A 72,089-nucleotide genomic window follows, 5' to 3' on the forward strand; every position below is an offset into this window, starting at 1 on the left:
GTTATTGAGTCATAATAGCATAAGTGTAAGTCCATAAGCATAATGGAAAGCCATTGAAAACTTGAGTTTTCAATGTTCCAAGTTAGCAGCCTTCTAACAGCACAATTGATCTAAAGCTTATCAAGCTAAAAGACCCTCAGATAAGGACATGTCATTGCAGCATGACAAGAAGAGAAAAGTGAATCTGTGATTTTAATATAGAACCCTGGTTTCATGAGCTAAGGCTCATTTAAAAGACACAAGTATGATGAAGTAGGATGGTGGATTATGTCTTTAAATGAAATTAAGAGATAAACAAGCCTGAGGAAAAATGTTCTGGATGAAAAAGAAAAAGAACAAGAAAAAGAAAAAGAACAAGAAAAAGAAAAAGAAAAAAGAAAAAGGAAAAAGAAAAAGAAAAAGAAAAAAGAAAAAGGAAAAAGGAAAAAGAAAAAGAAAAAGAAAAAGAAAAAGAAAAAGAAAAAGAAAAAGAAAAAGAAAAAGAAAAAGAAAAAGAAAAAGAAAAAGAAAAAGAAAAAGAAAAAGAAAAAAGAAAAAGTGAATGTGAAAATATTTAGTATCACAGTTTTATTTTCTTTTCATTTTGTATTTTACATCACATGTATATGAAAGCATTATACAAAGAGCTTCAGGCAATTGATCAAGTGCATCATCTTCCCCTTTAACCTGTTCACTAGTGATAATACCTAGTTTAGGCTTTAGGAGGGTTCCATCATAATAATTCTTATCTTACTGAAAAGAATTCATAGACACAGCTTAATATTTATTGCTTTTATTTCCAACATTAACTGCAATGGATGACTCCCAGTAGTGTCTCCCAGAAAGGTGTAACTAATCAGTTTTATAACAATTACAATATATTCTTAATAGCTTTAAGAGGTAGGATTCTACTTCTACAGCTATCATGGGATCACAGAATATGCTGAGTTTGAAGGAACCACAAGGATAATGAAGTCCAACTCCTGGTCCTGTGCAGAACCATCCCCAAAAGTCACACCATGTGCCTGAGAGCATTGTCCAAAGACTTTTTAAACTCTGTCAGACTTGGTGCTGTGACCACTTCCCTGGGGAGCCTGTTCCACTGCCCAACCATGCTCTGGATGTAAAACCTCTTCCTGATAGCCAAACTTTACCTCCCCTGACAGCTTCATGCCATTTCTTTGAAATCTGTCATGGGTTATGAGAGTGAACAGATCAGTGCTACCCCTCCGCTTTGCCTCACAAGGAAGCTGCACACTGTAATGAGATTTCCCCTCAGTCTCCTCCAGGCTAAACAGACCAAGTGACCTCAGACACTCCTCATACAGCTTCTCCTCAAGGCCCTTCACCATCTTTGTTGCCCTTCTGTGGACATTTTCCAATGGTTTAATGACTTCTTTATATTGTGGCACCCAAAACTGCTGCCAGTACTTGAGGTGAAGCTGCCCCAGTGCAGAGCAGAGCAGAGAAGGATAATCCCCTCCCCTGCCCAGCTGGCCACACTGTGCCTGATGCTCTCCAGGACACAACTGGCCCTCCTGACAGCCAGGGCTCTACTGCCACATAATTAACTTTCCACTGTCCAGGATGCCCAGGTGTCTTTCATAGGGCCATTCCCCAGCCTCTTGTTCCCCAGTCTGTCTGTACATCCACGGTTTCTTCATCCCAGGTGCAGAATGAAGAACTTTCTCTTATTAATCTTTATATGGTTGGTGATTACCCAGACCTTTAATTTGTTAAGGCAATTATTGTGGAGAGCTGAAGTCAAGCTGGTATGATATATAAAGAATTCATATTTTAGTTGGCCTATAATAATTGTTCAGTCTGGCAGAAATCTCAGGAGATAACCAATCCAAATTCTTCAAAAGCACCCATAATACTCATCTCACCCCCAGAGCTGATCGCAACAATGAATGGGCAACAATGAAAATTTTAGGACTATTTCAGACCTCTAGTTCTTTTTCTGGCCATAGATGAGATTAATTAATTTAAATTATTTAATTTTACTAAAACAAAGATAGGCCCAGACTACTTTCTTCTGACATTGTCATTTACCAAAAATAAGTGACACCTAAATATGACAGTGAATAGTATATGTCCTAGACTAAACTTCTGTGATTACTGTGGTTTTTGGATGTGGATTTTAGCACTTAAAAGAGCAGGCTGAAATTACTTATTTTGCATATCATGGTTACAGTCATTGAAAAAACTTTGAATGGACTCATATTTTTAGTAAGTGCCCAAAAGTTGTGATTATACTTGAGAAGCGATTCATGTCACCAAACTACACGTTTAAAAGTTAGACCTCTAGTCTATGTAGTTGTCTATATTCTCTGAAATAAATCAAGAAAGGGAGACATACTTTCGATTCTTTTTCAAAAATATCTTAACAGGACAGTTGCATTTCACTAATAAAGACTACAACTTAAATTTTGGAAATAAAAAGATAAATGAGATTGATTGCACTCTATGTAATCAAAACAGAGAGCACGGCTATAAAATATTCTTAGAATGAAACAAAGAAATTAAGGGTCAGGGAGAAATAAAAATTTCTCACTTGAGGAGAACCATCATATTGAGTAGAAATCTGTGCCTTATGAAAAAGAAAAGAAATTATAGAAAAAAAATTGTATGTTTAAAGGACTGTATTTAAGAGGTTTATTTACACTTTAAGATTACCTTTTTACTAAAGAAAATTTAAGTTGTAAAAATATTTCAGACAATAAATTGGGCAAGAATGGGTACTGAAGTCCTAGGAAGAGCTTAAAATTGTAATTGAAAGGAAATGTGACAACGGTACATGATGCATATTTAGCATAGATTATATGAAAAAAACCCTTTTAAAGGTATTTTTACATGACAGTTACAAAATTATATAAAATGAATGCAATAGTTTCAAATCATAAAGGAATAACTCTAAAATGGATGACACTGTTTCTGACTCCACAAATAATTCCTGGCCTTGAAAGAAAAAAAAATGCTGTCAGATTTGAGATGTTTATCACTTATTAGACTTAAAATTTTTTGTTGCCTTCTAATATTGAGAGACCACCAGACTATTCACTGAGTCTTCACAGAAGTATAGTGAACGACATTTATTTCTATATTTAGCACACTTTTATAGGGTTTGACAGGGTCCGCGGGCTTAGCAAGCTTCTATTGGTTAATACATATGGTTTACATTCTTTCTCCAGTACACAAGGCTATTGTTTTTCCTGCGTACTCTCTGCTTCAGGAGAGTCTCAAGGACACTACCTTTAATATCATCACTTATACCAAAGGCTGGCTTGTGCAGACAGGCTTTTATTAAAATGTCATGCTTTTACTCTGTTAAAATGTTTTACTACATTCTAAAAAATCAGTATGTAAGATCTTCTGATCACCTGAAAATATTAGAACTTATTTTTCAGAGGTAGATTTCCACCTTCCTGCCTGCAACCAAAATCTTGCAATGAAGAAACTTGAAGGTAAAAAAACAAAGACAAATAAATTAATCCCAGTAGTTTTGTTCAGTCCTTAAAATTTTGTGAAAAATGACATTTACTTTCCTGGTACATTTTAAAAGGTTTAATAAAAAACACAAAGGAGACAAAAACAATAAAACAAAGGGTTAAAATGGCCGGTTCTTGGCACTCTGCCAATAATACACCTGGTGTTTTGGAAACACCTTTTATATACCATTTCTATTGCATTAACTTGATGTATATTCAAGTTGATGCATATAACTTTATGCATATTCAAATTTTTCTATTAACTAGTTGTAATAGTCCAAAGTTTCCCTCATCTGCCTCACAACCATTGGAAGAACAGAGACTAAGACCCTGAAGACCCCAGGGGACTTTGTTCAGGGGTTCTGGCCTGGTTGAGGTGGATGCTTGCCAAGTGATTGTTTGCAGGTGTGCTTGCTGTGCTGCCACGGTACACTGCCTTTGTTCCTGCTGCTGAGCAGGGACTTGTGAAGACCGGCCTGTTCTGTACCTTACACCTGGTTCCTAAAGCAACAGGTCTCAGCACAATGGCCTATGAATTTCCCCACCTCTTGGCCAACTGCCCCTGCTTTGAAACAGACTATAAAAGTGACTTTCTAAACTATGTTCTTTGGGAGAGATCTCCCCATGGAAGAAGACCCCAGTGACCCCATCTCATCCATTGGTAGTTATAACCCCCCCCCTTTTTCTCTCTTTTCACTTTGCCTCTATCCCTCTCTCCCTCTCATCTATCGCATAACCCCTAAATAAATTGGCACTAAAATAAATGTGCACTACTGCTGTTGTGATTTAAACTGAAATCCCTTGGTGTCCTTTTTGGTGTCCTCTGAGATCAAACAGACCTCTCACAACTCCCCGTTGTATTAGCAGATCGTGACACTAGTTTACATTTTCCAGGAACTGTTTAGCATGGCCACTCCTTGGGTCCACCTTTTTAGAGCATTCATTTAGAGTGTTTCTTGGCCTGTGGTTTTAATCCTCTTCTTACCACCTTTTAATTTGGGCCTTGGCTCCTTCTTTCCACAGACAGTGAGTGTTGATAATCAGCAGGGTCCCCATCATCTGTTCATTGAATGTTATCCTAACTAAGCAGACAGCTCAAACATACTATATTGACTATTACAGCAAACCATTTTAACATTGTACATATAGCATTCATCATCATATGTGCAAAAAGCCAATATTATACTATGTATCTATAATAATTTGTAATCCAGTCTTCTGATATTCAGATGCTGTAGTTATGAATCAAATGTATGTGCAACTGCAGCACTGAGCATATTTTTTTCAAGTATCATCTTTTCCTACTTCTGTTATAGGAGAATCAGAAATTGTGAAGGAATCCAATGGAACAACAAAGAGGGGCCTGAGAGAAAGTGGAATTATTTATATATTCTAGTACTTGTTCCTTTAGTTGCTCAGATGTTTTTGTTCAGGATTGAGAGTTTTGGAAAGGTCAGTTGTGAATCTCTTCAGGAAGCAAAGGAAGATAAATTGCCATTTTCTACATCCTGAATGCTCTACTAGCTGAATAACTGAGTACAATTGAAAATATACCATCCCCGCAGGTTTCAATATGCATGTTTGTGTAGATCTCAGTCGAGTATATTTATGTCTTCACTGATATAGGTTTTATAGGACCCACTAAGCATTGAGAGACTGTTGCGGGTTAGGTGTCCTTCCTTTTGTTCCTTCTCACCTACAGGATTTTTCCCCATTAGTTACAGGGAAACCTGACTGCTGGTACTCATTGGGTGCTTGAGAAGAGAGAGTTTGGCTTGGCCCAGGGGGGAGGGGAAGCAGGAAAAAGGGAGGGGGGGGCTTTGGGGGGGGAGGGGCAGTTTCAGAGCAGGACACACTAAGAGCTGTTGTGGATTTAGGGAAAGGAATTTGCCCTAGATGGAGATGATAATTACTACTCTTCTTCTTCCTCTTCTTCATTCTCCTCCTCCTCCTCCTTCTGTGGGCTCGTACCCCCTGTCCTGCCGGGACGTGTGGCAGTGCCAGGCACCGCCGTGGAGCTGCTGATCCACCTCAGCCACCGGCCCAGGATCTCTGCTCATCCCTGCTGTTCCAGCTGAGTGTTCCTCAGAGCCCTGCAGGAGTACTGGGACTGACTGCCTGAGGGGTTTGTGAAACAAAGCCTCTCCTCCATCCCTTCCCGTCTCAGCTGAGAAAGCTGTCACGGGGTCCCTGGTTCTGTTTTCTTGCTAATGCTGTAGTTATTGTTGTTTGTGTGCCTTGTTATACATACTAGTAAAGAACTGTTATTCCTATCCCCAGATCTCTGACTGAGAGCCCCTTGATTTCAAAATTATAATAATTCGGAGGGAGGGGGTTTGGATTTTTCATTCCAAGGGAGGCTCCTGCCCTCCCTAGCAGACACCTTGGTCTTCCAAACCAAGACAGAGACAAATAAAAAACAAAACAAAACAAAAAAAAGAGGATGAAAACACAGAGCTGAAGACTCTTCTTAGATACTTACTTTAGTAACCATTTCATCCAAAACCTTGAAATGGAAAAAATCAGTATTTGTTAGAGTTTACAGTGATATCACTCTAATATATAACTGGAATATACAAAGCCTGGTCTTAGATGCAAATATAAAACAGTATCTAAATGCTTAACATTAATTCCTTTACGAATATCATCCGAAAGCAATAAAGAATGTACTTGCTTAAATAACAGAAAAAATAAAGGAATAACAAGGTGTTTTTCTTATCTTTAACCTTTTAAAAGAGAAAATGTATTCTTCCCTTTGTTGCGAACATTAGCAACAAGTAATGATGTAGTAGTCTCTGCTCATTTCATTGTTCTAGTCATTAAAATCTGGAGATCTGCAAAAGCAGCTCTAGCCATGTGTGTGCTGCTAATTGAACAGAGGATATTCTTATAATATCTATCTTCCAATTTGCATGTCTAGGTAATGATGTCAGTTTTACACTGACAGTTAACAAGCATAATGTGGTGTTAATCAAATGACCTTTCAGCAATAAGTGATTGAAGAATTAACTTCTCCAGCCTTAAATCACATTTTCACTGAATAAATTGAGTAGAGAAATATCTGTCCAAAGTATCTTCAAGCACTGGAGCAGTACTAAGAATTAAAATATCCAGCTATCTTGAGAAGAAATTATTACTGTATTTTCTGGAATGGCAAGGATATGAGAAGAAAGGGAGACTAATTACTCCACAATCATTTTTAAAAAGCCTAATATTCAAAAAGCAGAAGAACATTACCAAAATGAACACACACATACATATACATAAAATCTTAGAAAATTTTTTCAACTTGAATCCTTGGTTATTTTATTATAAAGCAACACCATTGATATTTATTCATCTGCCCATAAAACTTTGTTGTGAATACATTTTAGTTTTAATCAGTAAAGTTTTGGTCATATCTATTGCATTATTTCCAAAAGGTAGGCTCTTAAACATTTAAAAAAAACAAAAAAAAAAAGAAATAAAGAAGTGACATTCTGGAGTAGCATATCTCTGTCTCAGAAATGCTAATGCTAATACTATTGTATTGTGTTAACTAATGTTAATACTATTTCTAAACACACTTTCAACAGAAAGAAACACGGAGCATAAACTCTTCCCTCCTCTTTTTTATTCTCTTCTTTCCTGGTGGACATTAAAAGTGAAGTTCAGCTCACTTTGTTCTCAGTTGTTTTCACAACTTACCTGCCTGGTACTGACACCACTCAGTTCTGTTCTCCATGAAGCAGTGACATCAGTAATAGATGATAAAATAAGTTTTCTTAAGAAATATCAGTAATAATGATTACACAGAGGACCATATTTTCAGTAGGGTATTACTCAGATTAAGGAAGTCAGATTATACCTATGAGAATAAACTACTCTAATCATAAAGAAAATGCTGGATAAAGAAAAATACATTAATATTGTGCTTTTTTATCTGATAAAACTCCAGGCTTTAGCTGACGAGTGTAATTTTACTGTATACAGATCAAGATAAACAGTATACATATTCTACATTGATATAGGCAGATGATGTGTTTGAAAAACATCATTTGGCCTAACATACTTTGTCTGATATGTTCCATGATATGAGTGAGATGCATCTTGCCAGACCATGCTCTTCAGTGTTCTCCAATGATTGCTTGCAAGAGTTTGGAAAAATTTTATATGTTGATACTCTTTGACCTTTTTTATTCTTTCTGATATAAATTTCTAAAATGTAAATACATATATAATTGTGAAGAAATTCTGTTTGTTAACAAGTGAGAATCTGATTCAGTTCACTAAATATCAAGGAATACAATAAATGATGCTTTTGAGTAAAGTGCCTCTCTGCTTTTCTGGATAGCTGTAAAAATGATCATGCACAGATAATGACAACTATAGAATAGCTGGAAAGCACTTTTTATATTTACCCTGAAAAATATAAATGAAGGTCCCAGGCAGTATAATAGACATGGTGTCAACCATTAAAGCATGCATCAATAAATTCCCTCTACTGCAGAAAGCTGTCCCGGATTACAGAACAGAGTAATTACTTTTTGGATTTGTAATGACTAATAAACTGTATTTCAGCTAGTTTTTCTCTTAAGCATATTTCACAATGAATTATGTATGCAGGTATTATAACATTTCTTTGCTTCTTGTTTATCAAGGTTATCTTGTATCTTTGGAGATGTTATGAAGAAAATGAGGTACTATTAATTGAAAAAAATAATTTCTCAACAGTTTCGAAAATCTTTAAATGTCATATCAATAGCTATACGCAATGAACTTGTGAGACATTGTTACTCTCCTTCTCTGTTGTTAATAAACTGTAGAAGGACACTCTATACTCTCAGCAATTGTTTGCATCTCTAGACCACTCTCTTCATTCTTGCTCACCATTAGCAATGTAAGTTTATAATTAAGGATGATCTATTCAAGGTCCTTTCTGAATATCAGAAATCCGAAAGCATAATTAATTGAGCATCTGGTTGCTTGTGATCTTCTAGTTTCAATGTATATGATATTTAATTAAAATAAATTCCCTCCTGCCCTCTCTCATAGGGGAGTTAGCTCATTAAAATTTTCAAGAATGAGAATCAATCCTCCAGCAAATATTAACATTTGCAAAGGACCACAATCTGGTTGGATAAATTTGCAATCCAGTCTTCTGATATGTATAACCTGTCTTCTGTGTTATACATTTGTCCCCTGGTGCTGGGTGACACTACTACTACAGTTCATTCATCTTAGCCTCAAGGTATGAATCTTTGATGCTCTCTCAAAACTAAGTTGTTTTACAATACTCTTTTTAAAAACCTTGTTTCATGGGTCTTTTTTGAATTCTCCAGGTAAGCACACAGAGAACTACATATTTCTGTCAAAATTAATTAGTTATTATGCATCTAATTATCAAATATTCATAAACTAGACAATCTTCCTCTTATGGCCATCATTTACTCATTAGGTTCTTAAGTATTCTCTACTTATCTCCATCTAGGTAGGGACACCCTGTCTCTTTTGGGGAGCCTGCATACACATAGTCCCGCTACATGTGGATGCAGGTAAGGTTGTGAAGGGAATCTACTTGGACTTTAGTAAAGCCTTTGAGACTATTTCCCACAGAATTCTGCTGGAGAAAATGGCTGGTCATGTCTTGAATGGGTGTACTGCTAGGTGGGTAAATAATTGGCTGGATGGTCAGGCCCAGAGTGGTAATGTTAAAAGGATTGTCATGTGTTGGCACAGGCTGCCCAGGGAAGTTGGTGTATCACCATTTTGGAGTTATTTAAAAGACATGCTGATGTGGCATTTGGGGAGGTGATTTAGTGGATTTGGCAGTGCTGGGTAAACAGCTGAAGTTGATGATCTTAAAGGTCTTTTAGAACATAAATGATCCTATGATTCTATGTGGTATGAGTCGTCTGAATTCTTACTAATATGTATGGATTTTACACAGCTGGATGGGGGTGGATCAGACCATAATTCTATTGAATACCTTGCTGATATTGTACATGGGAACTGTACATGTTTTTATACTTTCACTTTGTCAGCTGACATCCAAAGTGTCCTTTTCCTTTGCTCAGGAATGCCAGGACTCCTGCATATTTGTCAGTACCTGAGATTTGAGAAAGTAAGGTGCTCTTGTCCCTGCAGACTTAAATATAGGATGATACTGCAGATTTGACCTTGAGGGGTAGATGCAGGAGCAGATTACTGAATCTACAAGTCTATTTCTCAGATTTCATCTGTTAGTCCAGGTAGTCAAGCACAATACTCTGCATCCAGCTTGCTGTCATTTGAAACACTGGAGTGTTAAATAACTGACCTGTTACACTTTCTGTTTCCATCTCACTGAGCCATGAATTAAACAGACACACATAACATCAGTTTGACTTTATTGATATCAAATAAACCTGAAACTGATGTTCAGATAGAAGTGATCTAATACAATATAAAGTGCAATTATGTCAAAAGCTTTGCTCACTTTTGATTGCACTGATATGAACATGTCAGGAACTCTGCCATTTTTCCCTCAGATTTGATACAGTAAGTAAAACACTTCATAGTTTAATATTTTTATTTTCCCCAAGGCTCCCATGAAATATTAAGTGTTAGGAGTGTTGCTGAATCTTGTAGTCTCACAGAGGCAGGACCACCACAACCCGACACTCCAGGGTCCAGCCAGTAGTAGAGCTGTGCAGTAATTTCCAATAGGCATTCATACAAAAGCAACATAAATAGCATGGGTGCACATGGCCAACAGGATCAACACAGACACTCTCAGCATTTGGGCTAATGCCAACACCGCTGACAGCATCACCCTAGCCCCCTCTCTGGCTGGTCATGATAAGACCCATTAAGGGGAAACATATACATCTATATAATAGAGATACCTTGGTTAACTGGCCTTAGGCACTCAGTCTACTGAGTAATCACTGGATCCTCTCACCTTCAGCTGCTCCACACAAGGTAACACACATACAAACAGTTTTCTCAAGCTTGGACCTCCTTGTCCCTCCAGTAGACTAACACAAATCACAATCCATAACACTTTTTTTCTGGGATTTGGGAACCCTATGTTCTATCAGAGCAAACTTGAAAAACCACCTCTACACAAAGCTGTTTGGTAACAACTCTATCCACACCTCAATTTTAAAATATTTCATATTGTAAAGAAATTTAAAGCATTTTTAAACAATTATTTGTTATCAGTATCTACATCTGTGTCATTTTTCACTTTTCCAATAGTTATGATGCCTTTTTTACATGCTCTCCACCTACCTTATCTATCTAGGTACTTAACTTGAGTTGTAATTTCCAGTAAGCAGTAGCACCTTAAAAATTCAGTGATCTTAGCTGTGCATTGCTACATACTTGCCCTTTATGAACTGGCTTTTAAATTATGAAGATAGAATGAGGTAATGAAGGAGTCCTGGTCAGAGCTAATACAAAAGTCATATCAGCTGGGGCTTTTGTTGAGTGGTGATAACCAGTTATAAAAAAACATCCCCTAAAACCTAACACACCCATTTTCTGAGATTTCAACAGTGCAGTGAATTTGTCTGGTACAGTTCTCTGATTTTCTGCTCTGTCACAGCACCAATCAGGAACAACATTAAGAAAAAAGAGTCAAAACTGATTTAAACAGTATTTTAAACCTGAAAAGAGTCTAAATGAGATGAATCATGATATTTTTGTAGTTCTGTTTTAGTGCACATGGTTGCATACAAACTTGCATATATGCACATGTACTTTCAGGGGCTGGAATATATACAAATATATTTAAAATGTACTTACTTTCTAAAAACCTAATTACATATAAATATCTACATCTAAACACAAAGATTTTGGTGACAAGTATGACTATTTTGACTTTTCCAAACAGCAAACTGAGTGTGCTCTCTTTTGGGAACTGCAGATCAATTTAAATAATGATCAAGAATCTATCAACCATGCACACAGCTGTTATAAGTTTGCCTTCTCCTTCTCTGTCATAAAGCTCTGAGAATTACTTCAGTAATTCTTTAAGGAAGTCTCACAAGGAAAACTTTACTTCTGCCTAGACATGCTGCTTTAAAGAAAGATAAGAAAGGACTGCAAGAAGTAGCTGTTTTTCCAAAATATTCCCAAAACAATATCAGAGAGCAATAAGCAGAGCTTTTTTTTTGTCTTTTCAATAATTTTACATTTACTGTGTATTGAGTTGTCCCATCAAAGTAAAACCACACTGAAGATTGAATTCTTATTAAAATTTAACTTCAGTATTTCAACATAGTTCATAGCGAAAAAAATACATTATTCAGTTGAACTTAATCCATTTCAGACCTTTTCAGGTAAATTCAACACCATTTTTTTTAAGGGAAACTCCCTCTGTTTTAGAGTGACTTACAAATGAATACTTTTATAATGGTTTACAGATTAATATTTTTTTTATATCCTTAACTGTTGCATCAAAGCTTGAAAACTCAGTCTTGCTAGTCATTATTATTGCAAAGTACATGCAACATGCTGAATGAAAATTACTCTGGATATATGTTTTTGGCTGGTTTTGTTTTTTTTCTTTTTCAGTAGGAGTTGAACAGAGAAAACTAAGTTTCTTCTTTATAACCATGTGAATACTGCTACTGGAAAAGCAGGGCTTTAACTAGATGAAGGGTCCCAGCATCCCTAGGCAAGCCCCAGAGTGCCAGCTCCCCATCTTTTCACACCAGGAGTGCTTGTGGGGCAACCCATCACTTCTTTACAGCCTGTTGACAAAAGTAGAAAGGCTGAAGGAGCACATCAACATGTCTCCAAATCTCCCTACAATGCTGGGTTGCAACATGGTCCCACAAACATTCTCATCTCCACAAATGTAAGTGTATCAAACTTCACTCAGTATCCTGTAATTGGTATATAGCATAAAAATGTTTAGGATTCTAGTTATGTACCCTTGCATGCTTTAATGCATTCATGTATATTGTTAGGATCCTAGACTTTTCTCTTCATTGCAAGCCAGATACTTTAAGTTAGTTATTAAAATATATCAAATTTTATGTTCCAATCTCAAACTTTTTAGCACTAGTTTCTCTTTAGAGCTAAAACTAGTTTGAGGAGGTAAACTACTGGCATTCCTATGGCATCTACTTTGTTTTAAAAATTCTCAGTTAAGAGTCAAGGTGATATATTCTGAGCATAATATTAGTTTCCTTCTCTCACTAATCATATTATCCCACTAAATATGTATGCTTCAATTAACTATGCAAACACTGTAGTCCTGGGTGTTTTGTTTGGTGTTTTTATTACATTTTGATTCTACTAATTATAGACTACAGGGTGAGAATATTTGTAACATATGAATAACTGTTGAAGACACAAGAATAATAAGTTCACCTGCAGAGCAGATTACTACTTCTTGCTTGCTAAGTAAGTAATATACTATGTAGATCCATATCTGCATTCAACAGATGTAGAAAAGCTCTTTTCCTTTCCAAAGACCAAACGATATCTTGGCAGGTCATTACTTAATCAAATTGAATTTTGCTAGCCATCTTTCTTCCCAAGCAAGTTCATAGCTGTAAAATGGCCATCATCTTCATTACAAAGTTTCCCAGAATGCAAAATATTTCCCCCACACCCCCAGAATACACTTTTCTGTTGTCAAAATCCTAGGTGATAACATCTCTACAGAATCAGCATTAAGTGCTTTGATACATTCATAGTGCTGAAAACCTGATTTAAAAACAGTCACGTAACATTATCAAGGACATTTTGAAGAGTCCAAAAACCTTCTCCCTTCTAAATTATATATTGCTCATAAAATTGATTGAACGGATACAGTTATACCTTTCCAGGTTTTGTTTTTGAAGACATAGAACTGCTGTGAGCAAGTTTGTGGGTGAATTTGGTACTCAGAAACACAAGGAAAAGTAGGAGAAAGAAACTGCCTCTCAGAAATACAAATCAAATGATTGAATACTGTACAGATAAAACCTGAAACCCTATGTACTCTATATGGTGCTATTACTCTAGAAATAAATATGGAATCCTGAGATTGAATTATGGTAAAAGTCTAGAAGTATGGAAATGTGTGACATAAGCATTGTTATTTGTCTTGATAATTAAGTTTACAAAGAAAAACGAAGGGTGCACTTCCACTTTCCATTGGAATTTAAATTCAAATGAAATGGTTAAAACTATCATTTTAAAATCATATGCATGGATTTTCTGGGAGTCCTAATAAAGGGAAGGGATTTTAGGCCACAGATTCTCTCTGACAAGAGTGAAGGTTAATACTTTATGTTATAGGACACTCTACCCTCAGCATCACCTACAGCAGGTACTTGTAAGTTAATATTATGACCAATTAAGGAAAATTAATACAAATGATAGGACATATGGCTCTGGCAGACGTCTGGCTAGAATGCATGATTGGTCACATAGCAACATGGAGTTAGCTAGAGAATTAATTTCAGTTAGGTAGATTCTTATAACTCTACTAATTTCTCCGTTCAAGGTCTCACAGCTTGTGCAGGATTTATCAGACATACAATGGCAATTAGCAAAGTATTAGAAAAGAATAAATTCAGATGTTCACACTATGCTAGATCTGCTGTTACAGTAGGAGTCCCTCTTGGTACCAACAGTTAGTACTGAAAGTGGTTTTTCTGTTGAAAAAATAGTAACTAATTCTGTGACACATTCAGTTTGCTACTGCCTCCTAGGTATTATCTCAAGGTATTATAATTCAAGGACTAGGCATCACCAGAAAATCAAGCACAACTGAGTATTTTCAAAGGAAATCTTTGAATCTCAGAGGAAAAAAAGAGGAAAAGGGTAATCACTTTTGGCCTATTGCTGAGGAAAAAGCTACAAGGTCTTCTCTGCTATCAAAATAATCTGTGAAACACTGTCAACATAATCTTTGTAGGATCTTCGCCCTGGAAAGTCCTTGTTGTTTTTCTTTATGAAGGACTTATACCAGCAAATTTTCTCTTCTCATTTATTGCTTTCCAAAGTTAATTGTGTGATACCATATTCCATACTTAGTATTAGTATCAATCATCATTTTGGTGTTGCTGAAATTATAGACAGTATTAAAACAGTTAATTTGTTGGGTGAACTGCTTAACTGTAGAAAGTTCTTAGTACTTCAGAGAATTGCTTCATATATCCAAGTCCTTACTGCAAATTGGAATGCCTTTTTTATCTACTACAGACTACATTAAGAGTCTTAAAATATGTTTTGGAAGGTATCACTTACGTTACAGAGAAATTTGAAACCAGTTTAATTAAATCAAATGAAAGGCCTATCAGATATAATATCCATTCTCTGATCATAGCAAATAGCAGAAACTTGCAGAAGTCATTATGAATTGAGAAGGTGGGTAGAAATACCAGTTCTCTGGTGAGAACAGCATCCTGGGTTACATCCATCAGCAGTTCAAACATTCCATAAAACACAGGTCATATTTTTGTATTTAGAGGTCTGCTGTGTATTTTCTTCAGCAAACTTTATCTGATTTTTGAATCTTGAAAATATTTAAGACTCACAATACCCTTCAGGAAGGATTTTCTTGCCTTACCGACATACCAAGAAAAAAACCTCTTTTATTTTGCTTGTTTTAAATTTTCCTCCTGGTAGTTTTGTTTTAGGTTTCTATCGTTATTGTTCTGAAATAAATGAGACACTGTCATGTTCACATAATGCATTAAAAATAATCTTTTTGACTGTACTAGAAGCAGGATCACAGCATCACACCTGTGGTGTGTTCAAAGAATATGTGCTTATTTGCAACATGGCTTGGACTCATAAATAGTCATTTAGATACAAAACACTGCAAGAAACATGTACCTCATTTGACAGTAAATCAATATTAAATCTTGATATCTTTGATACCATTAAAGAGCTATCTTATTTTTTCCCCATTTCATACTTCAACTATCAGGTTTCTGTTTTCATACCTACTATTTTTACTTCAGTGTAACCAGTTGATTAATTTGCTGTCCTTTCTTCTGATGATAATAACATCTACTGATGCTGGCATTGCTTTTGCCAAGAAGATTAATATACATGAGACTCTGTGGTTTGTCTTTGCACTATGAAATTACTGAAATAGCCATCCATCACTGATAGATGTCTAATATGTTCTATGAACATATTTGCTGTGACTTCCCTAGGGAGCCTGTTCTAGTGATTGGCCATCCTTTTAGTGAAGAATCCTAATCTCCAATAGGAGCTTCATTTGATGTAATTTCATTCAATTTCCTCATGCCCTTTGGTGGTCACCAGCGTGAGTAGATCAGCACATTACCTCTAGTGCCCCTCTTGAGGACATAGCATGTTTGTGAAGAGGTCACTCCTCAGCCTCCTCCTCTCCAAGCTTAGCAAGACAGGTGGTCCCAGTAAAGTAGAAATTCATCTCTAAATTCCCTAGTCCGAGTCAAATAAAGCATCTCACATGAAATTTGATAGAACTTAACCCATACATAAATGCATTCGCAGTTGTAATTTCTTAGGCTTCATAACATACATTTCTAAAGGTTAATTGCAAAATCTTCTGGGTTTTCACCCTGAAAATTCAGAACATATCTACCTTAAATATTTGCTATTCTTCATTTCCTTGTGAGTTATCATGAGCATCAGTGACACAAAATTAATAAAGATTAATCAAAAATTTTTCAAGGAACTGCTAGAATTAGCAACAAAAGATACCGTCTGAAACAAAAAGTCACAGCACTTGTATGTGGTAAAGGAAAGGAGGATGCTGGGAGAGTTGAAATAAACATTGGGACAAGCAGTTCAGGGAGACTCTATTTGGATTATTTGCACTAATTTTCCAACATACCATTACTTGAAATTGTGCACAATTCAAGCAATTTTCTTTTGTTCTTCATTCTGCCAAAAACTAAGTTGTAAAAAATAAGATTCTGTTTTGTCTTTTTAATCCATGCACCTATAATGAATTTCTAAAAGGAAACAGGGAATGGCTGAAAATTGCAAGCCTATAGGACAACAAATTTTTGATGCTATTTTTGGGGGTTTTTTACCCTACGACAGGTCATATTATATCTGTGTCTCTAAGTATCCAGTTTAAGGTTTTGCTCATCACTGCTGTAGAAAGGAATATCATCTAGTTGATCCAAGGGATAAAGTAACCTAATTCTTTTATCTTTCACAAGCTCTTAAAAACTGTAGAAGTAAACCTTCCACGTGTATATAGAAGGTTAGCAGCAACCTCATGCTCAGATAGTTTGTGGGTTCTGTCCTTTGATGGGAACCTCAAGTGAGACCCTTTCATTTCCCATGCAAAATTATTTTCTTGTCTTTCTTCTCAGACATGCATCAGTTCATGGTCAAAGTCGTTTCCTGCATTGATCCATCAACCTTTAATTTTAGTTTTGGAGGTACTTCCAGTAATCCCTGCAAACTGTGTGGTTACAAAAACAGGTGTGTCTGTGTTCCCTTTGTTCAGCTCTTTGCTTGCATCTTTCTGCAGAACAAAGGTAAGAGCTGTAGCAACATAAATATATTATATGTACACTATCTTCTTTACTTTCTGATTTTTTATACTACTTCATTTCCATATGGAGTATTTTGGGGTGACATCAACTACGAAACATTACAAGCATAGGGCCACCATTTAACAGATACATAGTGTAAGCTCCTGGAATCAGACCTGATCCAACCACCACCTTTTACTTTCCAACAGGATACCAAAATTAGAGAATTACACTTCTTTTTTTTTTTTTTTTTTTTTTTCTTTTTTTGTAGTCATAAATTTAAGCAAACCAGATATTATACATCTATTGTGCAATTACTTCACTGTAATTAGAGCCAGACATCATAAGAAAAGACCTCACCAAAGGCATTTTTGAAATCTGGAAAGAGATTACAAGTTTTATGGGGAAAGGGTGAAGAAAGATGATGACAGTATCTGCACAATGGGTTCGAACAAGACCAGAGAGAAGAAAACCCTGAAGTGTACGCTCCTGAAATATTCTTGGTATATACTAAATTTCCATTAGTATTTATGATAATTTTTCAAGTTACTAACATATATTATTTTTTTATTTTTGAGAAGAAATGTATAAAATTTTATTCCCCAAGTTCTCAATAAAGTGTGTAACTGCTCAAGAGGAAACACGAAGAAACTACATCATTAAAATCAACAAAACTAAGAAATATCATTTAAGATACAGACAATTTTCTGAAAGTTTGAAAGTTTAAATATTCCAGAAAATCCATGATTTCTAATTCTATCAATTATTAAGTATTTCAAGGAGGTTACCTGTTTGTGCAAACTCTATTTTCATCAATGGAAATTAATCATATTGTGTTGAAGCACATTTTAAATTAATTTTTATCCATTTCAGGGGTTTAATTATTTTATTTTGTTAGTCTGTATTTTTGTCAGGAGAAACCTGACAGGTTTCTCACAAAGCATTTTTTCAGATCATGACAGTGCAAAAGCACCACAGATGTCAGAATGGTGTCATTATGGAAACAAATTCTACATCTCCAGTGCAAACACCCTTCACATATTTTTTACTCAAAACCACTGCCTGCTGTCTGCTCCAGCTTGCCCTGAATAATCTCTTAAATTTCCACTGTGTCTGAGATAGCTTTATGTCTTCACAAATCAGTGTGCTGAGATTCAGTACATTTTACCCTGGGCACATTTATCTTATAACAACAACTTCCTGTTGTGAAGCAGAACTGAGGGAAACCATTTGTCTGTGTGCAGTTAAGACCTTGAACACAGACTGCACACTCTCAGAGCCCTTGTTTGTGAGCAAAACCCCTGCTTCGCAAACTGTGACTTCTCTTTTTATAGTGTAATTTGGGAAAAAAATGTTGGTGAGTCATTTCTTAATTTATTGTACTTATTATCTTCTACCACCAGCTGCCAAATAATTTGTAGAGATGCATTATCTTTTTGTGAATGTGCCCTAAGAGAGAGACAAACATAGAATGGCTGTTTGTTAAGTGTATGACATAGAAGAACAAACACTGTCTTCTGGAAAGCAATTAAAATAGATCATCTCTCTTGGGTAAGGATTAATTAGAGAAGAAGTGAAAGTAGCATTTTTATTTAACCTCAGGAAAAAAATTTATTAATGAATACAGTACTCTCAATACAATACAAATCAATTCAATGTTTAATTACATATATTAAGCATACTTCAATGCAAAGTCTGGCTTTTACTTTCAATATTCAGATCATTCTCCAGGACTGCCTTTCAGACACCTGCAAACATTTCTATGCCCACAGTTTGGATTTAGACTCCTCTTGATTTCAGCTTCTTAACTCAAAACTGGGGTGCTTCTGATTCAGGGACTTGTATTTATCACACTGATTCAGTCTTGGCACATGAAAGGTATTTCTCTGCCTAATTTCTCTGTGTTTTATTAGACATCCCATAATACAGCCAGGGTGACTAAAACTTCAGCTATTCAGGAAAAAGAAATGGTGGTATTGTACTTTGTACAATGCTACAAAAGTACTCACTGACAGGAGAGGAGCTCTGAGCTTCTTTTCTTGGTGATTTCTCATAAATTAGACCAAGCTGTTTGTAGTATCAGTTTTGCAAAGATTGAGAGGTCTTCTGTGGTGAACCTCAATTAGTATATGGGGGGAGGTTGGGATATTTGTTGACTTCTTTTGAGTGAAAATTCAAAAAACTGCTAGTGTAAATAAATAGCATAGATTAAAAAGCAGAATGGACATGAATGTGAAACAAATTAAATCACTACATCTGATAGCCAAAAAAGAAAAATTAAATTAAATTATATTATTAAAATTAATATTAAATTATTAATTAATATAATTAATATTAAATTATTAAATTACATTAAAAGAAAAAAGAAATTAAATGAGGCTTCCATGAGATGCATCTCCAGCAGAGCTTCTTGGAGAAATAGTTTTGCACCACAATTACCAAGAAGAGTCACTCTTCCTTAGGAGAATATAAGAATGATTTTTTGTTTCTGTCCATTTGAAGAAGTTGGTGCTCAATATTCTAAATTCAGATGCAACAAAGATAATCTCCTTCAGAGACAATACCAAACAACATCACAAAAGATGAAAATTGACAGCAAAACCCTGACTCACTGGAATCTGATATGCTTTTAGTTCAGGAGTCTGACTTGATGATCCTTGTGGATCCCTTCCAACTCAGGATATTCTATAATTCTATGAAAAATCACTTTGTATAAAGTGATTTTTTTTTTCTTTTGGATGTAGATTGCCTGAAGAAAGTGTATGCAGACTCTTAAATTAAAAGTTAGTGAAATCGACAAATTTATTTTAAAATTGTACTGTATTATTAATCATCAATACCCAAAAAACCCTTAAGTAACACTTAAATCTTATTATTTTGCTCTTGAAGGCAATGGTACTTTTGTTTTTCCACTGCTGTAATAATGTTTATATCACTAACAAAGATCTTTTCTTTACAGGAAAATATCACCTATATATGTGTATCATGACATTGATGACTTTTAAAACCTAATTATAAAGTTAAAGCTAGAGCAGAGCAACTCTATTACTTTGTATTTCTTTTAATGACATTTTTTTTCTCCTCATATTTCATTTCCATAGAGCCCAAATATAATGAGGGTGGTAAGAAGGCTTATTATTCTCAATATCTCGGTAATTAATTATCATAACTTTATTAGTGATGATTTGAAATCCATCTCATTATTTTGAATCAGTAATGCAATTAGTGTCAATATGATTTCTGGCAGGTGAACTCCAGGTTAGCAAAGTCTTAACAGTTTTATTTCTTTAATAGCTTCATATTCTTCTCCTTGTATTTCTTTACACATATGTTTTCTTTTTTATTTCCTTGACTGACCACTACAAAAATCAAAAAAGACCCATTTTGATAGATTATTTTTCTAACAAGGAAATATTCTTGTGACAACAATAACTTCATCAATGACCCATTGAAAATGAACTCATTAACAAGCTCTTGCAAGCAAACTTTTTAGCTTTACTACTTATAAGTACATTTTCAAAATAACACTTTTTTCCTCAGTTGTTTTTTTTAATCTCAAGTCAAAAATAGATGCTATTTCACAATTATGTGATAATAAATAAAAAAGGAGGCTGATTCTCCCACTTGATATCCAGTCTGGGTGATTTCACAGAACTTCACAGAATGGCTTAGGTTGGAAGGGACCACTGGAGGTTATCTAGACCAACCTCCCTGCTCAGTGTCATCTAGAGCACATTACTTACGATTGCCTTCCAAGTAAAATGGAAACAAACGCTACACTAGCAAATTAGAAAACAAAGAATCAATTCTCTGAATTTCTAAAGTATTGAATCATTATTGTTTTAATGAGGGTTTTTACCTTCCTGCACTGATCCATGGAATGATTTTCCATTTGGAAAAAATCCCATCAATCATATGTCGATCATATGGGAGCATCATATCACAGTAATTCAGATATAACTGGGCTACAGTATAGATATTTTTTGTGCATGTAGTCTATGTCTGCATTGGTGAGGTTAATAGTGTCAAGCAAAAGATAAAAGGGCCCATGGCATGATTCTTTACTTGCCCAACCAGCCTGGTCCCAACTTCCCTGAAAGGTGCTGGAGTTAGTCCTGTCAATGGACTTTCCCAGTGGTCAGTGTCGGTGAGACTGATCTGTCACGGGGTTAAAATGGAGATTAAAACGATGAACGTTGCTAATGTGTGCAAGGCAGTCTCAGTGTCAGATAACAAACATCTCAGTTAAAGTACCACTAAGCTTGAGAAGAAATCTTATTTTCCTAATTAATTTAATCTCAGATTCATCAGAATGCTTAGACAGCAAAAAAGTTCTTGTTCTCTGTCCTGCTCTAATTTCAGTAGCCTGTATTATATCCTCTTAGTTTTCCTCCTCCAAAGGCAACTAAGCTTTCAAAGGTTGGTTTTTACTCATTGCTATAAAATAAATTAGAAAGTGTGTGGCAGGTTTAAAATCACTAGTGCACCTATTAGAATTATTTACTCATTTCCTGCTGTGAGATATGAATTAGGAGGAAGGCAAAGCAGGCTCAAAAGTTAAAATGTATAAAGAAAACTTTATTAACAGAATTAAAAGAATAGTAAGAATCAGAACAAAACCTTCACAACACTTCTCCCCTCCCCACAACCTCTTTTCTCTCCACAGAAAACGCAGAGACAAAACCTCGCATTTTCAATATATTACCACTTCTACAATAGTCTTTCTTCGTCAGTTCCTGTAGGGAGAGGAGTTTCTCTTGCCATGCCATGGAGACTTCTCAACAAGAAACAGTTCTCTTGTGGTTTTCATGTCACAGTGAATCAGCCTCCCAGGAAAGGAAAATCTGTTCACAGTTTGAAAGTCCCTCCCATGCCTTGCAGCTTTCCCAAAGCTGCTTACATGGGTCATGTCAACGTAGGGAGTACTACTTTAAGGATGAACTGTTCTAGCATAGAAAACCAAAAGTTCTCTTCTTTTATCTCTGGGAACAGAGGCTTTTCTTCTTCTATCCCTGGAGCAAAGTTCCTCATCTCTCTCTGTTCAAGCTTCTCATTAGATTACAGCTTTTCAGCATCCACATGCTCCAGCACAAGTGCTCTTTTCTCATGGACTGCAGGTAAGTGCTGCATCCCCCCATGCGCTTCACGAATTACAGGGAAAAAACAAAGTCTGTTATATCAAAAATAAATCTTCACCATAGCCTTACATAGAGAATTTCAGCCCAAGACAAAGGCATCTCCTCAATCCGCTCCTAACTAGAATTTGTCTCTTTCTTTACTTACTTCAGTGTCCCATCTTTTTTACTTTATTTGTCTTCACCCCTCTCCTTTTCCTGATTTGGGAGACAATTGGTGTTTGTAGGTTCATTTGTTCTCAGGCTTTACCAACTGAAACAGTTTTTATAGAGTTCTGCAGCACTGAAAGGTTGATCTCATCCAGGCTGTCCATCAGGGAGATCGCTCACCGTGCCTCTCACTGCTGCTCACGGGGTCTCTGCTGACACCGTGCGAGCCGTGCCGGCCACCAGCTCCACTCAGCGCTTTTCTTCGTGAGGAGTGTCGGGAACAGGAAAAGCTTCTGCTGCTGTTTTTGTCCTTCTATCTGCAGCATGGCTGGCTAAAAGTGGCTGAACAAAGAAAGTTCATTGTCAGCCAGCATGAGGCAGCCATGGCCACGCACCATTGTCCCAGTTGCATCGATTTTTAGGCCCCGAAGTCCCCGTTACGTGGCCTCTCCCAGACTGGGCCAGCAGTGGCCACTCCCAGACCCCGGCCACTCCTTGCTTCAGGGCCACTCCCAGCCCCGATAGAGCCTCCAGCTGGCACGGCCGCTGGAAAAAGGTCTGGCAGGTTCCGCCGGGAAGGGGCCTGACCTCGCTGGGAAGGGGCCCCAGCCGCCTGCCGGGACCGGGCCCAGTGGACTCCCCTGTGAGGGGCTCTGCAGCTCGCTCACCTCCCCTGAGGGGACAGAAAATCTCGGCCAGGCCACATGGGGCCTGCCCAGCCTGGCCACACGGACTGTGCGGGACTGGATCAGCCAGCTACCTCTTCAAGAGCCGGAAGAGAAAGATTTCCCGGTTTTACCCATCTTTAAAATGTGAATCTCACAGAGGTGGACCCAGCTTCTAAATGGTTTAATAGGTTGTCAATTCTCAGAGCTAGCCAGCTATTGGTTTTTGCTAAGCACAGAGGAAGCTCTTAGCAGCCCCTCCCAGAAAAATCATTTCTGTGTGTTCTTCCCTTATCACCAAATACCAATTAATGCAAAACCAGCACAAAGTGTTAGTATTATTTCTTCTTGATGTGATGTGAACACCAAAGACTGAAAAATATCCTGGTTATATGACAATGATTGCCTGGAATGAATGAGTGCTTCTCCATAAAATAATCAGTTTGACTGTTCTCACACCAAATCAGTGGAAGGCAAATCCTTTGAGAGATCTGAAGGCAAAACCTCTTCCTTTCAGGTAGTGAAACCTCTTGCATTCATCATGACTCACTGCAGTTACACCATTTTAAATGGTGAAAACTACTAAAAATATTTTTTTGTTCAGGGGAGTTGTGCTTGTTTTTTGATAGCCATGTGTTGAGAAGGGGGAAAAAAAAATGGCTTCAATTGTCTTCTGTATTTAATAGTGTTTCTTTTCAGAAGTGAATGTAACAATAATCTTTTAAATATATATGTGATCTGGACACTTATTGTTAATACAGATAAGAAAAAAATATTTGTCTAACTGGCCAACATCAAAATGTAAAATAAGCATTTATCTCTTCTGCATTATAGGAGAGAAGCCTTTCAAAACATTATTGTAAACATTACATATTTTGACCAATGTATGGTGACAAGCAAGGGACAAGAACAGGACAAGAAGGGGAAGGATGTTCAAGATCAACTGCCTTCTAGCATTGGTTGACTACATCCTTTGGTCTGTCCAAATAAGTGTTCATTACTAAGTTTTGGTTATACTTTTACAATGATATAAAGACCTTAAATGTTGCATAAGTTCCCCATTTCTTGTAGAAGTGAACATCAGACCTATCTTCACACTTTATCTGCATGAGTTTCTAGTATCCACATATTGTGTTATTGAGACTTCATTTGTTTTCTCCCTAAAACAACACTGATTCTCTATGGCTAAGCTCTTCATGGCATATTACACTTCAGAATTGGGTTAATGTAATGCACAGAAATAGCAGTCTGGCATTTTTACTATCTCTAAAATAAAAGTATATAGTCCATAGCAAAGAAAATAAAACCCACTAAAACAAATTATATGTGGGTGCAAACAAAGAGAATTATTGACTGAGAACATGGACAAAGAGCAAGATTAACTGAAAAAAGTCCTCCAACAACCTAGAGGGAGGAGGACTAAAGACAATTCCTTCAATCATAGCAAATTGCCCCAACACAGTCCAGTTTTTCTCATTTTCGCTGTAGGATTTTGTCACTATGATTTCATAGGATTTAAGATAATACAAATCTTAGCCCTAACAAAAATGAGGATACAACTTCTTCCTATGCTGGAAGTGTAAAATAATCCTCTAACTACTTTTGTCTAAAGATTGAATGACACCTTCAACTACAATATCAGCAGTGTAAAACTGAACGAACAACTATCACACTCTATTGTTCCAGTAATGTGTGCTTTAGTGTCCCTAAGGGTGTATTTATGGGGATAGGCCAAATTATTCCAGAGGAGCTATAACTGTCTTTTAAATCAATGATGCCTGCACTGAGGAGTCCCTAAGCTCTCATTGACACTGTCATGCCAAACAGCTCCCTTGACACTGGCACTGAGGGAGATCTTCCATTTTCAGTGGTAGATAGGAAACCTGGCCACAGAAACTTGGCTACAACATTGCCTTTGTTAATCTGCAATCACCCCAATATTACCACTGATTGAAAAATTCTACTAGCAAGTGTAGATTCTGAAAAACTTATCTACCATTCAGTGTTTGCTTTGTAGTGCGATTAAAGGGAGTTAAAACACTAACACAAAAACTCCTGGGATTTTTTAATTAAGCAACATTTTAAAGATAAGTCCCTCATAAGTAAGAGAAAAAAAATGTATTTTTTTTTTAAAATCTGTCTTTCAAAACAGGTAGAACAATTATAATTTTGCCTTCTTGGAGGTTAATAAAGCTCTGTCTATTGCCCCTGCTCTGAATTAGCTTAAGGGAGCTAAAACACATGCACATGGCACATACACAGGAATTTTTCCACAAAATACAAAGGCAGAAGAAATTAGATAAATTCATGTCTCCTAATGGAATAAATTTAATTTCTTTGATAATAGATGAAAATATGAAGATATGAAAAGCACATGTTTACACAAAGGCATAAATAAAAATCCAGAAGCATTATATATAAAACTACATTATGTACATTTCTAAGCTATGCATATCTATTTCAGTATTAACAGTGAAGTTTTCAACACTAATGTGGATCTTAGTAAGAAAAGCTGCCATTAGTCAAATTCTTCAGGAGTTACTCAGAAGTATTGTACAGCTATAGCTGTGACAAGAGTGAAAGAAAGCTGTAGCTGTCCATTTTACTTACATTTTTATTAAATGAGTGTTTTTACTTGCTTGGGGACAGCCTGTAGGTCTGCATGACAAACCGGTGCCTTGTCTAGAGCAGGGGATTGACACCTCACTGAAGGGTTGTTTCTGAGCCACCATGGAGATCCCATTGACTTTGGTTGGCCTGGAAGTTGCAGCTAAGTCTGGGGAAGAGACTTTGGCTTCTGCAAGAATAGGCATGACAAGGACACTGGGGATAGGAACACACATGTTAAGAATATGACATATTGGAGAGACAAAAATTATACTGTTAAATGCAGGCATCTGCTGTGTACACACAGTCTTGGACATCTCAGGTCTTCATTATATTCAAAGGTCAATTAATGTTTCCAAAGTTTCATGTGAATGTAAAATACTTGGTTGGGCTTTTTTTTGTATAATATTTTTATTTTTTTATTTTTTAATTATTTCCTTAAAGAATTTAAACCAGGAATACCCAATGTTCCCATACAGGGCTCAGGTGTGCCATAAGTGCTTCAGGTGTCTCCGACAGCCAAATATTACTTTCTTTGCTAAACCACTCATTATAATGCAAAGTCTGGAAATGTGTCCTGCAGCCAACAGGCTAAAAATCAGTGAATAAATTCCACTTATATTTCATTTCTATGGTAATTCCTGGGAGTTAATATCAGTTGTATACAAATTGGAGCTTTGCACTGCCGAAATTCAAAGTTGCCTAACTTCTTCCTTAGGCGACCACTTGAAACAGTCCTATTCTTTCTCACAAAATGCAATAAAAGGAAAACTTTCATTTTAAAAAAGTTGTATCTATTAAATCTTTCCAATTTAAAGTATAGACCCTATGTTGAAACAGCTCCTTCAAGGGACTGGATAAGATTTCCTGAAGATCAGATTTGTGAGCAGTCTAAGCCAGTTTAATACCTTTTACTGAAGGTACTCTGGCTTGTGCAAGTACATAAATATTATTTGCCAGTGGAACTGAAACTTGAGAACCTACCTTCAAGGTGAATATCCTTGTAGCTGGACTGCTGGAGCAGTCTTTGCCCTTCCACCTCCCTAGCAAACATTTATCCTGCAAAGTCAAAAGTTTTACATAGAAAACTTCTGTGTAAACAGAATCAAACAAAAATTGATGTCAGCAGACAATTTAAGGTATATCTGCTTGCTTACATATTAGAATAGCATAAAATACCTTTTTTTGATAAGGAATTTATTGTTCATAGCATACAATTTTCTTCTAGGAAACATAATTGTCTAAGCTACATCTTGAAATTTTATTCATTATAGTCCTAATAAATCAAAATCTTTTAGGAATTATCCTATTTAGTAATACACTTGAAATAATGAATGCTTGTTACTGTAATGCAAGGATAGAGTGGGTTAAAATCCACTCAGGTCGAGAATGTTAACATCCGAGATGAATTATTTTTTCTTTGCTTATGAGAAATAAAAAGGTAGAGTTAGACTTGCTACTTGCAGGGGAAATCTAACAGACTAAACTGAAGTTCCTAACCTGGAAGATATCTTCATTGAAATTCCAACATGGCCAGATTGTAGATAAACACCAAGGCTCTGCACAATGTGAGGTTGCTATGTGCATACTTTAAAAAGGCAAATTCATTGCTATATAGCTGTTTGAGGAAGAAAAAAATAATAAAAGAATTTAGGTGTCTAAATTATCTTGTAAGCTAAATGCATGCAAATCTTGTTTGAAAGCCTTCAAAGGTTTTTCCCTCTGACTTATCTGTGACTAGCACAAAATAGAGAAATACATTTATATAAAATAGGCTGCTTCAGCAAACACCAAATGTGAGTGAAAATTAGACTCTGACAACTTCAAGTGTCATATCTGGCTATTTACTGGCTCCATGCTTGCATTTCAGAACACACAATTTCTCTTGATGGAATTTGTGTATATCACTTTTTTTTAGTTTCCTTTGAAAAACACAAGAAAGACTTGAGAAGTTCTTTTGTCTTTTGTCATCTTAGCTTGAGGATGAGCATCATTTTAATTTCCCTTTCCCTTTTCTCATTTTTGATAGAATGATTTTATCTCTCAGGACTAGGCCTCAGGAAGATTGCAAAGATGGTTTTCTCAAAGTCTGAGAACAGCGATATTACTAAAATACATTAGCTAACTTTTAAAAAAACAATGCAAAGTCCAAGTAAAATAATCTTCAGATATTTTTAAGCCACCTTTAATTCACACCATCATTTGGAAAAATAAATCAGATTTAGCTTTTTCGAAGTTTGATGTTTCACTAGAAGTCCCTTTAAAACCAGGTTCTATTGTGCTCAGCTATAGACTGGGGAGGCAGCCCATGGAGCTGAGAACCTTAGGAGAAGGAGGAGGGAAAACACTTTACAAAGTAGTAAAAAGACCTTCCTTAACATGTATAGCCAGTCTAAAAGTCCTAAAAGTCATTCATGTTATTTACATCCTGGTCAAGGCTGTACCCAAATATCCATTGGAGTTTTCATAATCCTCAACTGAGTTCAAACATTGGATTGAATGAGTACTTAATGTATCACATCATCCTGAGAGATTACAGCGACATAAGAAAGGCAAGCGTGCTGGTTTCCGCTGGGTCAAATTGTCTTCACAGTGGCTGATATGGGGCTGTGTTCTGTATTTGTGCTGAACACTGACAGAATTGATAATACAGAGATGATTTTGTTATTGTTGAGCGTGGTTACACAGAGCCAAGGCCTTTCCTGTTTTGGAACAGTCATATTGGTGGGCTGGGGGGAATGTGTGGCTGGGGGGAGACACAGCCAGGACAGGTGATCCCAACTGACCAGTGTGATAATCCAGATTATATGACAATCATGCTCATTATATAAAGTGGGGGGAAGGAGGAGGGAGGGTGTTGGGGGAACATTTGGTGATAGTGTTTGTCTTCCCAAGTAACCACTATGTGTGATGGGACCCTTCTCTCCTGGAGATGACTGAACACCTGCCTGCCATGGGAAGCAGTGAATTATTTTACTTCAGTTGTGCGCACAGCTTTTAATTTCCCTATTAAACTGTCTTTATCTCAACCCACATATTCTCTAGCTTTCACCTTTCTGGTTTGCTCCCCATGTGAATGACCCTGAGGTTGCCTGAGGCTTGGTTGCTGACTCAGGTAAAACCATGACAAAAAGCTGCCATATTTAACTGTGAATGTCCATGCTTTTGTGGAGGAAAAACATTATCATACTGACATAACTGTAGATTTTTTTTTAAGCTATCAGACTTAAACATGCTGGAATCATAGAATTAATTCCTCTTAGCCACTCATTATATGGCTTAGTCTCCCGACTTTTCACTAGCTTAGTTGCCCTGCTCTGGACACCTGCCTAGATCATCAATATCTTTCTTGGATGAGAGGCCCAAAAATAAACACAAGACCCAAGATGTGGCCTCACCAATGCTGAGTACAAGGAGACATTCACTGCCCTGGCCATCTAAGCTCATTTCTGGCTCATGTTCCATTTCAAACAACCTTCCCCCAGCCTGTAGCACTGCCTGGGGTTCTTGTGACTGAAGTGCAGGACCTGTTATTCCACTTGTTGAACCATTCTGTTGATCTCAGCCCATGGATCCAGCCTGTGCAGATATTTCTGTAGAGCCTTCCTTCCATTCAGCAGATCGACACTCACAACCAGTTTATGTATCTGCAAACTGACTGAGTGTGTAATCAATCCCCTCATCCAGATAATCACTAAAGACTAAACAGGACTGGGCCCAACACAGATCTCTGGGGAATCCCAGCAGTGACTGGCCACCAACTGGATGCAATTCCATTCACCACTACTCTCTGGGTCTGTCCATCCAGACAGTTTTTAACACAGAGAATAGTACATCTGTCCAAGCCATAGCCTGCCAGCTTCTTCAGGAGAATGCTATGGGAGACAGTGTCAACAGCTATGCTGAATTCCAGGTAGAAGAAGATTCTAAAATGAATGGCTTCTGGTTAACTGTAGTATAATAGCCAGCTATTATATTTAATTGTTATAAAATGTTATCTTTAATAATGGAAATGAGAGAAGTGTACAAATTCTCTAAGATTGTAAGGGAGAGTTGGAAACTTAGAAATTCAAAGTAGAATTCCTAAAAGATACTGGAGAACCACACCCAACTACTTTAAAAGAAATTATTTAGATTTCAAACACAGAGGGCTTGTACAAAGCATTTAAGAGCACTAATTAATAAGCATTGATGTTGACCTTGGCCAGAGTTTAATAGTGTTTCTTCTCATTTACACACTAGAGAAAAAAATTCCAAGGGCTGATTTGATTTGGTTGCTAGTCTTCTTGAGGGAAGGCTGCCTCATATTTTTAAATGAAACTTATGGTATAAATTTTGTCGTTTAAATTTAGCCCTCTAAGAGATTAGTATCTGGTCCAAGCTAATCAACCAGCCTGTCATACAGTCAGGAGAAAGTTTCTATTATAACGATGATTTATTCTATTTATGGTATGCCCTTATTTCAGTGCCAAGTAGATATGATTTTAAAAAGTCTCCTTCTCTCAGCACTGATTAGATTTAAAAAACTCAGATCATTCTCTTACTCCAGATATTTTCTTTTTAGTTGTATAAAATGTAGAAGAATAAACCTCAATTGAAGTAAGTAAAGGCTTTGGACTATTTTCATGAAGAAAACCACAAGGTTTGTACACAACCAAACAGAGAATGCATTTCCAGATAAAAAAAAAATCTTTTCAATCTCATTTTTGTCTCTCAACAATGATGTTTTATATGCCTAGTAGAAGCCATTTCTCACCCCGATAATCCAAAGTCTGAAAGCTGATTCACTGTTGCCCAAAGCAAGCTCAATGGATAGTTCAGTATGGATCATACCATTTTTGTGGAACTATACTGTAAAACTTCTTTGCATGAGTTGGATCTTTCCTAAATTCAAAGTTACTTTTCATGTTCTGAGATTTGGACCTCTGAGACATTTGCAGCCTGGAGGGGAGGAGAGGGATATGGAGAATTTGCTTTGCTTCATTGCTTTCCTCTCATTTATATCAAAAAGACTCACAACTGGGTCTCTTCCTTGTTTGTTTGCTGTAGTGCTGTGCTTCTGAAACATCTGCCAAAGCTACAGATTTTGCAGCACCAGACTTTGATTCATGCCTACATATTGCATTAAACATGTCATGCATTGGCTTGTACAATCCTTTCATCACCCAGATACTTGAACAGAGTCCATCAGTATTCCTGCAGTGTGTTAACTTGTAGGCTATTTCAGAATTTCAGATTTGGTCCTTGACTTTCCCTCTCAGAAGGATAATTATGAACTATGAAAGCTAGTTTTCACATATTTCAGTTTCAAGAAATAGGAATTATAATCTCTCATTAGAAATGGCAATTCATATAACATCTAGAAATTCATAGACAAAAAATTGTGAAATAGGATTATACTGGCATTAATGACACTGATAGTTTTTCCTTTAACCATTTTGGGGGTCTTATCTCAAACCATTTAAATAGTTTTTTTGTGATCAGTTTTTATCGAACTTTGAAAACAAGTTTTTCTGCTCTTCAGTCTACCATCCACTAAATGTGATGCTTGTGTTACTCCTTGATTTTTTTTGTTTGAATTCTAAATACATGTAACTCATGATTTTGATTTTAACAATGGCATGATTTTGAAGTCTTATACAGCTCCTATACATTTCTGTTCACTAGATAAATTTCACAAGTAACCTCAAAAATTCTATTGCTTTTTAGGATTGATGCACAACAACATATACATTATACAACATTAGTTTCAGAATGCCATTAATATCATTATGCAATCCTTTTTCATTTAAAATCTCATTATCACAATATTGCTCAGAAATGTATTTTACTGAATAAAAAATCCTCTTTCAGAAAAATCATCTTGCTTGGTGGATGGAAAATTAAACGTCATGGTCAATCTTTTCTTATTACATTTTCCATTTTAAATGGAAATATAGCATGGCTATTGAATGAGATAACTTATTTTCAGTATTGAGTCCCAGCTGAGACCTTACAGATAACGTTGTTTTTGCCAACACTAAAATACTACAGCTGTAATTTCTGGGTGAAATACAGTACCACCAAGAAGCCCAACTGATAGAAAGATTTGGCATGAAGTATTGCAGATGGTCAAAGTGTAAGAAAACTTGCATCTACAAAGTGTCTGCAGTTTGAGCAAATAAGACTGGAAATCTACAGCAAGTGATATTCCAGCCTATCTAATATCAAAGAGTTTCGCTTACTGAGTTCACTGAAACAAACTGATGAAAACCAAGAACCTTCAGGAGGAATAAAGATTAAACCCAGCTAGACACTAGGAGTTAGAACAGTCTACATCTTAGTTACAAAGTGCTTATCTCAGGAAATAGGCTGAGAGCAAAAGGGATCCCAAGTCAAAAATCATTTAACTGTTCATTCAGCTAGAATGGTATGAGTCTGCCCACTAAAATTTAAGTCCAAATTTGAAGTCCTTGTTTGATCAAAAACTAGGCATATATTAGTAAAAAAGACACTGGGGGGAAAAGTCATGTTTCCATAACAAATAAACAACCCCCTTTCCTTTAATGCAATATTTTTTCAACTTCTTAGATCAAACAAGGTAGAAAACAGTTCTTCAAAGTACTTCAAAGTACTATAACCAAGCAACAGTGTAATTTTGTTATGACTGCTACATTTACAGCAACCGATCATGATCAAGAGAAAAGAAAGGACAAAATAAAAGGTACTGCAATGTTATTTTGATTACCCCTTTCACAGTAATACTAACCATGCAAGTATCTTAAAACAAGGAATAAGCATATAATGAAGACAATCTTTTCTTCATTAAGACATCTCTCAACCAAGGAAAATCAAAGGCAAGGAAAAACATTACTTTAAGTTGTGAATGCTTTTAAGGTCCCTTCGAACCAAACACTTCTGTGATTCTATGATTCTATATTTGATCACATCTGTTTATTGACAAAAAAAACCAACAACAACAAAAATACCAACAAACAAAAAAAAAAAAAAGAAAGAAAACCCCTAAAACCCCCCACAAAAACCAAATGTAACACTTCAATTTTGCTTTCTATTGTCAGGTTTCAATTTGATCCTGCATAGCACCACTATGAAGATTCATACCTCATCTTTAGGTGAGAAATTGCTTTGTAAGTATGGTATAGAAGAGCAGTGCCAGCTTACGGTCTTTTCCATAAGCTACAGGCTTAACTGATGGAGTTTTTTTAGGGATAAAGAATCAGCTCACATTATTTCTACTTCTACTAATTTTGTGGGTGGTAGTAATTAGCAGGGGATTTGGCAGACAGCTGGGGGCAGAACAGTAACCTCTTAAGTGGCCTTACATGATTCTCTAAAGCTCATTTGTCAGAGTCATTAAGCTTGTCTGTAAAAAGACATCCATTAGCAGAGTCATGACCTACTGATGCATCTTTTTAGAGATTTATTGTCATGGTTCACACAGAGATACACAAATGAAATCTATTATGGTATTGACTAGGTCTAAAATTAAGAGAGATAAACCCAAATTTGGTGCTTCATGTTGCTTATTCTTGTGTTATACTTGTTATTCTTGCTTATACTTGTTCTTTGGGGTTGAAATGTAAGTGTTTTGGAGCAGGAAATGGTTCTTCAGACTATATTTATGAAATACATAGTACAGAAATGGTTGAGGGTGACAGCTGTTTCCATTGTATAACAACTGCACTTAAAATTGTCAGTATTTTGACATGCACCATGCACATTTGCGACAGAAGGGAGCAAAGAAGGCCATGTCTAGCCCATAAATCCAATATTGAAACATTCGGATGCAGCTCCAGTTTATTTCAATATATGAATCATCTGCTAGTGAAGAAATTATGAGGGTAGGAGGCAGCAGTAGCGGAAGAAGTTCTGGCTGAACATGAGGAAGGCTCCCTTCCTGAATGGATGACTGAGTATCAGAACAGGTTACCCAGAGAGGTTGTGGGCTCTTCATGCGCTCAAGGACAAGCCTGCTCAGGCAGAGAGGTAATACTTGTGATATATTTACTTCATGGTCTAAATTCCAGCCACTGGACAGTCAGTGGTGGCCACAATGCTCCTAAGTCTAGCTGCCAGAGGTTAGAGGGACAGAGTGTGTATTTGTACAGGCACTAAAAAGTATAAGCAACAGTGTGTGAAGGGGAAACTGTGGGCTGCAGATCCCATAGGAAGCAACAGGAGAAACCAGGGTGTATGGGGGTCTGAGTTAAAGCAGTGGGAGAAGGATCTACCTGTGGATGGTGCTTTAGCTGGGGACATTGCTCCACCTCTGGCAGCCTCTGTGTATGAGGTCATGTTGGTGGCCTCTGTGAGCGTGTGTGCTCCAGACCCTGGAGTCTGCTGGGCTTGGAATTTCTCAGAACATTCTTAATTAGGATTTAATTTAGCTTTCCTTTATTTTTCCCCCTGGAATCTCTTTCTAGTGAGAATATCAGTGTAACATCATGTCATATAAAAGTGTATACAGAACAGATTTTTTCCTAAAGCAAAATACAAGTCAAAAATAAAATCAGAGCTCACTGAAAACAAAATTACTTCTTGCAAGGCTTCTTAAAGCAGTATCAAAGATACACATACAGGTGTCAAATCACGCTAAGTACAGTTTAGCTTTTTTGAAATGCCAAATGTTTCTATTTCATCTTTCATTTTATTATCAAACATTTAAATTTATTTGATCTTTATCTTGTCATCCCAGAAAGCAGATATAGAGGAAAGCTCAAGATAAAGTCACTAACTAGCTACTTCTGGAAGTAAAAGTGTCATTTTTTAAATGATATGAATGTTTTTGCTTCCCATTTCAGTGGGGCAGACTGGGTACTTTAGAAAAATATCTGGTTGCCAGTGATAAATATTGAATTATTGGACACTATCAGAGTACTCAGAGATTCAGAGCATTTAATTTATATCTTGATGAATTTCTGCAAGGTGTGGTTGTTGTAGTTTCAAACTTTTATAAGTGTTTTTAAATGTTCTTAGAATGAACTTAAAAGGACTAAGTCTCTCAGCTGCAGAGTATTTCATAAAGTTCCAGTAAATATATTTAAATTAGAGGAATTTATCAAGGAAAGTAATTTATAACTGATATTTTGAACAGCTCATATATTAATTTCAGGGCACTAGTTCAGACATAAGCTGACAATAGTTTGATTAACTTTTTTGAGAAACACAGTAATTTTATACAGTATATTAAATCGTTTCGTTATGGGGAGGGACAAAATGTCATAATGAAACAGTTAGGTGGTAAGTGATGAAATAAATTGATCAAAAATGTATTTGATCATAAAACCTTATCTTTCATAATATATTGAAGAAATATTGCCAGTGGACTTGCTAATTCATTATGGGCATGGTATTACTTTTGATTTGGGAAGGACTGTGACATATCACATCCTTAAAATTTTACTTTTTTTCTAGAAAGAGGAAATAGTTTGCAATGATTTGGATTGTGCCTAGCATATTTGGAGTGATATGATTTATTTATTTTATTTATTTGATTAATTTCATCAAATAAAGCAGCTCCAATTTTACAAAACAGGCTGGGGCTTAATACTCATTAACCTCAATCATTGATCAATTATTTTAGAAAAGTCATTTTAAATTATTTTTCTCTGATCTCATAAGGTACTAGCATCTAAGGGTTAGTGAGTCCGTGTGTGTAGATAAGATTCAGTACTATGATTTTTGTGAATCAGTTTTTTAATGTTCAAGGCCAGGTTGGATGGGGCTTCGAGCAACCCAATCTTGTGAAAGATTCCCCCTGCTAATGGCAGGGTGGCTGGAGTAAATGATCTTTTAAGAGTTCTTCCAATTTCAACCATTCAGTGAGTCTATGATAATGCTGGAGCCCTGGCTACAAGCAAGCCTCTGTCTCTGGACTGTTAAGTCCTCGAATCCTGCCTGGTCCTGACAAATCAGTCACAATACAAATCCTATCAGAATGTTGGAAATATGCTGTGTCATGCAATAGATCCTTGAAAAACAGCCTTGCCTTTCTTCTGTGATTTCTGTCTACCTAGCCTCCCTAGACAGCATAAAGAAATAGTAGTTTAAATGTAGTAATACTTTCAAAGAAACATATCTGTAAGGAAAAATGAGTTTTCAGATTTTTCCTGAACAGTTATTAGTTACTTAATTGTAATGTCACATTCATCCTACTAAAATTTAGTCTGTTGACTAAAGCAGAATCAAAACAAAGCCATTTATATATATTAACCAGCAATATCACATTACAGTTTTCCAAGACATACTGCAATGCCACTTTCAACTTGCAGTTTTAATCCGAATGTCTCAAATGTCATTAGTAACAGTTATGCTAAGATGTAGTGTTACCTTTCTGTTTCATAAACTTAGAACTTGCAAGAGGAAAATAAAATAAGTTAACCATTACCTGCCAAAATTCCTCCATCAGATGTGATGCCAGTGCCAACGTGCGGCGCATAGAGTACAAGGAATCCTACATGTTAAAAACTGAATATTCCTGGAACTGAGCTGATGGACTCAAGTTTCACCAGAAGAATGTGAAATAATGATAAATTCAATTAATATTAGGTTTATTTTGCATTCCAGGACATGGGAGAATACAGAGATTAGAGAGGCATAAGAAAAAAAATGTGAAACAAAATCTGAATTTTAATACAGACACTGAATAACATTCAAACATGAATTTACGGCTATCTTCAATCATTTTGTGGTATCAGTTAGCTTAGGAGTCTGAACCTGCCTGAATCTCACCTCAGAAACCGTCTTGAACAATCAAAGTGATAGAAGCATGTCATTCCCAAAGGTGCATAACCCTGCATATTTCTTTTCATTGTTTTGAGACAATAATGAGTGACCAGAGACTAATCAAATTGCCCTACATATGCTCCCACATCTGTAGCAGAAGAACAAAGGAAAGAAACCGGTGGTGGTACACCATTACATTTACAAATGACTGAAGCCAGAATTAGCATAGAATTATAAAGGTTATCATGGCTCATATCCTATTATTGCAGTAACAGTGACCACGGTATACAATGATATTCATAAACTGAGTTCCAGCCTCAAAATATCTTAGCTTATTCTATTCCACATTCCTCCTGGAAAAGTTTTTCCCACACTACACATCTTTTTTTTTTGCCAAATAAAAGCAAAGAGTTTTTAAAATCAAATGTTTTCAATAAAAATTAGCATCCTTTTTGTCACATTTTACAAAATTCTCTCCAATTAACAGAATTAACAGAAAAATTAATTTAAAAATGTTTTAAGTGCCTGCCTGCTTGTATTCTGGTATTTTATCTCTATAAATACCATTTACTTCTCAGGTTGAAATGAGTATCTCACATATATCGGCTATCACCTTTCACTGAAATCTACCACTTAAAACTTACATCCCTTATGTCACATTTCCCTTTACCATGCCAAGCATTGAAATGTGATTTGTAGATTTCCATGCAATTGTATGGCATTAGAGTTGTCCCAAAGAGGTGAAGATGGGAAATATTTCTGTCTTAAATACATCCATAAAAAGAAATTAATATTTCTAGCTGACTAGAAGAAAAGATGTTTTAAGATTGCCACAATTTTGGAAGATTTAGATTGTCTAGGGATGCTGTAGTTGTTAGTAGAGAAATTGTTTACAATTCTGTAAGTTTATAACCATTTGCAGAGGTGCTTCCACTGAGCAAACAGTAGCTTAATAAATGTACACAGTAATAGCATTTCATGTACTGCTAGTCAATTTTGCATCTTCTCTTCTAATAGCCATTCCATAGTCTAAATTATATTTGTGAGCAAGAACCTCTGCCTCCTAACAATTGTTACAGAAAGTCACATCAATTATACCATCTACAAGGAACTTCTTTGAAGTTCATTAAAGAAGAAAGTCTAAACTATTCCTATAGGTACACATTTATATTGCGTTCTCTAATCTAATGTAGCTGCCAACACTGTTAGTTTACTTCAAGAATAGAGAGTGATCATATTACTTAAGGAATATTACATTGAAGAAAAACAGCTATGGGGCTTCATGCTATTGCTACCAGACTCAGATATATTAAGATATAAAGACAGGTAATACAAAATCCTAAAAGATAAATAAATCAATTAATTTAATTACAAAGATTTAATTAGGAGGAAATAAGATATTTGTAACATCCAAATATATTCCAAAACCAGCCAGAACAGAGCAGGAGATGAAAATGAACCATTGTCCATCAGAACAGAGGCCCACTCTTCCCTCAAGAGGTGTGGCACCATGTGATGTGGAAAACCTCATTGGTAGAAAATACTTCCACTTCTTGCATGAACAATACCAAATCTACCTCAGAGCTCTGGGTTAGCACCAAGATATAAATATGCCCTTGGGACATACTGCTGACACAGCAATCCCAGGAAGCCTTTGTCAACTGTACATTAGAGGAACTGTCCAAACAAAAATAGTTGTTTTAAACTTGTGAAGTTATTGGAAAGCCTGTTCATATTTTCTGAAATAGTTTCAAAGCCATCTCTGCTCCTCATTGACTATCATGGTTTTGTAGACTTAGACACTACTTTTCCCAATCAGCTGCTCATCCTTACCATTGTCCCAGCTGTAGCATTTAGGACAATTAGGGTTATTTCACAGAACAGTTCTGGTGACAATGCGTTTCATTATCATGAAAGCAATGGTGATGTCATAAGCGTTGAAGATGAACATTACTGAAAGAATCAGACAAAACACAGAGATATTTAATCACCAATGAGGAGAAAAGTAATTCAGAAAAGGACACAATGTCTTCAAATGAGGCTTGGAAATTGCATTTTATTTTCTAAAAAGTGTACTGAAGTACAGAATTGTCCATTAAATAGAAACCCAGGAGAAACATCCCCTGCAGTTTGTCTGAACAGACAAGTAAAAACAGCCCAATCTGACAATGAATTTCTAATCAGTGACCTGACAGTTTTTCACTTGCCACAGATGTTTTTTTGTAGCATTTTCTGCATATTCAAGATCAGCTGTGTCTGTGATTTTGCATATATTAACAAAAAACTTTTGCTGACTGCAGTTCAGAATGGAACTTAAAAAGTAGTGAAGAAGTGCAGCAGGGAAACTGAACATGTTTACCTTGCCAAAGGTATTTTCCTACATTATTGATTAGGAATAAACCAAATCTCATTTACACAATTAGCCTTTATTCTTCTACTATAGGACACACTTTCATTCAGGAGAATAAAGCTAAAATTCTATCTGCAGTGAACTTGTCCTCATTCTTGGTTTATCATGGAAGCCCCTAGCAGTTTACCCAACCCTTTTGGTTCCTGTTAAGCCTAAAACATTAAAAATCCTTCCAGCACACTTTCTAAAAGATATATCTTTCCCTATAAGACTACAGAACACATTGTGAGTTAAGAATCACACGGAAATAATTAGGTGGCATCATGAAGCATCTGAGTTCAACATGCACTTCAACAATAATCTAAGGTAAATTTTCCTGTTTCAGATTTTAAAACAAGGCTGTTTCCAAAAGTGACAGAGTTTTATTAGGCCATTTTCATTGTGTGAAAAGAAAAATATATTAATTCTCCCCACAAACCATACTTCTGTTAATATTTTATACCTCCATGGGTAAAATACTACCTCTATTATAACTTAAACTTTCAAACACAGATTTTAAAAAATGATTAATTAACCAGGTGTGAGACCCCACCTGTTGCATCCAATTCTGACATTCCCACCACAGAAAGGACATAGATCCATTGGAGCAAATCCAGAGGAGGCTCACCAGGATTATTAGGGGGATGGGGCACCTCTCCCGTGAGAAAAGGCTGAGAGAATTTGAATTGTTGAATCTGGAGAAGCGAAGACTTTGGGGAGACCTAATTGAGGTCTTCAAGTACTTGAAGGGAGCCTTCAAGAAAGACGGGGAAGGACTATTCGCAAAAACATGAAGTGACAAAACATGGGGGGAATGGATTAAAACTGAAAGAGAACAGGTTTAGACTATATATAAGAAATAAATTCTTTACTATGTGGGTGGTGAGGTACAGGAACCAATTGCCCAGAGACAATGTGGGTGCCCCATCCCTGGAAATATTTAAGGCCAGGTTGGATGGAGTTCAGAGTAACCTGATCTAGTGGAATGTGAGCCTGCCCACAGCTGTGAGAATAGAAGCAGATGATCCTTAAGGTCATTTCCAACCCAAACCATTCTATGGCTTTTCAGTGAATAAAAGTAATCATCAGAGAAGAGTGCAATCCACAAAAATCCAGACTGATCTTCAGACTGTCTGATGTCTGTCTTTGTTTCTCTAGAGAGCATCTCTAAGCATTTTACTTCCTTCTAGTGAAAATAGACACAATAATATTTTCATATTCACAGCTAGTTCATGCTTGCATCCCATTAAAATTTGTGGAAAGCCTTTATCTTGTAAGATATCTTCAGGCAGTTGTGATGAAGGTAGTAGTCAACATTTTAGAAGAATGGCAAAACAAGTAGATATGTAGAACAGTTAGTCTTAAGGACCATTTTCCAACTGTGATACCTCCTGGGAGATTTCAAATTATTCAGCAGATCATTTTCTATTGGTGAAAAATTTCTCTTCTATTTTTTATGTTTGAAGGCCACCAAATTTCAGGGTGATATTTATCAGTCTCAGGGAGAAACAGGAATCCCAGACAAGATTTAAATGTTCTAGGACCTATAAAGAAAAAGACAATTATTGATACTGGATTCCCAGTTTTTACTGCCTGTTATTAAACAGTTCCTTGTTTTTTACTAGTTTTTTATAAAACATATTTGTCCTGGGGTGACCAGCCATAAAAAACCCAGGAAAGGAAAGGAAAGCTATAAGACAAGGAGAATCAGTAAGCATAAATTCAAACTAACAAGAGTCTGGTTGGAGACTATCCTGCAAGGAGTAGTTTTAGCATACACTCTAATCATTACAAGCCATTTAACCTGAAAATATATTTACTTTAAATGTATTTGCATTACATGCTCATCTGATCCAATACAGTCAAGGTTCCCTCAACTGTTCTATGAGAATAAGCTGTAATAATTACTTGAATAGTACAGAGTTTTACAGTTTCCAAGGTCTATGTTTAGAAAATGGAACCAGCTTCATGTGAGAGACGTACAGTGGTTCTGTCCCCATTGTAAAAATGATAAAGATACTTAAAAACACAAGATGGATTGTCAAAAAATTATTGTCCAATATTTTAAGTTAAACTGAAATTGTTGTTAATATACCTTAAAATGTCATTACAGGATCCCAAGGAATTTATAATTTTGAACTTTAATTTCAATTCTACCTTATAAGCAATTACCTATTATTTTAGTCTCAATATGTGTATGGCCCAGGCTAAACCTCTACCATCTGTGTCAGTTGTGTTAAGCAGCTCTCCACTGATCCTTGGCCAAGTGGTGCAGAAAGTTGATGGCCTTTATGATAAATTCCATTCCCTTGAAGGTAGATTCCATTCATACTCAATATTGCAAGAATGTTCCATGGAGTGAGCATTAGTCTCTCATTCTTTTTACCTAAAAATAAATAACTTTTAGAGAATTGCCACAAGTAAAAGGAACAAAATTCAGCATAGACCACAGTCATGGTGTATTCTGCACTTACATCAGCCCAAGAAAATACTCTGGACTAGCCTGAGTTTCTCTGCCTTGAAACCCTTTTGATTATACTCTCAACAGAGCTTGGGTATTAAGTAATATGTAATGGAGACAAGTGGAAGACCAAGACCACAAAACAGCTCATGAACAGAAATGAGCTTGACAGAACATATTTTCCCAGGTGAGACTAAGAAAGTGGCCTGATCTTTTGATGCATGACTTGTACTTGTACAAGTGAAAGGAGTTACCCTAGGCAGTTATTTATTTTTATGTTTTAACTTATTTCCTCAAATCTCCCTTAAATGCCTCTGTCATTCTTAATTATATTTTCCTTCTGAAATATGACTCTTATTCTAAGGTTTTCTACTTAATTTTAGTACACTTAACATCAACTCTTTAGAGGTCATACTTGCTTAAATATGGTCAATTTAGCCTTTTAAAAATTTTCTTCACTAGAATAAAACTGAATTTTATTTATATAAAATAGTGGGTGTAATGTGATTTTCCAAACTTGGAACAATACAAACATAGTATTATAAAATTGTGATGTCAAACTGTTGCAATTATGTTAATGGCTCATTGATCTCTCCCCTTTGTTACATTCAGATACCCCAGAGGCAGCCTGTGGACAGTCTGTGTAAGCAGGTTTGGCAGCAAAGCGACCTTCCCAGTGTGCTGAGTCCTGCCGAGCCTGCAGACAGTGCCTGGGCACTGCCTGCGTCCCATCCTGCTCCTGCTGTTAGCAAAACAAGCCCAGCTCTTCAAGAGGGTCTCCTTCCCAGGCAATCCAGGTACAGACAGTGGCATGCAAAAAGGCTGCCAGGTTCACACACATTTTTTAAAAATAATTAAGGTAGAAGAATTTTGTGAGTGAATAACCAGACCTGATCATAGCAAACAATCTTTCTGTGCATAAGACCTTTAAAAGTCTTACCTCCTTTTTTTTTTTTTGCCATTTTTTTAAAAGTTAATATGTATATTTACGACATTTTTAGATGTGTTTAAGTCTGCTTTCTGTTACCGTACATCATTCACATCTGTTCTTAAATCTAAACCACACACTTCCACATTTTACAGTTATCTCAGTGAATGGATAGAAATACACTTTAAGCTATACATAAGGAAGTGATGTAGTGGTGAAATAAATTAGTAGAGTAATGCTGTTAGTTCTGCCAGTTTCCACGCATGTCTCAAATGACTTAATCTATTTCTTTTATCTGTGAGAAAAAAAACTTCTCCCAGTGGCAACAGTATATAAAAATTAAGTTGCTACCTTACTGGAGTATCTATCAAGTATCATAAATTTTATCCAAGTATCCAATATATCCTTGCATATATCAAACTATGCAATAGTGTTTGAAGGCAGGACTGTTTGGTGATGCACAGGACTGGCAATATCACCAGCATGAACAGATCTTTCAAATTAAATTACTGCTTGAATGGAACCAAGCAGAGGAACTTGGGAGTAACTCAGCTGAGGCCCTTGATATATAAGCAATAGTATTCCTTTCAGAACCACATAAATCAACACCTTAAAAGGTTTAAAAATGTTAATTTTTAAGGTTTTTACAGGACTTCACTGCCCAGATAGTTCTTTAAATCCAGATTAAAGCTGCTTGTCCAGATACTTTTCTCAGGGAAACCCTAGTTAAAGGCTTAAAAAATAAGCCTATGTAAAATTTATTACTAAGATGTATTGAATATTAGAACATACTGTATTAAATTGTGTAATATATATAAATACTGTCAGTATACCATATGATGCTTCAGCATGCTATAGCAACCTTCTACTTTAAATGTTCTACTTATTGTGATATAAAATCCCTTAAATATAATTTAAATGGGAAAATTAAAACATACCATATTTTCAAAGTAAAAATTATATCTGAATCTGCAAGGCATTTTAGTCTCAAATAATTTTCTGCAAGAAATTCCAAATATGTAATTTTGTTTTGACTTGGAACAAAAGTAAGTTCTGAACTGCTGAGTGGAAAATGTAATTATGAGTTTCAAGTAGTTCTGAAGAAGAATAATTAATCTTCTTTTTTTCCCCCCTCCTTTTCCCTCAAAGTAAGACTTAAGAATCTGCAATATCAAGGTTGCAGTGTAAGCATTGATATAACTCTGTTACTGCTTTTCATGAGCAAGAAAATGTCTAGATTTTGAGTAAGAAAAAAGACTGAATGGCCTCAACAAAATTATTTTTTGTTATTCCGTAAAATGTATGCTAAGATGTAATAGAAATGCTGATTCTAGACCTCGTCAATACAGATTTCATGATGGATTTTTTTTAAAAATGAATTGGGCAAAATGCAAAACATTTTTTTAAGTTTGTAATTTTGTTTTTGAAATAACCCTTAAAGATCAATGGCTCAGAAACTCAATATTTTAACACAGTGCACTGTGAAATCATAATGTTCCTAAATCTCATCACTAAAAAGTGTAGCTAAAAGCTCTACATGCCTCAGGTCAAAGGAAGAAGTGATAAAGGCAGTAGAGGGGGATAAGTAATAAACTTCTTGCCTGCATATAGCCAAGGTAATGGAACAAAATACTGAACAGTAGAGAAAAATCCATCTGAGATAGAGGAAATAAAGCACAACACCTTAACACTAACCAATGTATCCATACAGAGCTATGCTGGATAAAATTCATGTCAGTCTGTTGTAAAATATGAAGTCTGAATATACGGCTGTGAAATGAAGCTATTTAGAAAGTTTTCTTTTTGTGTACACCCTTTTCTATGTTAGAATATTCTTTTCATGTTAAAATAAAACTATGATTTTTATAGCACTTTAAAAAACCCTAATTTGATCTTTGCCAGAAAACTGCTGTTTAAAGACTCTTAATAAAAATCTGTTACAGATTTCACTGTTAGTAGGTTATCATCTAAGTCTTGAAGGCATTCCTGGATCTTCAGTCATACAAATGATTCAAAACTGTTCAGACACATATATTTTAAACACAAATATATTTAATCACAAGTATATTTAAAGAGATTTAAGAATGTACTTTTCCTTTGGACAGTACTATCCAATTTGTTCTAAAGGCCTGGGCTCAGTGTGGGTTTTAAGCATCTGCCAGTGAGAACAGCTTAAAATAAGTACGTCCTTAAGTGCCTTGCTTAACTAGAATGTGTGTGTTTTGGGTAAAATGGAGAGTATCATGTGTGTGCCTGCACTGCTGAGCAGTCTCTGACATCTGAAGAGGAGGAGGACATGGTTGTCACGTGCTTGTGTTTTAGGAGAATCCTGTACATAGGCAGGATGAGATGGCTTTTAATATTCCTCAAAAGGAATGATCTTCTGTTGCCAGATCTATGCAAGCATGACATTGTTGTGAGCTGAGAGCCACCAGGGCACCCCGATCCATGATCTGCTTTAATCCATTAAGCTCTTCCACCACTCATGACTAACTTAAAGACTGATGTCTCCATAAGTCTTCTCAGTCAGGCAAAATAATGTGACATCAGTTAATTTTGTTTTCAAAGGTCCTGCAGAGAAAAAACAGATACCTAATATGAAATGAAGAATGAAGTTCCCAGCTCTTAGGTTGTTGCAAAATATTTTAATGTTATCAATTAAACTAAGCTCCTCATACTTCTCCAGATGATCATATCTGTATTATTTTCTTGTCAGAATTCTAATGGTTATTTATCATTTTTGGGGTCTGCTCTTTTTCTGCTAGTAGCTTTGTATCTTGAGAACATTGCTTGTATTTTACTGAAATTAAGATGACTAACAACTGAATAACATAGCAAACCATGACATTATTAAACAAGCGGTAACTCATTACAGAACAATAAATTAAAAGTGTGCCAAATTATGAATAATTATGCAGTTATTCACTTTGTTTTTTAAAAACTACATGAATAATTATTTGGTGAAAATGTCACATCACATAAATGATGTTATTGTTCTGCTATATACTATTCTCTTTCAGAAGGTGTGCACCATGTATTTGCACAGTGTTACTTCTAAAGACTTTAGGAAAAATAAAAAGCAAAAAAAGGCAGATTTCTTTAAATAAAGTTAGACTTGCTAATGTACCCAGCTCCAAGGTTTCCTTGACAGCAAAGAATATGTTCTTGCTTTTGTAGAGGTTGTAACAGATTTACACTATTTGATCTTACTGGAACAACAGCAAAATTAACAGAAAATAAAATGAATAATCCTTTTAAAGTGTTCTCTCACAGCAACAGAAATTATGTTAAAAGCATTATATGCAAAACTTGCAGATGAACATACTATGGGGTCTTTTTCTGCACTAATAAAATTTTTCTGGCCTTTCCCAAAGTATTTGGAATCTACTTTGCATAATGTGAGATGCTGATCTTTAACACTCAATGGATGTTCAATTATATTGTAGTAAGTATGAAAAGACAGGTAGAAAAGTAATTATACTTTAAAAACTCTTTTTTAATTCAGTCAAAGAACTAGGCAGAAAAAAGGTCAGATAAAGGATACTTTCACAGTAGTACTGTGCAAAGTATGTATCCCAATCTTTAAGTATACTTTCTGTGGACTTGATCCACCCTCTATTGGACTGAAGAACTTAAAATAAAACCTGTTGGGGAAAGGGAAGCTCAATCCATCACACTCCTACAAATTTGATATCAGACACCTCAAGACATGTCCAGAGCCTGAAGAGGGATTGCAAGTCATCAGGAGTACACCTGAAGAGCAGCACAGAGGAATTCCGGTCACCCCAGACAGTAAGACAGATTCATTAGGGGCCCAACTCAAATATCACTGTGGAAACACACTCAGCATGGGGAGTAAACAAAAGGACTTAGAGACTCACGCATGCCTGCAGGGCTGTCATCTTACTGATATTACAGAGCCATGGTGGGATGGCTCCTGTGACTAGAGTAGATGGATACAGGCTCTTCAGGAAGGATAGGCAGGGAAGATGAGCAAGAAGTGTTGCCCTCTGTATAAGTGCACAGATGGAGTGCATCCACCTGGGGGTGGATGAGAAGCTGACTGAGACTTCAGGATTAAATGGATGGGTCAGGACAGGTGACAGGTGACAATATTGATGGTCTGCTATGTGTTATCTAACCAGGAAGACTGAGCAGATGAGGCTCTCTGTAGATGAATAAGAATGGGTTCATGTCACAAACCCTGGTCCTCAAGGAGGAATTCAACCACCCTGGCACTTGTTGGAAGGACAACACAGTGGGACATAAGGAACAGAAAGTTCCTAAAATGTTTTGATGTACTTTCTTCTCCAAGTGATAAAGAAGTTGATGAGAAGAGATGCTATGCCAGAACTTTGTCTCACTAGAAAAAAAGGGCTTTGAGGAATGTGAAGCTCAAGGAGAGCCTAGACTACAGGCCCCATGAAATTGTTGAGTTGAAGATCCTCAGGGCAACAAGGGGGATGTACAACAAGCTCACTTCCCTAGACTTCAGGAGAGGAGACTGGCTTCTTCAGGAATCTGCTTAGTAAACTACCTTGGAATAAAACCTTGTTAGGGAGAGATGCCCAAGACAGTAGATTTATATTCAAGAATCATCTGCATGCTCATCTCCCATTCATCCCAACAGAGAAGTTGAGCTTGTACTCAGGGAAGTCAGGGTAAACAAGAAAAACTTCTACAGGTACAAAAATGATAAAAGGAAGACTAGGGAAAACATGGAGCCTCTCTGGAAGGAATGGGAGACATATTTGCCCAGGTTGTGGAGACAGCTGAGGTACACAACACTTTTGTATCTTTGTCATACTGCTTAAAGCATTTAGTCGTTCTGTGAAAGAAGAGACAGTTAATTTCAATTAAATTTATACACATTAATTTGATGTCAGATTATGTTTCAATTTGATATAAACCTATTATGATACAAGACTAATAGTCATCAACAGGCTGTTTTTTTTTGTCACAGAACTGTCAGAGGAAAACTAGACTTATTGATCCCTAAATAAGTAAAAGGTGGAGATTCTGAAGTTGGGGAAGAATGGTAGGCAGCTGAAATAGTTGTCATTGATGTATATTTTTGCTAAAACAATCATTAGTGAAATGAGAAGTGCCACTGGCAGTTCTTCATCATTATGTTTTCAACATGAACTTAATAAAATAAATTTGAACAAGCTGCTTTATTCTCACTTCTAATCATGTTTCATATTTGCTTTCATGGCCTTTTCCTTTTACATAAAAATTTAGATGTTACAGTATTCAGTTCTAGAAAAAAAAAAAAAAAAGATAAAAATTTGTGGCCAGAAATATTCTGATTTCTGACCATAAGATTTCCATTTACCCATTCCTTCATACATATTGATTTTAGTGATGGCAATAATTTAATTATTTATACCCTACTGATGTCAAGAAAAAATAAATTGGCAATTTCACAGTCATGGCTGTAAAGGTCAAGGTGTAACTTTACAGTAATATTAAAAAACAAAACAAAACAAAACAAAAAACCCTAGGAGAACAAAAAGTCAAAATTTTAAAGAACACTTGTGTGTAAAATTTTTTCATCACACAGTGCCTGATCAGCTGTAGGAGGAACATGAACTCATGTTCATGTGCCAGATTCAAATAGTGCTGGATTTGACTCTGGGTCAGTGCAGAAGTGCCATCACTGCTTTGGGAGCAGCACTGGGGATATAAAGAAGCATCTGAGGACAGAGATAAGAAATTGCAGCTGAAAAAGATATATTCTTCATCTGAGGACATGTAGTGACAATGCAGGGTCAAGCATATGAGATGTCATCACAGAAATAGTAAAGGGCGTCAAGAATATCTGACAAGCTAATGCCTGGACACAGACTTCTGCAATCTCTTTTCCCAACTCCTGTTGCAACTGACTTCACATAGGTATGATATCAGTGAATGCTCACAACTCACAGCAAGAGCAGTAACATATTTGTTGAAGTCCAAACTCTACTTGCAATTATGTGGCAGATTTTACCACTGCATCTTATTCAAAGCTCATTGAAAATAATACAGACTGCAAATTCTTTTTGTAGAACTGTGTTTCAGTTTATTTTTGCTAGTGTACACTATAAGGCATTTTTTATAATGAAAATTTATTGTGATTTCCTCTCCACACATCACTTAGAAGTGGATGTGCCTCTTAGAGAACTGTAGAAGTTCCAATTAAATTCCTTAATAATATAAAAAAGTCAGAATAAGTTCATGACAGCTATAAAGCATTTCATGGAATAGGACATACAAGAACAGCTGAAAAGGAAGGTAGAGCAGGTATGGAATTAAATGTACTACTCTGTAAAACTGATGGCATTGCAATTTACTATCCACTCACAAGAAATAGTATATTTTGTATATAAGTCTGTATATCTATTTACAAGTCTACAAGGAAACAAAAGTCTGTATAATACAAGAATGAAAAATTCATTCTGAAGAACACAGATATGTTTCTGGTACTTGTAGGATCTTTGGAAACTGAGAATGATAGTCTCTGGCTACTGTGACTTGAAACAGAGAATGCTTTCCACCTACGTGGCAGAGGAAGCCACAACAGATATCTGAACTGAGGCTAACAATATTCCCTTGAAATCTAGGGAACCGTTGTCATATAGCCACAACCTTCACTGACTTTGGGTTAAAAAATATTCAGTTTGTAGACTTTAATGTTATTGATAGGTTTAATTTTATTTCATCATATTAAATAGTGCTCTGGTACCTCCTTGGTGATGTTTTTATAATTTTGGTTTGGGTTTTTTGTTAGATTTATTTTTTTCTTTTATTTTCTATGAATCAGTTCATAAATCTGAAAAAAAATATAGGAAATATACTTTAAAAATCCTCTTGAATCAATTCAGTTTATAACGAATGATCAGTTTATTAAACAATTTCAGAGGAGACACCTATATTTCCTCAAAGCATTTTTATCACTTATAACAAGATTTGGAATCCCAATTCTGGAATTTATTCCTTTTTAATGTTTCCCAAAGTATTTTATTTTCTATTTTCAGCAACTTGACATCACTATCGTTAAAATAACTTGTCTTTTATTTTTGAAGGGTTTTTACACAAATAACTATAGCATAAACACAGATTCAGAGCCTCACAAGGTTGCATGCTATTGGAATAGATTAGAATAATATTTTTCTTGCCTAAATAGGTGAAAAAAATAAACTGAGAAATAGAGAAATTAGAATTACTATGTAAAATAGGTCTCAAGTCAGATCTTTGTTTTTTTTCAGTTTTCCCAGTTCCAAGAGGTCCTGTGACTTGCATGGTTACCTTTTCTAAGTGTACCTTTATGTTGTGAACTTTTGTTTTTTTGATCTCTGCCTGTTTCTCCAGTGCAGAAATGAGAAGAGAGGTCTTAGAGTGTACCTATAAGAAAGGTGAAAAAGGCTCCTGATACCCAGGTTAATTTCTTTCTTTGTCTCCATACTTTTTCTTCAACAGACATTTTCCTCTACTTAAGACATGCCTATTCAAACAGCAATTCCAGTTTTGACCAAAATAGGCACTTAAACTTTTTTTTTCTGCTATGGCAGGAAAAAAAAAAGTATCCCAAGCTTGTCAATGCATGTCAAAACATAGGCTCTAAGCCAAGAGCTTGTACAAAAGCCTCAAAAGCAATAAGCATAGAAAGAAAACAATTGTGACATATTCTAAACCTGTTCTTCCCATGCAGACTAGTATCATCTGCACTGATTCTGGCAGGAACATACAGTGGTTAAAAAGTGCTAATCATGCTGCAAATAAAAAATACCCCATCTGAAAGGTGAAACAGGAAGTTTTAAGGCTACATACTTTTGAAAATGACCAGAATAAGACTTAATTTGTCATTTCTCTTATTATATCACTATATGCATCTATATCTATATGTATCTATCTACCTAATTTTCTAAATTTTAAAGTATACAGGTTGTGTAAGTTCATTCTTATTAAAAAGCTTACTGTAACATTTAATAGAAAACTACTTTCTGGTAAGATGCTGATGAGATTATAAATTTCAGCTGATAACAGTGTTGAATCGCTTCAGATAAAACAGGGAATGTAGCCCATTACCAGAATTAGGATCAAGAGCAGAGTTTAGATAGACCTCAATTACACTGGAATAGCTTGATTTTCTCAGATTCATCCAAAGCTAAAGAAAATATGCTGTTCCAAACAAAAGCTATATTTGTGTAAATGTTGCAAAAAATCTTTAATTATCTGTGTTTTGTCTCCTTTCCTAAATGATGTGTCTTTCCAGTAAATCACATCTAGGCATTGCATTGATGATAGGTAGGTCTTCATCATTAGCAGGCTTCTTTTTTAGACTATGAACACCTTATGAAGATCTTTTGAAATTAGATTTAAATGTTATACCTCATGAGTTTTTGATTGTACTGAATGATGTAATTTCTATTAACATCAGGAGAAACTGGAATTATTTAGCAGCACTGGATACCAATAGGGGTTTAAGAAAGGAACTAGTACTTAAAGGGAAGAATCCTAAACTTCAAATTGTTAGTCTGAACAGCAAATAAAGGATAAGTGTACTTTCTGTGCTTAGAACATCTGAAAGAGTTTTGGAAAACACATTTTGGTTTTGGATTTCTGCACTGACATTCCTGACCTTAGCTATACTAAGGAAAGAGTATTTCAATTCCTTTCTGCAACACAATAATTTCAATGTTTTCTATTCCCAATATTTATGCTCTTGAGATGACAAATTCTCCAGGGCAGAATACAGCTGTAACATCAGGTTTGTTCATTGTCTATGTACTGTTGCAAGGTAAATAATCAATTAGAGTTGTACTAGGAGAAAGGGTTTAATAAAGTATTGAGCACTTGAATTGCTGTCTTTTGGAAATACCAGATTTTGATGATCAGACTAGTTATTACAGTTTTCTCCCTCACAGTCCTTCTGGTGCCCCGAACCATATGTAATTCCAGAATTTTTGCTCTAATTTTAAGCATGTTAATTTCATTGTTAAATACCCCATACATTAAAATGTTATCTCTAATATCACAAATATGATACATAGGTATTGCAATAGATTGATATTTATATAAAAATATAAATTATATCACATAGTATTTATCCATTCAGCAATCCCTATGCCATCAATAACGTACATTAAGCACCTTTTATGGTGTTAAGAGTTTCACACAGATGAAATAGAAATATATTATCTGTGCAGAGGACATTTTCAAGTTTTGTCTCAACCATTCTGAGTATTGATACAGGAAAGGTGGTCAGAGGACAGCATGCTGTGGAGGTGAGGCAGCAGAGTGCTGAGTCAGAGTCCTGCTCTGCCTTCAGACTCATGCTCGGTCAGCAGCTTTGATTGGGTGTTGGGACATGTAAGCCAGCACCTTTGAGGAAATTGTTCTGGGAGCTGAGAACTTACTGAAGTATGCTGAACAGAATTAAGGGCTTGTTAGCCAACACTTTTTGTGGAAGAGGTTTGTAAGAGTTTAAGAGCTTGTTAATCAACAACTTTTGAGTCCAAGCAGTGGGCTGGTTGCTGGAGTTATAGAAGGCTGTATAATAAAACACCAAGAGCTCCCTAAAACATGTCCAGTGTCTTTGTTCAGCCTCACAAGAATTTATAATGAACATTAGGGTTCAACACTCTACTAATGAGTGATGACAAACTAACAGAAATTACCCCAGTAAATTGATAAAACTGCATGTGGAATAAGCACAAATCATGCATGAGCAAAAAATATCTGCTGTTATAAATAAAATTGTGTTGAATACTTCATTTGGAGTTGGTTTATATACAAATCCCTTTAGATTGCACAGTTCATTTATGTTATTCATACCACTATCCAGGTCAGATATGATATTTGCATAATCTTTTTTATTTTTGCATAATCTAATTTTTACATATGAGAGGTCATTTTAAGAAGGCCTACGCTTGTCTTATTATTTTCCCACATTTCCTCTCACTAGAAGATTATAAAGCAAGACACAAAGGTTTTAAAAAGTGAAAGGTTTTTAAAATCTACTCTGTTTACCTTTATCTCTTGGGGTATTCTGCTTTCATTTTCCTGAAGACAGCTTAACTTCTGCTGTTGACCCTCTACTGACTCACATAAACCCTCTAATCACTGCAATCTATTTATTGAAGTACTATGTCCACCTGCCTGGCATCATTAATAAATGTCAGCCTTCCATGGATAAACTTAGACCTCTGACTTTATGTCTATATTCTATTGCCTTCAAAAATTATTTCAAGTGAAAATTGTACTCTCTGCACTTTACCAAATAAAGGAAAGTAAGGAAAAAAATTTAGACGTAAAAGGAGAATCAATAAATAATAATATTTAGTATCACAACAATAGTCAATTCTTCACATCTGAACAACTGAATTTTTCATAAAATACTTTTCAGCTGCCAGCAGCTGTTAAGTTTAAAATTCTCTGTCCTCCAAAATGCTTCACTGATCTTAAAATCTTACAGATGACAAGTGACCATCAGAAGAGAAAAGTACAAAGCATCTGCCTTTTTTTTTTTTCTAGTCTTAAAAGTATGGAAGAGCAAATTACATTTTGCAGTGTATAATATACATATTTTCTTCAAAAATAAAAATATAAAAATATAAGAATGAAAGTTGACTGTAAACTCATGCTACCAATATTAAAACCATGTCTTATGTACCAGCATATATAGACTCCACTATTAAAATAGCAAGCAGTAAGGTAATTTTAAAAATAGTGTTCTAGAATTTCATTAACACAATTATGTAGATTGTATGAAGGAATTTCTGTGTTCCTTTTGTTTTAACTGAATGTGTAGATCCACTTCCCCCCCCCACTATCCATAGTGCATATGACAGGGTTTCATATACATTGTATTATCTGTAAATTTGGCCACATCAGTGTTCGTTTTGATGCTTACATTTCTTTTTTATCTTACATGATTTTTCAATGAAAGATTACTATATCGACATAGTTTCTATTAAGTACAAATCAAGAGGTCTTTATAATACCATTTAGAGCAGATATAAACTTACTATAGAGAAAATAAAATAATAAAAAATTAGAATAACTGGATTGATACCGTTTTAATGGAATGGAACCAGAATGTCTCATTCTCTTACCTGTAGGATTATTTTATTTAGAAATACATATGTGACCCACAGATACACAACGCTGTGTCCTATCAGTATTTATATTAAATTATCAGTTCCATAAAAATAGCAACTCAATATCTATTGTTTGACAGTTTAATAAAAACCCACACATTAGTGCTTCACTAGCAATCCCTTTATGTAATTCTGATTTCCATTGTATAAATAATTTGAAAAGTATATTTGCAGAGTAAAGATATCCATATTCATAGTAAGAGTGACGAAAACCAGATAACTGTGTGCTCAAAACCAATTTTTAAACAATTAATTTAGTCTCTTTAGCTACAGAGAAATACACCAAACACCTGTTTGCCATAAAAAAATCAATGCAATATCATATTAAAAAAAAATAGCTGAATAGTATTTATTTTTCTGAACAGCTAAAGATTCAATCAATGTTATTCATGAGCAATTAGTCTTTGAGTTCATCATTATGCAGAGCTAAATTCTGTGAAATATGGAAAGCAGTGTATGCCCCACAGGGGAGAAGGTCTCCCATTTAATGCTTGCCTATATTTCCTGAAGGACTTTAAGCCTCCCCTGAAGTCATGCATTTTGCACAGCTGTGGAAGCAGAATATCCCAGCTTTCAGGGGATGCGATGTGTAAATGTTGTGTAAAACAACAGATCTGCAGCATTCAGGCCTAGGAAGAGATCCTATTCCAAACAGTACTGTATTTCTTCTGTTCTGGATGCTATTTTGGAAGAACTCTTTCTATTGGTTCCAAGCAGAATATGTATCACCTCCATCATCAGTGTAGAAAACTGCTGACCCTACTTTCTCTACTTTGCAAACTATGTATTCTGAACAGCCAGGATAGGAGTGTCCTCACGTATGCTAATGTAGTAAGTTAATAGTAAGTTCCTCAGCTTTATTTTTGTTTGTCTTTGGGATTTCACCATTTTGTTAAATGTAACAACACAGTGACTGAGAGGATAAGGTAAAGATGACACTAGATTTTATGAGGCTATGGTTTTGACCTATTCAGCCAGGTTCCTTGTAGTGTAGATTTACATTTTTAAGTAAATGAAATTTATAAATTCCCTTCTACAAAAAGGCAAAATGTTAATTATAAGTAAGCTACAGGCTTTTTCTACCCAACCAGTAAGCCAAATATCTCCCATGGCTTCAAATACATTGTATGCAAAAATCATGTTAATATCACCTTGTTGAGTCCTTAAAGCTATGTCAGAGGGTTTAATTTGCAATAAAGAAATATAATTGCTCTCTATTTATCAAAGGTGAGATTTTTTTTTTCTCAAGATAATTATTGCTGTAGCTTTATTTGCCAGAGATTTCTTTACGCTCCTGTGAAAGCAAATGACAGGACCCATATTAAACTGCAGCTCTGTGACGGAGAGAAGTAAACTGCTTTACCAAGAGCTCCTGTCTTCCCCTTCCCTGGTCCAGTTGTAGTCACTTCAGCAGGAATCAGCTATAATAAATCACCTTTGTGCTCATTTCAGCAATGGCAAACAATAAATCACAATAATTCTCTTACTGTTCAGAGAAATTTCAATTCTTAGGAGATTTTTAATCACAGCAGAGAGGCAAGAGTGCTAATGAGGTCTATAAATTACCTTTAAAGAGGGTAATTATGTCCAGTGTTGTAATAAAGGCTGAGACAGCTAATATCATTAAAGCAATTATACATTTTTTTTTGATTGTGAAGATAAATTTGAATTAAAATATTACTGTAAACAAGGGGCCCATTTATTATGAAGCAATTGATTAGATTGTGGCATCAGCTAATATTGCTCTGGTTTAAACAGGTTCTGTGAACTTCATTCAGATTTTGTCAAGTAACAAGGCTACATATCACAAGTAGATTGTTATTGCATTATCATCACATAAATCCATGAACAGCATCTTTACTGGCACTCTTAATTAGATTTTGTTGAGTGCAATTGTTATTTCTTCTAAACTAGCTTCTGTTCATCTTAGATTAGTCCTTACTTTTCAGCTTTATTTTCTGTGGTCTGCATTTCTGAAAAAAAAAAAAAAAAAGGTAAACAAACTCATCATGAAAATTAAATTACTGGACATTTCTGGATGTTAAGCTACAATCAGATTTCTATGGATGCATTAATCATAAAAACATTAGCATCAGAAGAGCTTTTCGTGATGAGCAGTCATAAAATCCGATAGCTAAAGGAACAAGTAAACATTTACTGTCTTCTATTTAAGGTATACTCAGTGATAGGCTGAAATTAAAACCTCTGCTGAGTACCTAATCACCCCTGATTTTGTGCCCAAAATGGAATTTAAATTTTTTCTTATCCCCTGCTTTTTCAGAATGATGCAATATATTTCTTTCTTCAGCACAGTGGCAAAGTTCATTAGCAGAAAAGTGAAATAGTCCTACACTAATTTATCCTGTAGATTTGTGATTAGGATGTTTTTAGAAGGGAAACAATTATTTTGACTTTTATCAGCCCAAAGATGACATAAAATATAATTTTCTCTGTAGCTGATCTAGTAACTCTAAGCTAATTATAAATTGTTTGATGATGGGAAGCAGATACCTAGAAGATGCAAGAGACGAACAGCCCAGTAGAACAGCCCAGCCAGCAGTCTGTAGGCTGCTTAGGGAAAAAAATCAGGAGAAAAAACAAATCAAGAGGAAGAGTGTGGTAGTGTCACAATATTTTATGGAAGATTTAAATATTAACAAGGGGAGAGCAAGCAATCACAAATGCACTGGACTAGCCCAAGAACAGAGACATTCATTTATAATGACAGACCAATGATTTATGCAATCCCTGTCTCTAGGAGCTATTTCCTTCCTAAGGGAGCATCCAGACCCAGCACACAGCAGACAGGTTTTCTGGGATCAGTGAATATTTAACTACAACAAGGAACGTGAGTCCATTGTTGGAAGAAATGCACTGAAAGTCCTTCAGGCTGGGCAGAGGATCCATCCTTTGTTCCCACATAAAATGGAGAGGAGAGCAGCATCATCTGCCAATAGTGCTTTACTGTATATTCATTTTATTTACCTATATGTTTTGAAATGGTTTAGTAAACTAGTTCCGAAGAGTGTTTGTGGACACAAACACTGAAAGGTCCTTAAACCTGGAAAAGAAGTTGGTATTTAATACATATCGCTATTTCAGTAATTCTTTTTTGTTTGTTTGGGTTTTTTTTTGTTTTGTTCTAATTATATAGGGGTTTCCTGCTCTGACTTCCTTTCTGAGACCTTTAATTTCTCCTCTGTATGGTCTAGTGACCATAGGAACATATTCTTAGGCCTGACTCTAAGGACCAAGAAGAAGATACGTGAACTGTGGAAGAATCTACTGAATCTCAGGAAACACCTGTGTTTTATATTCTTATTAATACTGGATATATTCTTTTGTCTCCTGTTGTTTGCCATGTTTTCATCCAGCCTCTGTCAACATACTGGAAGATTTAAATGTTTTTAGCTCTTCTCAGTTCTTTTTTATATGCCCAGGAAGCTGCTGGACTGTGGATTACTTTTCTGTCTTTTGTTTCTGAAGTGTGCATTTTACTTGTACTATAAAACTAAATAAATTTATTTTCAAAATGAGATGTACATTTCAGTCCACGTCAGAGTTTAATAGCTCTTCAACACTCTGCAACAGCAGGATTATAAAAACAATACTGGAGGTGTTTTCAAGCAAATTTATCCATGATTATATGTACATATGAACACAGTTTTAGCTTTTTGTTTAAATGATTGCCAGAGGATATAATTAAGGGAAAAGCAACTGATGTCTCTCAAAGATATAATCCTAGTAGCTGTAACTGTAAATCAAAGCAAAGGTTGAATTAAAATGTCTACCTGTATCTCACTTAATGTTAGACATCAGTGAAGTACCCAAAGGAGAAATCTGGGATTTGGCTGCAGACAAAAAGAAAGGCACCTATTAGCAGAAAGATCCTAACTGAGCAAACTGCTTGCTCTATTTTTTGTCTACAAAACCGCTTAATGGTTACGGGCTCCAAATTCAGTACTTCAGTTAAACAGGAAACAATATTTTTCTGAGGAAAAAAATTGAAAGGAAAATAAGTTCAACCCTGAGTTATTTTCTTAATAGCAAAGAGAAACAGGTGAGAGGAAATTAGTCAGAAAATATTTTTAGATTTGTTTTGAAAATGTGTGCATTATATGCAAGTTTCCAAAATTGCAATTAAAAATAGATAAATCTTGTGAAGGCCATATTTTTCAAAAGCAAGTATTCCTTTTCATTTGTAAGAGAAGCATGCATTCTTTTTTATCTGTAACAGAGGAAAAATAATTCTCTGATATTATTTGATTAATGAGTTAGACAAGCAACTATTACAATATTTCTTTGTTACACAGAAGTTTGAAACCGATGTTTTTAGTTCCATTAGGTGTGCATACTTAAAGGGTAGCAAACGCTCTTACTTGAACCTCCTGAATATTTTTTTTTTTCCATTTCACATTGTTACACAGATGTTTGAGCATATCTCCTCTCAGGGAGAAATAGTGGGAGGTGGCTCAGCATATCTAATAATTCAGGAGTAGTAGCCCACAGTTTTTAAACTTTTTCCATCTCTTGGCCAGTTATTTCAGTCCCTTTTTCTATGTATATTGAGGTATCACCATTCATTACATCTACCTGCAGGCTCATAAAACCTTCAACATCATTGGAACTTAGAAACTATTTTGATAATTTTTTTTCTGGACTATGAGTTATGTGTTTAAGTGGTGGAGGGTAAAGTAGGAGTAGAGAGAAAATATTGGGATACTCATGTCTAGCACCAAACTATTACACAGTCTAAAACTGACTCACGTAACTTTACCCACAGCCATTGCTGGAAGAAATCCAGGCATTCAACTTTATTTTACTTGTGAAAAATCAAGAAAATAGACCAGTAATTGAAGCATACAGTATGGACAATCAAATATTTAACTTTGTTGATGTAACACATGCAAAAGCATGTGAGACATTATTTTTATTCTTCTTCAACCTCATCAGATTGAGGGGTAAGGGGAAATCTCTAGTCAAGGAATGAATTATGATGTCTCACAACAAGTAATTTTGCTACGTTTGAGTGCTCCTTAGTTAGAAATTTGTGAAAGTAAATACTGTGTGAAACAAAAGGTAATTGTATGACTTTTTTCTTGTAGTATTTTCTAATTGCTACCAGCTATCAGACAATTGGATTTCTCAGAATTATAACAATTATAGTTCAATCTGACTTCCCATGTAACCCTCCATTGTCCTGGTCTTACTGGTGCATATATTAATCTCCTCACTTAAATGTCAAGATATTTAAAGATTTAAGTATAGGAGTAAAGGAAAATTTACTTAATCAAATTAGTAAAATTATGAAGGAAACCATATACACAGGTTGTCAACGAATCAAGAAGTCTGGACTCAGTATATCTCTAAATATCCCCTGTGTTTGTTTAGACCAAAGGTATTGATGTTTCATGTCAGCTAAAGATCATTTTTGTACAAGAACTGGACCTGAAAGTGAAGACTAGCTGTTTCAGAAGAAGTAATCTGGAATAGGTCAGCAGCACATTCTTCATAGTCACTAAAGTCAGAATTATCCATGGTCTAAAACTTGAAGCTTCAGGTGGTGTTGAAAAGGAAGAGGGACGGATTGGTGTATAGGATTTTCCAAACTAAATCTGGCAATTAATTCATCTTGTTCTGTAATGTGCCTGAAGTAGCTACTAGTATCTTCTGGAATCACCCCAGGGAAAGAAAGAAAAGATAGAATTAAAAAAATTCCCAGGATACAATCCATCAGCCAGTGATGTGCATTCAGTTACACTCCGGGGGATGTTTTGCAAGATTCATTTGCTGTTAAGATGACTGTTATTTTTATTTTACCTAAACTATGCAAAGAAATTTAAAGTAATTTATAAACTATAAAAATTAGGTTAATCAAACAATGAAAGCCATTTCCATTTCATATATATATTTTAATGGCAATCTTGCTTGGGTTTCATTTCAGTAGATGTCTACTATCAGTCACGGACCTAGTTTAATGTTCACCTTTCCCACCTTAGTGTTCAGGAATAGCCTTCTGGTTATTAATTACAACTCCACAATACAACAGGTGTCCCATGCATCTCACCCCATTTATATTCAGGCAGGTTGGTACACCTCATTATTATATGCACACAGCACCAAAGCAAATATTGCTAAAAGCAGGTGTATTATTCATTGTGCTATGAGAAGTTCTCTTTCTGGTAGAAAGGTAATGAGTGCTTGGAAAGACTAATGTTTAACAATATTCTGTTAACAGATCATCTGTTAGAAATACTGATTAAAGGAAAGAGTCAGTGCCAGATCCACATTTGGTGTTCATTTTCACAGCTCTACTGAAATCAATAGCCCTGCATAGGTATCTAAATATCCAAATAAAAAGTGCTGACCTTAAGATTGACTCCTTGATGTCTGATCATTTGTGTGAGTTTTCAGCTATTTCTGAAAATACATTTGAATTTCCCCAAATGATAGTTAAGGACATTTTTAAAAAACATTAATTCTGAGGATGTGTCTGAATTACAGAGCTAAAATCTGGATGCTGATACAAAACTTCTAGAATAATCAGCAAGCTTTTTATACCACATTTTGAATGAGAAAATCTTAGAGGGAAAAAAAAAGATTACTAAGATATAGAGAATCTTATCCTAGAGGAGACTTCAAAGTGCAGGTAAAGTTAGATAACCAGCTTGATTCTCATTTATTTCTGTATCTGTAATGCAACTCTGAAACCCTAGAGAGATTTAATTCATATCCTTATTTAGACTACAAGTTTCAGTAAAGACCCCTAAGATGTGAGGACCCGACATTGCTCTGGGTCAGTGCTTTGACTCCCATTCAAACAGTGTGGAGCAGGATGCAAAGGTGAAAACTGGACAACAGTACAGGAGCATTATTGCCTGTATTCCAAAAAACCTATTTTCAGATTATTAAAATAGATTACATAGTTTATAAGAAGCGTCCTTTCTGATAACTGACAGGTTAGAGTCTCTTGATAATATCCATCTGGAAATTGAAAAAAATGTGAAAGAAATAAAACCTATATTAAAATAATATGAAAATGAAAATTATGGAAAAATGGTTAACAGCAAGCAGAAAGATTATTTAAAGAATTCCAGGAATAGTCACAAGATCATAAAACAGATAAAAATGTATTTAAAATACATTTTTAAATTTAAAATATTGTTTCAATTCCCAAGGGACTGTATTTAAATACTTAGTTACATTCATAGCTTTACTTTTTACTAGTGTGTTCTAATATGGCTCTAGATTAAAACAACAAATTGCTGGACAGATTCCCAAATTTTTTACACTCTAAATTATGAGTATCTTGGAGACAATTTCAGAAATGTAAGACTGCACAAATATTTCTTGAAGGAAGGTTTTTTCTGTGTTTTAGATTAAGGTGAGGAGGAAATTAGAAGTCCTGTAGAAGGTTGATATATAGTTACTTTTCTTTACCTCCAAACCTTCAGTGATGTATAGGATATCTATGGCGATGAGTAAAAGTTTAGTTACCAGCCAGAAACAAAATGCTTATAATTAAAGTGTGTATCCATAGTAAAGTCAAATTCTGTCTTAAATTTAAACTGTAAACATATTCAATGTTGACTGTGTTCCTTTCTGCCCTAGTGGACATTTATACTCAAGGGTAATTGCCTCAATTTTCCATTTTTCCTTCTTATTCTCTTACCAGGGGGATTTAAGGGACATAAATCTTTTTTTTGTGTGCCTTTATGCAGCCAATAAGACCTTAACATGGCATAAATAGTTTTGTGTGTATTTATTCTGTTTATTGTTGCAAGCTCAGAATTTTGTAAAAGTTCTGCTAGCGACTTTCAAATCAAATAGATTTGCATGTCAGATTTTAGGGGAAATGTGAAGTAGCTGACAATGTTTCTTTATGCAGCAAATAAAAACAAATACCCAATGAAGTCTAGAGGATGCAAATGTTATAATTAAAAATATTATAACACTGAATGGAATTACATACATGAGCAAAGTTATGCACTGAAATGGGTCAGGATGGGAACCTAATTTGTGAAGCTCTTATTTTTGCAGAAAATAAGTTCACTTATTGAACTTGAACAGTTCACTTATTTCCTCATCCGTCCGTGAAAGGAAAGCTCCCCACCGTGTTCAGGGAGAGAAAGACAATTCCTAAGAATAGTCATTTGGCATAATTGAAAGTCTTCATGTCTGTTGATGTTTTCATTAAGAAACATGAAAAAAGATTTCTAGTTACACAGGAAATATTTCCAACAATTTTTAAGTATTCATTTGCAGACTTATAAATTTTATTCTAATGTAAAACTTAACTGCTCATTTCCTACAAACACACCAACAAGGTAACATGGCCTTTGGGAACAGGAACACAGAGGAAAAAGCATTTATTAGTGCATTTCTCCAAATCATCTTGATTTTTAAGTTGCCATGTACTGCAGGTTAGAGCATGGTGCTAACAACACCAAAGTTGTAGCTTTGAGCCTGTATGGACCACTCACTCAAGAGCTGGTCTCAATGATCCTTGTGGGTCCCTTCCAACTCAAAATGTTCTTCAGTAACATATGGTGAAAATGCACATCTCACTTTGCCAAATGATCAAAGTTTTCAGAGGTTTCACTGGTTTAATTTTTTTTTAAACACCAGGCAATTTTGTCAAAAAAAAAAAATCTGAAAGTTTTCAAAAGTTTTTTGAGGTAGGCATCCAGTCTTAAACATACCTTGGGCAACATCTGAGTTTGTGTCAACGATGGAAATTTAGAAACAATTTAAACAGTTATTTTTAAATAAATACAAACTAATTTCATAAATTTTTGTGGCTCTCATAATTTTTCACAAGTATTGCTAATGGTTCAAAATGCTTCGTAAAAATTTGGAAGAGGAACATGTGCCAACAGGTCAATGATTATTAGGTGTACATTATTTGATGATTATAATTGAATTTCCTTCTGTCAAATCCACATAAAATTAGCCTTCTAATATGAGTCTATACCCCTAGGGATTTTTGGCCTGGGAAGCTGATTTTACTGCAGACATAAGTACTGGATTCAGTCTGACATCTATTAAAAGTTCCTCAGCTCTCCATCAATAAACGAAGGCTGAGCTGTCCAGTATTTCTCCAAAGAAGGATCTTCCCTACCTAGTTGCCATGCTGTTGGACCAGCATGGAAAAACATCAGAAGTGTTTTAAAAAGAAAGAAAGCTGTCAGAAGTGACAGAGGAGAGAAAACTGAAGTGCTTTGAAGGGAAAGGAAAATAGCATAACAAATAATAAAGGCTTTATAAGAAAATGTGATGGAGAACAGAAAAGAATAACAACACAGATGAAAAGATGAAACAAGCTATAACACAGGAGCAGTTCATCTTCTTAGCTGACCATTATATTTAAACTAAAAAATTCGTTCTAAGAACCTGAGTCAAGATTGAGCTCCAAGTTGTGGATACTTCTGTGTCACATGTAATAATAGTTTGATACCGCATTGAAAAAAAATGTTCAGGTGGTTTAGCAACATCGTTGGTTTTCAGTTCATTGCAACTCAGAACACTGAGAAAGTGAGATTATTAATTTGCACATTAACAAATGACAGTGTTATTTTTGCTTATGAAACTTGGACAGTTATTTTTCTTCATTGCATATGAATATTCAGATTTAAGGATGGTTGACACTACTAACCTTCTGGAATTTCTGTCTATTCCTTACCAAAATTTGTTCATGCTTTAATGAATCCCCTGTGTAGCCCTTAAGAAGACTGTGTCTGCAGTTAGCAGGTAATTTTACCAAAAACCTTATTTAGCTTTCTAAAAACTAAGAGCAGCCTTCATCTGTGGAAAACAGCAGATGGCAAGTAAGCTGGCTGCCAGTAGCCAGGGAGAGTTAAAGAGATATATAGATCCTGAGTGTAATTTACTGAGGACAGCTCTCAATGGTTTACACTAAAATCCTTTGTTTAAGCACAATTAATGCCAGAACCACTGCTTTCACATGACTGGGTTCTGCAGCAGCTATTAACGTTATTATTCCAAAACACCAAGGGAGTAACACAGTGCTCTGTGAGGAATGATGCATCTTTCTTATAGTCTGTAATTCTAGCATTTCAAGATATTAAAGATCACTTTCAAGTACCTTAATGATGTGAGCAGATTTTCAACAGCTCTCAGTGGCAGTTCCAGGTTGTTGACAGAGCCACTGAAAATACAGCAAACTTTATGTAGGTACTCAACAGAAAATCAGCTATTCTGAAAAATGGTCATCATTTCAAATCCTGAATTTCTCAAAAAATTTGGACCCATTTTACAAGAAACAAAAATGAAAATTCAAGGCAAAGTACAATCAAAAGTTTTGCCTGCTCTGACTTTGAAATAGTTTAAGGGTATCCAAGCTTGACCTTTCTCTGTCATGATTCAAATATCAGGTTCAGACACATAGTGACTGGAGGATTGCTAGAATGAAGGGATGCTGAGCACTTTGCTCAAGGCTAAAGAGGAAAACTCAGTACATCATGAAGTGTTTAACAAAAAAGCCCTAAAACTAACTATCCCTTTGCTTGTCTGCTTCTGTGTGGAGGAGGCACAGTCCTTTGACAGGCATCCTCCCTGGAGATCAATCTCCTAAGATAAGAAATTTTGGTAAAGAATAGACAGAAATTCGAGAAGGTTAGTAGTGTCAGCCATCCTTAAATCTGAATATTCATATGCAATGAAGAAAAATAACTGTCCAAGTTTCATAAGCAAAAATAACACTGTCATTTGTTAATGTGCAAATTAATAATCTCACTTTCTCAGTGTTCTGAGTTGCAATGAACTGAAAACCAACGATGTTGCTAAACCACCTGAACATTTTTTTTCAATGCGGTATCAAACTATTATTACATGTGACACAGAAGTATCCACAACTTGGAGCTCAATCTTGACTCAGGTTCTTAGAACGAATTTTTTAGTTTAAATATAATGGTCAACTAAGAAGATGAATTGTTCCTATGTTATAGCTTGTTTCATCTTTTCCTCTGTGTTATTCTTTTCTGGTCTCCATCACATTTTCTTATAAAGCCTTTATTATTTCCTATGCTATTTTCCTTTCCCTTCAAAGCACTTCAGTTTTCTCTCCTCTGTCACTTCTGACAGCTTTCTTTCTTTTTAAAACACTTCTGATGTTTTTCCATGCTGGTCCAACAGCATGGCAACAGGGAGATAAACATGGGTTCCTGAAGCAGGAAGGGGTCCACAGCTTAGTCACTGTGACTATGCAGTTTTGTCTTATTTGTTGCTGGCAGAAGCTTGGGGTCGGACAGGCCCCCAGGACTCAGCTTGCAAAACTTCTGTGTCAGCAAAGGTCATCTGCAACATCAAGCAGATGCTTTTAAACTCATTAAGAAGGCCAATTACGAAAGGTAATGAATAGTATGTATTTATTTTTAATAAAGAGTCATTCTCAACCAAAAAGATTTTTTGACTAGTGTATATAAGAGCCCTTTAGACAAGAATGTAGTACCATGATCATTACTTGACATGTGGTCTGTGCCACAGTGGAGAAGAGTGCATAGATTTAGAGGGAAAAATACATGTATTCTCTGCTTTTCTCTTTTTAGTCTTCTATTAATATCATTAGGTGAAGCAATGCTAAATTTTCATGTGCTTAAACTTTGTGAATATCACACAATAGAACTAATCCAAATCTATCCTGAGTACTCAAATGAAAATGTACATTAAGCAAAGAATCTTTGTAATGACTTGTAAAGACTCTGGATTCAGCTCTTTCAGAGGACTGTTCACCACAACAGCTAAGATTATAACCACATGGCATAGCTAAACAAGCACAAACCAGTAAGTGCAAGACAGCTGCAAACAAAGGGAAGGGATTTGTCCTTCCTACACTCCCTTTACAGGGCACTTTCTTTCCACCATCAGAAATTTCTTAAATATCTCACATAGTTTTTTTTTGGTTTGTTTTTTTCTCCTTTTGTCACAAAGAACTTCTAATATTACTGCAGAAAAAAGTTCTTTTATGATTTGTCTTTCAAAGCTTTGTCTTCTCTAGTCACTTTGGTGTATATTTCATTACAGTTTTTTGTACTGCCAAGCACGGTTTTGATTCATAAAATCAAGAAATGATGGGTCACAGGAAGTTAATAAAATGCTATATTCCCTGCTTTTTTACAAGATGCGATGTGTGGCATATCCAGGAGCAACACAAGCATTGAATGTCAGCATTGGCTATTGTAAGAAATAGGTTTCAATGGTGGTGTCAATTTTTTTATTTAGAAGACTGTTTTTTTCTCCTTTCCATATCAGTTCATGATACTGTTTCCTTTACAATGATCAACTTTTTGACTGTTTTCAGGAATTGAGAGCAGGTCACATTTGAAGATTTTACATTAGAGAGAGTTGTAGCAAAAATAACAAGGATGCCTTGGTACCTAATTTCTCACCTTTTGTGTTTCATTATTTTTCATTTCTGAAATGTTGGTGCATATACAAGGTCAGACTGCTTGCATTATTAAAATAAAAAACTGTGCATGCAGCTCCAAAACTAATATTATTTCTAGTGCTATTTTCCAATTGCTCTGGAAAGACAAAAATTTCACAGCAAGGCTTATTCCTGTAACATACCCAACTCAATACTGTACATCCATGTTGCTCCCAAATGTTATTTAAACACCCTTGCTGTTGACATATTTTTATAAAAATACCACTTTTTAATAAACACAAAGATATTGTTAAGTGTAAAACAGAAGGAAAAGGAAAAAAACTTAGTCAACTAATATTAGTAAATCATATTAGTGGCTAACAATGTAAAAACAAATTACTCACATTACTAATAACCATACCATGAAACATTTCCATAAGTGTCATCAAAAGTTTAATCAGGTCTTAGCTGTGGGCATTAAAAGACATCCATTGAGCAATATAGTTTAAAATTCAAAATGTGATATGAAAAGGGCCTGGAGATTAGAGCTCTTTGTCTGTTGTTTCTGTGAATGTCCCTGTACAGTATCGTGTAACAATACTTGCACTATCTACAAAGGAATGGACTACTTGACTAGGACACAATCAACAGATTTTATTTCCCCAGACTTGAGCTAGAGGGAAGAGAATGTTTTCTTCACATTAGGACATTCATTATACAGAAAGGAATTTATGCACATCCTTTAACCACAAATCATTAAGCTTCTCTTTAGATGTTCTTTGTCGCTACAAAACGCGATCATATCTCTTGAAGAGGACATGTTGGCAAGCATAGTGATACATGCTAAGAAGATCCCCTTGCAGCTGTTCCCCAACTTAAATCACAAGGGAAAGCTACTTGCAAGGAGAAACTAATGAAAAGCATTTCTTCATTTCTTTCTGAGCTCTTGAATCTCTTCAGATTAGGTTAGAGTCCAGTGGAGGAGGGTAGTTGTGTCAGATCAATCTGTACTTCAGTGAGAAGCAATTAGCACCTCATCACAGACAAAACTCACAGCCTAATAGTGCTTTGTGCCTTATCTGGGAATGTGTGCACACTTCACTGCCAGTCTGTACTTCCCCATCAGAAACTCTTCTCTGGAAATGTAAAGACAAGATATGGCTTTATGTCTGAAGTGTAATATCCATTACACTCATTCTGCCTCTATTGTACAGGAGAAAAAAAACCAAAAAACAGTTTTATCTCTGCAAGCCATCTGGGTCTGCAAGCCAAAGTTATAGTTGCCTTTCCTTAGTCCATGTGGATCTGCTTGCATTAATGGAGTATGTTTCTATGCTTCCGTAGGTATGCCTCTATACTTGGAGTTCCCAGATCAATGTTTGTAAAACTAAGATTTCTGACAGAAATATCTCAGCTGTTACTCAAATTTTGGTCACAATTTGAGAGCTGTAGCAGGAATCCAAGAAAGTAAAACACTTTTATGTTAAGCTATGCCAGAAACAAATATTTCAATTAGAAATTGTTCACTGATTCTCAACAAACCCACGTACCCAGGAATTAGACATTTTAGGTTTCAGGGGCAATGAGCTGCAGTGAACTATCCTGATACTACACACTGCTGTTGCAGTGAAAGGAGTAGTGATAGACCCCCAAAGAGGTTATGATTATAGCAAAAAAAAAAAAAAAAAAAAAGGAAAAGAAGAGAAAAGAGGAAGAAGAAAAAAGAAGAAACAGCAGGAAAACAGACAAACAAACAAACAAAAGGACAATATTTTTCTTGTAATGGTTTCTATGAAAAGACGAAATTATAGTATATTTCCTGCTGGTATTTAAATGGGTAGTAATTAAATAGCAATATCAGATATAAACAAGCCTTGGGGACCAACATTTCTACATATACAAGTTAATTCTGTGAGAACTCAGCAGTGATCCAGATTTTTGTGTAGAAGAAATAGAAAATAAAACTAAGAGATGTAAACCACTTATTATTCAACACTGAGATCTTTTATAGAGCAAATCTGTTCGACTTGTGTGTATTTGTGCATCACACTGGTAAACCTGCGACCCATTCTGTGATACATTAATTCATTCCTCATTACCACATGAGATGCAAAATTAAAACTGTCTTCATCAGATACATTTGGAGTAAAATTCTTTTTCTCGAATTCTTTTATTTTTCATTTTTTTTCCTCCATTCTGCTGAGACAATTTTTTTTATTAAAGGTAGAGGAAGTTGGACAGATGTTTAAGAGAATGGCATATAAAAAATACAGTCAAAAACATATAAAAAACATATTTGTTTCCATATTTGTTTAAGTGAAAGCATGTTCATTCATGAGCATTCACTGTTATTTCTCTCTTTTTTTAACATATGGAGAAAACTAAGATATCTTCACCGTGTTTTTTACAGATAAGTTCCTAGGACTCTGATAAAAATTTGAAACTTTATGACAAAATGGATTTTCCTTCTTCAGTTTACACTTTCATAGATACAGTAAGTTTCATTTTACTCAAACTCAGGAATTATTTCAATCATGATCTCTAAGAAAGTTCACATAAAAAATCATGAGTAAGAAGGGGGAAAAAGTACTGTAAAATTGAGTTATAAACCCAAGCATAGAACCACATATGAACAAAAAGGATTATTTGTCCTCAGTTCTTTGAGATCTGTAAGTGTGTAGATTTTACTGTAACAATGAAAAAATATAAATTCTTTAAATAGGAATGAAATTTTCCATTTATCATAAAAGTTCTACAAGCTGCATAATCAGGCAAAGCAAAAAAAAGCATTCATAGTATGCCTGGATTAGTCAGTAATTTAACTCTAAATGCACCATCAGATAAGAAAGAAATTTTGAATCTATAGTTTCAGATATCTTTACAAAATTTCTGACACATTTTTATTTTCTTTTACCTCATCCCAAATGAAAACCTTTTAATATTTGACCATTTCAATGGGAGCTTAGTGCCACAGACAGACATGAATTTCTTGACTCATAGAATATACATTGCTTGTGAAAATTACTTCATTATAAACATTTAATTTCTAAATGATTGTTTCTTTTCAAGATGTATTTGTACATCTTTTTAGGAAAAAACCTTCACTATTTTTACTTGTGTTACAATGAATGATTTATTTTTCATAATCTTGGAGGACTACACAACAACAGTATATTAGATACCGTCTTTGACCTCGAAGTCAGATCTTTGACCTAAAAGTAAAAGATTCAGGAATCTGTCAGCGTCTTTATTAAACTTTGCCTTGAAATGTCTGTATATGTAAATGCATAGCTTTACAGTACCGTCATTGATAGGAAAAAAAAATCAAATGTTATTAAATTGTTCTTCCAAAAACTGAAATATTTTCATTCATTCTCAATTCTACATAACTCTCTCAGATAAACAGTTTTCAAAAATAATCTGCCTTTGTCTCCAAAAAGGGAAATAAATATATCAGGGAGTTGGTAACTGCCTTTAAAAACAATGTTCTAGCAGTAGAGTATCATGATAGAGTTCATTATATGTCATTTCATACAAAAGAGGAAAATATGCTTCTGTAGCATAATGAAATGTCAAATTTCTAACTTCCAAAAGGAAAAAAAAAATATCACTTTTTCTGTCACAGAACTATCATAATGAGTTCACCTGACTCCAAAATATTTTGAAATATTTTTTTTAAAAAATAAACATTTACCAGGCAAAAATAGTAGTTGGTTTGCAAAAAAGAGCAGACTAAACTTTCCCAAAAAACAATACAAATATCAAATAACTCTTAACCACATCTTTGAAGTAAGTGTTGTAGTTCACCCACTAAGCAATAGTTATCATTGTGATTTTGTTCTAGTCTTCTGGAAAGATAAATATTACAAAACCAGCGTGACACTCTGCTCAAGAAGCAGAGCCATACAACAGTCTAATAGCAAGTATTGGTGAATGATGCCATATCCAGTTAATGGCTGGCCATTAGTGAGGTTCCCCGGGCTCAGGACTGGGATTGGTCCTGTTCAGTATCTTTACTGATGACCCGGAGGAGGGGATTGAGTGCCCCCTCAAGTAAGTTTGCAGATAAAGTTGAGTGGGAGTATTTTTCTGCTGGAGGGTAGGCAGGCTCTGCAGAGAGATCTGGACAGGCTGGATCAATGAGCCAAGGCCAGTTGGATGAGGCTCAACACAATCAAGTGCCAAGTCCTGCCCTTGGGTCATAACCACCCAAAGCAGCTCTACAAACTGGGGGCAGAGTGGCTGGAAAGAGGCCCAGCAGTAAAGGACCTAGGAGTGTTGGTCCCCAGTGACTGAGCGTGAGTGAGAATGTGCCCACACAATGTCCATCTTGGTTGTATCAGCAACAGTGTGGCCAGCAGGATCAGGGTGTATGTCTCCCTTACTCATCACTGATAAAGTCACACCTCAAATCCTGTGTCAAATTCTGGGACCTTCACTGCAAGAAAGACATTGAGGAGCTGGAGCGTGACCAGAGATGGACAATAGAGTTGATGAAAGGTCCAGAGAATAAGTCATATGAGACTGAGGGAGCTGGAGTTGTTTAGCCTGGAGAGAAGGAAGCTCAGGCATGATCTTATCACTCTCTATAACTACCTGAAAGGAGGTTGTAGTCAGGTGGGGGGCAGCATCTCCTCCCAGGTAACTAATGACAACAGAGGTAAATGTTAGACATCAGGAAGAATTTCTTCAATGAAAGAGTTGTCAAGCCCTAAAGAATGGGGCTTCCCATGGAAGTAATGGAGTCACCATCCCTGGAAGTGTTCAAGAAATGACTGGACACAACACGTAGTGCTATGGTTAATTGAAAAGGTGGTGATCAGTCAAAGGCTGGACTTCATGACCTTGGAGGACTTTTCCAGTCTAAATGATTCTGTGATTCTGTAATTTTTTTTTTCATGTCAAAAGAAAAGAAAAAGTTGCTATTTCTTTTATTACACAGATTAAAATTACTAATAAACTCAAATTAATCAGTGATGCTACTTCATTTGACCATAGAAGATCATGAAATCTAATTTACCGTGATATATTTGTGGAAATTAATAAGAAAGAAGCTACCAACTTTGAACTGTTATAGTTGCTTGAAAGCCTTAGATGAAAGTTGGTAGCATGAGTGTTAAAAACAGTTATTCCACACACTAGAAGTTCCTTGCCTCAATCTTTCCTCCCTTCATCTCTTACCTTTTCTTGCCTCCTTGAATACTCTTCTCTGAAAAACCTGTGTATTTCTCACCTCTAAATTTTCCTGAGTTCCACTAAGTACAAATAAAACTAAAAAAATTTTTTTTTCCTTTTAAGCTTTCCCTTTTCTAATTTTCCTTTACATGGGGGAACAGTTTTAGTTTTAGGTTTGTGAAAGTTCATGTAAAAGTATTTTTCATTAATATAATTTGTTCTGTTTTACTAAAAGTTTTGTTCCCATGAAATCACACCACTCTTGTGGCTTAAAAATATTCAACAATGAGCAGCAAAAAACTGTGAATCATGAAACTCATGAGTAAGATTATAAAGACTAAGCCTTTTTTTTTTTTTTTTCATATTTAATTCAAACTAGCTGAATAAAATATGTGCAAGTTCTGATATCTTCATTTTCTTCTGGTGGGACAACTGGGATTTACATGAAGCATGGTTCCAACTGCAGTTATCTATAAATCAAGGAACTTGATTTAAAACTAATGTTTTAACCCTGGTTCATTACTTTGTCTTAGTTTTTGCCCTTATTTCTCATTAGACAATTGTTTCCTGACTCATACATTCTCTTATACATGTCAGGCTTTTATAAGTAATCTCTGTAGTGATCTACTTTTGCTAAAAGACTTTAGAGTAATGAGCAGGGAGCTCATTATCTCATTGAATAAGAGAATCCTCTTATTCAACACAGAACATGTTCAAAGTGTGAGACAAGAGCTCAAATGCAAGCTTTTAAAACCATGCCAGTGATACCAACTCCGTCTGTGGCTAACTTAGTGTCACTCTACCATGGTTCCTTAATGACAGCTATCTCACTATTTATGATCACAGCCAAATCCAGGTCTAGAGGTAGATGACACAACTGTTCTTTGTGCAGTGCCTGTAGACATAGCTAAGAATAATCCACATCACCTTTTGAAATATCTTAGATAATATAACCAAGGCAAAATGGCAAAATATCCCAGGCCATGTGTCCAAGAATTAGCTAAAACCACCATTCCAATACTTCTGCTACAGGACTTTTATTCTATATTAAATGAATTTCCATTAACTTCCCACACTTTTTCCCTACTCTTATTTTTGAATGATAAAAACAGAAAGAAAGAAAGAGAACTTATGGCCTGAGTGCCCTGGTGTAATTAATTTGAAAAAAAATTGTAAATACCTGCCTGCTCTTTCAAATAAAAAAAAAGTCTAACATAAGACAATTGGATGTGTTTGCAATACACACATCTTTAACTCCCCTACCTTTTTTTTTTTTTTAGTTTCAGAATTTTTGTCCCCCAAAAAAATTACTGTTAGCCAGAAAGCAAATTCTTCTCTGCTGCCATCAAAAAATGCTGCATAATTTCACTCAGAAATCCACAATCTTCTCTTTTTTTCCCTCAC

At 35.5% G+C, this 72,089-nt stretch overlaps 2 long non-coding RNA genes across 2 annotated transcripts; one reads left to right on the top strand and one right to left on the bottom strand.

Annotated features, from left to right (window-relative positions):
* Positions 1-22,307: 22,307 nt before the first annotated feature.
* Positions 22,308-47,156, top strand: LOC147655569 (uncharacterized). The gene is made up of 3 exons (XR_015289155.1): positions 22,308-23,391; positions 32,540-32,593; positions 41,669-47,156. It is a non-coding gene; the product is annotated as an uncharacterized LOC147655569 (long non-coding RNA).
* LOC111925375 (uncharacterized) lies at positions 25,485-27,099 on the bottom strand. The gene is made up of 3 exons (XR_002862211.2): positions 26,982-27,099; positions 26,466-26,540; positions 25,485-25,697 (listed from the first exon to the last, which is right to left on the bottom strand). It is a non-coding gene; the product is annotated as an uncharacterized LOC111925375 (long non-coding RNA).
* Positions 47,157-72,089: the final 24,933 nt, after the last annotated feature.

The sequence above is a fragment of the Cyanistes caeruleus genome, chromosome 1, assembly GCF_971803275.1.
Source record: "Cyanistes caeruleus chromosome 1, bCyaCae1.hap1.1, whole genome shotgun sequence".
Lineage (NCBI taxonomy): Eukaryota > Metazoa > Chordata > Aves > Passeriformes > Paridae > Cyanistes > Cyanistes caeruleus.